This window comes from Nelumbo nucifera, chromosome 7 (assembly GCF_055504915.1).
Source record: "Nelumbo nucifera cultivar China Antique chromosome 7, China Antique-T2T, whole genome shotgun sequence".
NCBI classification, from domain to species: Eukaryota; Viridiplantae; Streptophyta; class Magnoliopsida; order Proteales; family Nelumbonaceae; genus Nelumbo; species Nelumbo nucifera.
In genome coordinates, this window is record NC_142655.1 from 36,497,852 (window position 1) to 36,569,940 (window position 72,089).

The 72,089-nt window shown below is 39.7% G+C and overlaps 1 protein-coding gene and 1 non-coding gene across 5 annotated transcripts; both read right to left on the reverse strand.

The window, feature by feature from the left end:
• Positions 1–22: 22 nt before the first annotated feature.
• On the reverse strand, positions 23–129 carry LOC148790363 (small nucleolar RNA R71). Its single transcript, XR_016079002.1, has one exon. It is a non-coding gene; the product is annotated as a small nucleolar RNA R71 (small nucleolar RNA).
• A 14,972-nt stretch (positions 130–15,101) lies between these two features.
• Positions 15,102–43,073, reverse strand: LIS (WD-40 repeat family protein / small nuclear ribonucleoprotein Prp4p-like protein). 4 transcript variants are annotated; one of them, XM_088891588.1, is made up of 7 exons: positions 42,617–43,073; positions 40,815–41,741; positions 35,732–35,764; positions 32,559–33,012; positions 32,225–32,422; positions 32,020–32,101; positions 15,102–15,406 (listed from the first exon to the last, which is right to left on the reverse strand). In XM_088891588.1, the coding sequence occupies exons 2-7, from the start codon at positions 41,732–41,734 to the stop codon at positions 15,312–15,314; spliced, it is 1,782 nt and encodes a 593-aa protein (XP_088747714.1). In that variant the 5' UTR covers positions 41,735–41,741; positions 42,617–43,073; the 3' UTR covers positions 15,102–15,311. The 4 variants fall into 4 exon arrangements, with proteins under 4 accessions (XP_088747714.1, XP_088747715.1, XP_010258680.1 ...); XM_088891589.1 differs by having other exon boundaries at positions 40,815–42,035; XM_010260378.2 differs by lacking the exon at positions 35,732–35,764 and having other exon boundaries at positions 42,617–43,072.
• Between the last annotated feature and the right edge of the window lie 29,016 nt (positions 43,074–72,089).

A 72,089-nucleotide genomic window follows, 5' to 3' on the forward strand; every position in this document is an offset into this window, starting at 1 on the left:
CTTCCCAACTTCAAGGGCGGCCAATATCAGAAAAGAAATCTGCGGTATAAGGCAATACAATGGGGAGTCCCTACATGAATACTGCGAACGCTTTAAGAAGTTATGTGCAAACTGTCCCCATCATCAAATCAGTGAACAACTACTTATTTGGTATTTTTATGAGGGACTTCAACCTACTGATAGGAGCATGATCGATGCTGCTAGTGGAGGGGCTTTAGTAGATAAAACTCCCGAGGCCGTGAGAAATCTGATTGCAAATATGGCGGCCAATTCTCAGCAGTTCGGATATAGGCTTAAACCTCCAGCAAAGCATGTTAAAGAGGTAAATATCTCTTCCCTAGAACAACAAATTGCAAGTCTGACCTCTCTTGTTCGTCAAATGGCTGCAGGTAATATGCAAACGGTGAAGGCTTGTGGGATATGTTTGATAGTAGGGCATCCAACGGATATGTGCCCAACTCTTCAAGAGGAGTCTATCGAGCAAGTAAATGCGACAGGTGGTTTTCCGGGGCAACCGTAAAGGAAGTATGATCCCTATTCGAGCACATACAATCCGGGATGGAGGGATCACCCCAATCTCAGCTATGGGAATCCACAGAACCACCCAAGTTTCCCGCAATATCATCCAACTTTCTAGCAATATCAACCACACCCCCTAGACAACAACCAGCCCAAAATTCTGATTCAGGTATGTCTTTAGAGGATATTGTGAAATCTCTTGCCACTAACACTACAATTTCAGCAGGAGACGAGGGTCAGTATCCAATGCTTGGACAATCAGATGGGCCAGATGGTGACCACAATTACTCGGTTAGAGGCACAAAGTTCGAGGAAATTACCCTCTCAAACGGTTGTGAATCCAAAAGAAAATGCAAGTGCGATCATTTTGAGAAGCAGTAAAGAGGTTGAGGCACCAACAAGGGCAGCCCCCGCATTGTTGAATCAAGGAAAGGAGAAATACATCGTTCCCGATGACGATGAAGTACCCAAGTGTAAGTTTTCTCCTCTTTCTGATTATAAACCAATACCTCCTTTTCCTAATGCTTTAGCAGGATCTCGAAAAGAAGATCAGTTCAAAGAATTCTATGAAACTTTCCGTAGATGCGAGGTAAACATTCCACTCTTAGATGCTATTAAACAAGTACCTCGTTATGCTAAATTTCTGAAAGAATTGTGTACACATAAGAGGAGACAAACTAAAAGGATGTGAAAAGGTGAGAGTAGGGGATAATGTTTCTGCAGTCATTAAAAAACTCCCTACAAAGTGCAAGGATCCAAGTATGTTCACTATCCCCTGCATGATAGGTAACACTAGAATTGAGAAGGCCATGTTAGACTTAGGAGCTTCAATTAATGTCATGCCATATTCTATATATGCTTCTTTAAAACTTGGACCTTTAAATAAAACTGGTGTAGTGATTCAATTAACTGATAGATCTAATGCCTATCCTAAGGGTGTAGTTGAAGATGTTCTTGTGAAAGTAAATGATTTGATTTTTCCTGCTGATTTTTATGTGCTTGATATGGATAATGGTGATCAAACCACTCCTATTTTGCTAGGAAGACCATTCTTAAAAACATCCAAGACTAAGATAGATGTTTATAGTGGCACACTCACCATGGAATTTGATGGTAAGATTGTTAAGTTTAATATTTATGATGCCATGAAATATCCTACTGATGATGATCCTATTTGTTTTGTTGATGCGATTGACTCTATGGCACAGGAGGTCTTTGAACTCGAAGGGAATGATGGATTGGAAGTCTTCATTAGTAAGCATCTTGAGAAAGAGGAGTCGATGCTGAATGCTGATTTGCAAGAAACTGTTGCAGCATTGGATAATTCTCCGGAGTTACCACAGTCAGGTAATGCTCCTAATAGTATGTTGCCAATTTCTGACAAGAAGTTTTTACCCTCTATTTTGCAGGCCCCCATTCCAGAATTGAAGCCTCTCCCCCTAGTCACCTTAAATGCATATTCCTTGGAGACGGAGAGACATTACTAGTGATCATCTCTAGCAGCTTTAGTGCACCACAAGAAGAGAAGCTTGTGCAGGTTCTCAAGGAGAATAAGACGACTATCGGTTGGACAATTGAGGATATCAAAGGAATCAACCCGTCTACATGCACGCATCGCATCTTAGTTGAAGAGAAAGCAAAACCTTCCTATCAACCACAAAGAAGGCTGAACCCACCCATGATGGATGGAAGGGGAAAGCACCGGAAGTTGCAACCACAAGAGTTAGAGGATCCGGTTTATGATGATTAAAAACAGGAAAGTTTGTTTTTCTTTTTTCTTCTTGTTTTTGCATTTATAGTTTAGTTATTTCTGCCATTTCTTTGCATTTTACCCTCCATTGGAGACAATGTAAGTTTTAAGTGTGGGGGAGGGGATTTAGGTTGCGTTTTAAAATTTAATTTAGGTTGTGTTTTTCTGCATTTGTTCGGACAAAAAGAAAGAACTCAACTCTTTTGGAATCAATTGAGATAGTATTCTGGGACAACTCTTGTGAACTCAGTAAAGAAATATGATTAGGGAATACAGGATTCACCTGAAGAGATCCCCTTTCTTAAGTTAGTCCTAAATCCAGGTTTAAGTAAATAGGGTAAATATTTTACCATTGCTACAATTCGTAGGACGGAGCATAAAATGCACCTACTAGCCAACAATTCAAACAGTAGGATGGAGCATAAAATGCACCTACTGACCAAGTAATCCTAAAAGTGAGATGAAGCATAGAATGCACTCACTTCCACAAAAAAAAACAAAAAAAAAGAGAAAAGAGGGAGAGAGGAGATAAAAATGTTTTCCCTAGTTTACTACCTGGTTTGTAGTAGCAAAAATTGGATTGGTTGATGGATGAGTCATGTATAACTTAGTCATGTTGATTTAACGATTTGCAATAATGAACCTAAAATATTTGTGGAAAAAGATGAAAGGAATATTGACTTTAAAGTTTGGTAGAATAGTTTGCTTACTTGGGATTAACTGGAGGGGTGGGGTTGACTTGGTTACTTGGGATTAACTGAAGACTCATCAGTAACAAAAACTGAATTGACTCGGTTACTTGGGATTAACTGGATGGGTGGGGTTGCCTCTAGGAAGAATTTCTCGGCCTCCCGAACTGGTTCAGAAAGTTGGTAATTAGCTGTCCCCCTAAGTTGGTTGGGAATCAAATCTGTCCTCTGGCTAATCTGGCAACCTGTCCTCTCTCCCCAATGTTTACCCCTTGGTGATGTATTCATGCTCTGCTTCAGGTTCTCCTAATTTGCCACCCTAAATGTGCCTTGCACAATCTAAAGCCTTGAAGATGGGTTACTCCCATAAGGTTCAGCAGCTTCACTTACTCCCATTGTTCCAGGACCCCCCACTGTGTCAATCGAACCTTCAAAGCCACCTGGACTGCATCTCCTCACTACTTCTATGTCCCCCCTGAAATAATCCCGCAATGTTCAGGCTCAAATCACCTTCATCAAGACCTGCCTTGTCCTTCACACTACCAAGACTAGAACCGCTAACTGAGTTATCGTCCAAGTCCTCACTGATCTCCCTACAATGAACCCATTCTTTGTCCGCCCTAGCATCTTCTTTGCACCTTTCTCTTTCAAATCTAGGGTTTGGTCTCTTGGCAGAACGTCTCAGAGAGCTTGGACCTTCACGATCTTGCCGATGCAACCACAACATCTCACCCTATATGCCCTATTTCCGCCGCTGCTTCTTGTCCCCAACAGATATCTCCATTGAAGACGATGATAGACCGAAGGGGCAGTCTATAGTCAGCCCAACTACCACCCCCTTTAGATTCTAGTGATTTTGTAGTCAGCCCAACTACCACCCCCTTTAGATTCTAGTGGTGGCCCCAACAACCAAAGGCCAATTCAACTAGAGGGCGACACTAACAAAGGCTAGCTCTTGCCTAGAAGAAGGTGCAAAATAGCACTAACCCATGTTCTGATCCTGGTTGCATCTACCATGAACCATTGTGGTCTTTGGGATTAAAGTCGACTGCTAAGAGTTATTGTAATTGTCTTTGTGGAGGAAGAATTCAAAGGATGAAGACAATGGGTGGGAATTACCTAGATAGTAAAGACTGTAAAAATAGGCTCCAAGCGGATCGAATAGGCGATGGATACCACAAGTAGTAACTCAACAGGTCCCCTAAGAACCAGTATCAAAGTGAAATTGATATTAAGATGATGTGACCTCATCTCATGGTTGGTTTAGAAAACCAAGGTATATGATTACACATAGAGTTCCATCGAAATTTAGCGTGAAGCATTGCTGCCAGTGTTTTAACATGTCGCAAATCACCTTCTGTAGCCAACTCGAGTGATTACAAGCAATACACCTACCTCACCTCTTCATTTGATCTGTCATAATACCGCTTCATGTCTATACCACACGGCATCTTTCTTACTGAATTAGTCACATCTATAATATCTGCTATGAGTAGACTTAATATCTTTATGAAGTTTGCTAATTCGATTTGAACTATCTTTTATAGTTTTCTTGTCTAGTTACTCGTTTTAGTTGATCCAGTAATCTATTTATATAGCCTTATATTTTTTTTACTTTCTTTTCACGCGTATCTTTCCCTCTGGTTTTCCTCTTTCTTCTTCTTCTTCCTTCTGCCTATCTATTTCCTTCCTTTGTTCCTCATCCTCTCTCATCCTATTCCATATGGAGAACTTCGAAGCTCTTAATGAAGCCTTCCAGCAAATGCTCCAAGGAAACGGAAATGCTGGAGCAGATGTGGTCAACATCCAACACCTCATCCCTCCTGGTATAGGTGAGAACCGGCAGCTCTCCCTCATTTGTAGACTCTTTCCCCGCTTAACTGACCAATTCGAGGATATAGTGCAAGGCCTCTATGAATTATGGAACATGGATTCCAGTAGCCTTCTCCTAGCACCTTTCAACAGACGCCACTTCCGTCTAAATTTTAGATATGCTGAGGACTTTGCTTCAATCAGAACAAACGACCTTTGGACCCTCAATGACCAGTGGATCCTTATGCAACCTTGGGTCCTGGGTCGTCCTCAATATGCCTGGAACATCCATGAAATTGAATTTTGGATTCAAATACATGACCTCCTTTTTGAAACCTTCTGTCGATGTAGGACGTCCTCTCTTCGAACGCATTGGTCCTACCCGTCTAGTCTCAGTCGTTCACAACTATATTAGGGCCAAAGTCACTTTCTCTAGTAATCATCCTCTTCAAACTGGTTCTTTTGTAAGTATCCATAACTGGATTACTTACAGATATGAAGACCTCCCTAGAATCTGTAATGTTTGTGGAAGAATTGGTCACCTCTACCATCAATGTTCTCAACCTCTCCCAAATACCCCAGGATGCCCCTTTGAACAGTTTTTTAATAGGCGAATTATGAACCACCTAGGACCCTGGCTGAGAGCGGAGCAAGCCTTTCGACTGTCATGGCGTCGTCCCATTTTCGCTGATTTCTTAAACCTCAACAATCCTCCCCCCCTCCCTCTAAAAACCTTCAGGATGAAGCAAACACTTCCCCAGCCCAGTCAGCCCAAAATAATGAAAACCCACCACCTGCACTGCCAGTTTCTAACAACCAAGCTTCTCCCTCGAGTTCTACCCCGCTTCCTTTACGCGTTTCAGTAGAGACTTTTCAGCTGGCATCAACTACCCAGGATAGTCAATCATCTTTTTGAGGATGAACCTGGTCCCTCTTCTTCCAGAGGTAAAAGACCCTGCATTGGCCTCTTATAAATCTAGAATTTGAACAGCTGACCCCTGATCTACCCACTGACCAGGAAGCGGTAAATCTCTCTCTATTTTATTTATCTTTTGTTTCATTTTCTATGGGCGGTGGTGGCTGGTCCTTATCAGACCCACCTGTTCCAATGATTGTCTTAAGTTGGAACTATCATAGGGATGGGTGTCCCAAGGCGGTTCAGGGTATACAGGACTTTGTCCACCATTTAAGCCCAGATTTCATCCTTTTATATGAAACAAAAATTCCAGAAGAAAAAATAAATACTTCAGCTACTAAACTCCATTATCCTAATCTGGTCAATATTAATCCTGAAGAAAGAGCAGGAGGTCTAGCAATATTTTGGAAAGCTGATTTTTTTGTTACAGTTGAGCTCTCTACCCAAAGGTATGTCTTCCTTAAAAATCATTCCTCAAACAATGATTGGTTCTTGATCTTTATTTACATCTTAGAAATAAATTTTGGCCTGAATTGCATCAAAATCTGCATAATTTAGATAGTCCTTACATGGTTATAGGAGATTTTAATGAAGCTGCCTCTGTTAAAATTCTCTGATGGTATGCCTGGACTCTTATTTAAGGAATTCTGGGATCTGATGGGATTGAACGTAATTCTGGTGGTACAAGAATTTCTTCAAAACAAAAAAATGCTGAAAAGACTAAACCACACTTTCATTTGTCTCATCCCTAAAAAAGTAGACTATTCTAAGGTCTAAGACTATAGAACTATCGGTCTTTGCAAAGTTGCCTATAAAATAATTGCTAAAGACAAATGTATCTCTCCTAACCAAGCAACCTTTATTTACAATTCGGTCATTACCCACGAGGTCTTTGGCTTTCTCAAACATAAGAAACGAGGAGCAGGCTACCAAGCTTAAGACCTTTTCTCATCCAAATTCTTTCCTTATTGGGTTTTGCCTCAGATTTCTGTCAACTAATCACAGAGTGCATCTCAACTGTTTTGTACTCAATCCTTAGCAATGGTACCTCAGAAGGACATGGGCCATAAGCACTTGATGTGTGGATCAATCCTTACCAATAGTACTCAATCGTTTCCTAATGGATTTTAATTGGGTTGTTCAATGGGTTTTATAGTAGTTAATTGATTGGATCAATTCTTCCATTGCATGTGATATGTGGATGTATGATGTGCTACGATCATGGGCCATAAGCATTTGGCCTATGATGAATCATTAGTGGCTCTTGCGCACATCATGGCTGAATGCACATCATTGTCATGGTGTCCCTTAAGGTCATTGGATGACCTCTCCTTGCATGGTGGGCCCCACAACCCTGAAAAGGGAAGCGTGCGAAAACCCTAGCCGATTTAGGCCCACCACAAATCTAACTTTATGAAAGTTAGTGGGAGCCACTCTGGTTTGACCTAAATTAACTAGGGCGTAATTTTGTTCCCTCCAGCAAATATGAGTGCATGTGATAGGGAGATCCATCAATGGACTCTCTAAAGGCCTTCCGTCATTAGCACAATGATGGGTTCTTCAGTAACGAGGAAACGCACCATAAAATTGGGCTATCCATTTGCTGTTGGATCTATCAGAGTGTTTCATAAGATGATAGGGGCGTCATAGACCGATGTGGGAGGGGCTTCACCGGAAAATGGGAACTCTCTCACGGTACCTTGGCGTAACCTGAATATGATGGGTGAGCACTCACTGGACAGAAAGGTTTACCTGAAAATGGCTCTGAACCTTGTCTGACAGAGGCCAAAGGGAAACTCATACGATGAGTGGATATGATCCGTCATAGAAAGGTGGTGGGGTTATGCAACTGAAACAGTTGACTCCATGCACCCTATGTGATTTCCCACATTTCTAGAGACATTTCGCCGTCTCCGTCACTGAGAGAGGAGGGAAATCTCAGAGATGAACAAATGGGAATGGAACATAGATTAAAAACCATATCTATATAGGTAACATGAATCAAACTAAAAGTTGTGGACTAATGTTCTATTGTTTTACCAGAAAATGGCAAACGGACAATTTGCTACGCTGCTTGACGACAACAAATTTAAGGGCCCAAACTATGTCGATTGGTACAGAAACCTTATGTTGGTCCTGGCTTCAGAAAAACTGGATAAGGTGGCTAAAAATCCTGTTATGGATCGTCCAGAGGATAGGACTTCTGAGGCCCGAGGGAGAGAATACCAAGAATGGGAGGATAAAAACTCCCTGGCCCACTGCTATATCATAGCCTCTTTGGACAATCTGATACAGAGGCAGTTCAATCAGATCGAACTCGCCAAAGACATATTGGATAGTTTGAAAACTATATACGAAGAGCATAATCGTTTTACTTGACAAAAGGTCCTGAAATAGTTCATGACCGCGCAGATGACTAAGGGGCAGCAAGTGCATGATCATTGTCTTCGGATGATGGGCTACATAAATGAGCTGGAGGCCCTTGGTTCCGGGCTAGATCTGGTCACACAGATCGATGCTATTCTCAACTCTCTACCTATGTCCTACAACCCGTTCATTAAGAATTACAATATGAACAAGCTGAATATCAGCATCCAAGAGCTCAGCAATATGTTGCAAAGAGCTGAGGAACTAATAAGGAAGGATGAGCCGATAGCCGTGCTTGTTGAATCTGGCAAATCTGGCAAGAAAATGAAGGCAAAGAGAAAGCCTCAGAAGAAAACCACCAAATATAAGAAACAAAAGAAAGACAAGGCATCTGATGCTTGTCACTTCTGCAAACAGGTCGGCCACTGGAAGAGGAATTGTCCCGCCTACCTGGAATCTAAGAAAGGTACTTTCAAAACTTGTGTCATGGAAACTAATTTATTAGTGACTTCTGTGTCCTGGTGTGTTGATTCCGGGGCTTCAACTCATGCGAGTAATTCACTACAGGGGTTCAAAGTAAACAGAAGGCTGAGTGAAGGTGAAGGGACACTTTACTTGGGGACTTCTACAAGCGTTGCAGCTACGGCGATAGGAACCATAGATTTGAATTTTAGAGAATGGATTCTTGTACTGAAAGATTGTTTTTATGTACAAATCTAAGAAGAAATTTGATTTATGTTTCTAAGCTGTGTGTGGATGGATACACTATCTCTTTTAGTAATGTGATTATTATCAAAAGGAACAACAAATTCATAGCATGTGGGGAATTGGAGAACGGTCTCTATGTTCTACATCCTTCTCTAAAAACTAATCTAACCGAAACTACGTTGGTCAAAATCCCCAAGAAAAGGACTCGTGCCATGGTAATTCCCACATAACTGTGGCATTACCGTCTTGGCGACATCGGTATTGATCGAATCACAAGATTGGTAAAGGATGGTCCTTTAGATTTTCTAACCGTAGAAAACCTTCCCACTTGTGAGCCTTGCCTTAGAGGCAAGATGACAAAACGGCCATTTAACGGTAAGCCTGAAAGATGTACAGGCACACATGACCTTATACATAGTGATGTATGTAGTCCCCTGAGTGTTAGAATACGCAATCAACACGTGTATTTCATCACCTTTACCGATGATTTCTCACGATATGGTTATGTGTACCTAATGAGACATAAATCTGAATCCTTTGAAAAGTTCAAAGATTTAGACAAGAAGTCGAGAAACAGTTAGAGAGAGAAATTAATACCCTTCGATCGGATCAAGGTGGCGAGTATCTCTTTGACGAATTCAGGGACTACTTGAAGGCCAATGGGATTATCTCACAGTTGGCTCCTCCTACAACACCTCAGCTTAACGGTGTTTCAGAGAGGACGAATAGGACATTGCTAGACATTGTCCGATCACTTCTCACACGCTCGGAATTACCCACATCCTTTTGGGGATATGCATTAGAGACTGATATCTACATGCTGGTTCGGGTTCCAACCAAATCGGTTCCGAAAACTCCATATGAACTCTAGACCGGAAAGAAACCAAGTGTCAGACACTTGAAGATTTGGGGTTGTCCTACGCACGTTAAAAGAACGGGTGCGGACAAGTTGGAATCCAAGACCAGTCGTTGCCTGTTTGTAGGCTACCCAAAGGATTCAGTGGGTTATCATTTCTATGACCCAAGTGAGCAGAAACTGTTCTGCGGTCGAAATGCCATGTTCTTAGAGACGGATTATATCTTGGACACTCATCGTCAAAAAATAGTTCTTGATGAGGAGAGCTTAGGATCAGTGGGAGATGTCCCGCAAGTTCCAGGTAGTGACCAACCTAGAAGATCCACCCGGGTATCCAGGCCACCAGTCCGTTATGGTTATGACCAAGATAGTTACCTAGTGGAAGCCTTGACTAGTGAGGAGGATCCCGTGACTTATGCGGAAGCTATGTTGGACATAGATTCCCAAAAGTGGGTGGAGGCTATGAGAGCTGAGTTGGACTCGATGGAGGCCAATGGAGTCTAGATTCTAGTAGATCCGCCCTCCAGGATAAAAGCAATTGGTTGCAAATGGATTTATAAGAGGAAAAAGGGCCCCGATGGCAGGATTGAGACCTACAAAGCTCGTTTAGTGGCAAAAGAGTATACTCAGAAAAAAGGCATCGACTATGAGGAAGCCTTTTTGCCTGTGGCCATGCTTAAATCCATTAAGATCCTGCTAGCTGTAGTAGCATACCATGACTACAAGATTTGGCAAATGGATGTCAAAACCGTGTTCCTGAATGGAGATCTTAGTGAAGATATCTATATGCAACAGCCGCAATGCTTCAATGCTGCTGGTCAGGAACACATGGTATGTAAACCTAATAGATCCATATATGGACTTAAGCAGGCTTCTAGGAGTTGGAACATCCGCTTTGACTCTGCCGTCAAATCATTTGACTTTTAGCAGAATCCAGATGAGCCCCGTGTTTATAGGAAGTTCAGTGGGGATAAGGTCACATTTTTTGTGTTATATGTGGACGATATCCTACTCATTGGGAATTATGTAGGAATGTTGACTTCGGTCAAGGTATGGCTTTCGCAACAGTTCTCCATGAAAGATCTTGGACATGCTTCTTTATATACAAGGTCTTCGACTCTATAGAGATAGATCGAAGCGGAAAATTGGATTATCCCATGCTGTTTACATTGACAAAATTGTCAAAAGGTACATGGAGAACTCCAAGAAAGGAAACGTTCCTTTCAGGCACAGAGTCACTCTCTCCAAGATGTCTCCTAAGACTTCTGAGGAGATTGAGGTCATGAAAGACGTTCCCTATGCCTCAGTTATATGGAGCATCATGTATACCATGTTGTGCACTCACCCTAACATTGCTCAGGTGGTGAGTGTTGTAAGCAGGTTCCAGGCCAACCTAGGGCAGAAGCATTGGACAGCTGTGAAGAACATACTTAAATACCTTCGAAGGACAAAAGAGTTTTGTCTGGTATTCGATGGTAGTTCACTGCAAATTCTGGGGTATACTGATGCCGATTTCCAGTCGGATCCAGATGATAGAAAGTCTACATCTGGGTATGTTTTCATGATAGGATCGTGTGTTGTTTGCTGGAAAAGCAGCAAACAGGGGTCCACGACAGACTCCATAACCGAAGCCGAGAGCATTGCCGCAAGTGAAGCTGCCAAGGAAGTTGTGTGGATGAAGAAGTTTGTTCACGAATTAGGAATGGTTCCGTCCAGCACATCACCCATCCCGTTGTTGTGTGACAACAATGGTGTCATCGCCCAGGCTAAGGAGCCTCGGGCCCACTCAAAGTCAAAGCACATCGAGAGGAAGTACCATGTACTACGGGAGATCGTTGGTAGAGGGGACGTCCTGATTCAGAAGGTAGCATTAGCGGATAATGTGGCAGACCCATTAAATAAGACACTCACACAGAAGGTGTTTGAGAAACACGTGGAGAGTATGGGACTCCGGCTAGTACCAGATTGGACCTAAGTGCAAGTGGAGCTATTGGACAGTTTTTGCATGCCCTTAGCTTTAATCAATTTTGATGTACTTTTAATATTTAATGTAAATAAATGAAGTACATGTTTGATTCATGTTCAGTGGTATGCTTCTGTATAAGACCCGAAAACTGGACACTTAATGAGGCTTGTGTTGGTTTTGAATGTTCACAGCTGTCGGATAAGTTTGGGGAGATTTATCTTGCCAAGGATGACACTGGTGTACTGCCAACTGTTGGGGTGGTTTGTCTCAGCTGCCAGGGTGAAACCCAAGGCACATGCAGTGTAGGATTAATTGAACCCTTGAACCGGACCAGATTTCCAGTGTTGCCCTAGACCTTGGAGATAGATGGGCAAAACTAGAAAGTTACACCCGACCCCTAGACTCGATTATGGTATTGCACTAGGTGTCAGATTAGGTTGTCTTTGATATTTCAATCAGTGAGATCCTTAGCTATGGTCAAAACCTAGGTATGTTGGGACAGTCTGAGAATTCATCTGAGTGGGTGATCATAGTGACGGGATCAGCCCCTTTGTCGGACAAAGGTAATGATCGGGAATGCACTCTCTTTGATGGAAACCAAACTTTCGGCAGTTGATTTCAATCGTTGGAATTTTGTTTTGCAAAATTTATATATGATATATATTTAAGTATGGTTTCAAAACGTTTGTAAATGGTTTTAATTCCTGGGATCCATGTGAGTAGAGAGTGCAGCACTGTTCCTTGCAGCTGAGGGAGAGGTCCTCTCTTGTCGTGCAGTGCTTGATCATTAAGGGCTGAGAGGTTAAGTGTAAGGCCATTTGGGATAATACCTGATGGGCTAATCTTGCACCTGTCCACAGTCCCTGGGTTTTTATAAGATGACTTGCCCCAAGGACCACTTAGTGTAAGTGTTGGGCTCATAGGGTCCATATGATGGGCCCAGGGGTTCACTGGGCTTTTCAGTGAATTCGTCTAGGCCTTGTAATAAAGGCTGGGCCGAACCCATGTGGTTGGTGTGTAGATCAATGCTTGGGTTCCACGCCATACAAATAAGCCTAACTGGGCAAAAGATTGGAAACTAATTGAGCACTGATTACTTAATGAGCCAAAAGCCCATTTCGAACTGGGCTGATATGATCACCCACTTATGGGGCGGATCTGAGAATAGGGTTAGCTGATAGAATGGGGTTTTTAACCCTATCCACTCTTAGAGACCAGATTCAAATATGGTAACCTCCTGATAAGATCAGGAGTGGGCTAACCTAATCTACAAATAGGATTAAGATTATCCTCATCCAAATACAGATTTGGATTGGGATAACTCCTAATAGGATTAGGGGATTCTTAATCAACAAGAAAGGAGGAAACCCAATCAAGAATTGTTAGAATTCGAACCTAGGGTTTTCAGGATTATTAGGGAACTCCTCCAGCCGCCGCCACCTGCTGCATAGTTCGATCTTCACTAAGAAAGGAATCAAGAAACCAGTTCTTGATATCAGTTTTTGCTGAAAAACTGATCGAGTTCGGTGCTCATTGTTTCCAGAGGATTCTTCTGAAGAATTCGATGTGTAGGACGCACTCTGCTGGTTCCGTTCCACAATTGTTGTGTCATCTTCAGCAGGAGCGGATCTTGGTGTCTTCTCTGGGCGTGAACACTAACTTTGGGAGATATTATTTCTCTGGATCAGGTATAATCCCTCCCTTGTCTTTTGGTTCAGATCTGGTTCGGTTATGATTCAAGTAGGATCCTTGAATTTTGATTCTAAAATCAGGGAATATGATTCCCAGTTGGAAGAAAGTGGGAAAATTTTGAAATTTGCCCTACCCTATTCCGCAATCTTTGGCGTCCATACGATGGATCCCACCATTCTTTCACTCATCATAACTCAGGAAAATTCACAATAAAAGAAAGCTACAAACCAAATTTACGAGATGTGGATACTCAGATTGATCCAAACCTGTTCTTCTGTCTTAAAAAACTATGGAAATTGGAAACAACACCTCGTTTTCAATTCGTTTTCTGGAGAGTGTTAAATAATTTCATCCCTGTTAAAGATAAACTTTTTCATGATGATCAACTTAAATAATTTCATCCCTCTTAATATATCTCGTTCAGTAGATCTCATTATTTTTATTGATGCAGGTAAAATCTCATATTCTCTTTACTCCTATGGTATTGTATTTATCTCCAATAACTTATCCTGTATTCGAATAATTGGAGGAAGAACAAATGATATATCATCTGTTTTGCAAGATGAATTATTTGCTGTTTTGCAGGCATTATCAGATATTTCGCAATGGGATGTAAATGAAGTATGTATATATTCGGATGCTCAACAAGTTATAGAAGCTCTGAATCAGAAGAGTACTCTTGACTGGTCCTGCCATTGGTTTTTGTCGAAGATCAGTTCTTTAGTTTCTGAAATATAACTACTCAGCCCACAAGGTATCCCATCTAGCTAACCACTATCGTACTTCATTTTTTTGTCTAAACTATCAGGAAGGGATACCTAAAGTGGAAGACCTTGTATCTTTTTGTTTTGTTTAATTATAAGGAATCCTTCAAAAAAAAATATTCTAGTGGTTTTTATTTAGTTTCATTGGCTTTATTTGTTGACATGTATTTACCTCTTTAGATTCTAGTGATTTTGATAGGTAAGAAATTTTATTGTTACTAGCTTGCATTACTTTTTGCTTCTTTGTATTCTTTTTTTGTAGAGTGAACACTTGCCTTTTGAAGAGGTTTCATCATAAAAAGTGTATGTTAATAAATATAAGTTAATTCTTGGATTCCAAATGCTTCACCACAAAATAAGAGGATGTTTTACTCTCACCACTACTCCAAATAGGCTTGAAATTCTATTTATTAAATAAAAACATTCTTTAAATGCTTCACTTAAAACCATTTATTTTCTCTCCCCATTTTTACAACCATCACAAATATTGTTTGAATTCAGGAGAGAAATAAATGGACTGAAGGAAAAGATGCAATATAGTAGAAATTTCCGTGCTGGTTTAGAGATTCATTGTAAAACACTCGGTATAATCCTTGAAGCCAGTCTTCTAAACAAGGCTATGTGCTCTTGGATATAATACATCTTGGATGCTCTACAAACTGGTCCAACTTGGTAGACATGTTATAGAACCACACAGAAAGTTGGGTATTTCCAAGCCCAAACTTGTTCTCTGATCAAAACAAAGTGAGAACATTAGGGAACATTACTTATGCAACAGTAAAATCTTAGGCAAGCGTGAGAAGATTCCAATATGAGAATCCACATCGTGCAAAAATTCCATATATTAGATCCATGTCCAGCCCACCCCTCCCTAGAGACCCCTGGGCCCTGGCAGTTAGGACCACCATGGGTAAAGGTCTTTTATTGCATTCGTTGAAGGCTTGAAGCAATAACCATTAAAAGGAATATGATACAATGTCTTTATAGTATTCCCTAATTTCAGAAAATGCACTGAGGGACATGATACACTATCCTCATCGATCCTTTCTGAAGCAATGAATATTATCTCTTAAAAGTAATTTCTAATTATCTCCATTTTTGTTAGGGGTTGGATAACAAACTTTTCCACATCACAATGCTAACAGCTTCTACATTGTTCTCAGAATCCCTCAAAAGAATTTCATACAAAAAAAAAAAAAAAGAGGATGCTCTACTAATTCCATTACGTCACTAAACATCTCTTCCATTACAAAAGACAACTGCAGGGGTTGATTAATAAATATCCATATTAATATCCTTGTCATTTCTACTGCTTGACCATAGCTTGATGGTGCGATCATGTGCAACAGTTGCAATGTATTGTCCTTCTGCCACATAAAAAAAAAAACATAAAAAAGGAAAATAGACTCGGCTAAACTTATAGCCACATTATCCATATTCAGGGTATTCATAAAAAGTAAAACACAGGTGCAGGAGCAAGATGCAACATAAGCAGTATTATCAATGCAATGAGGCAATGAGTAGTTTTGGCTTCTGTGGTCAATGTGATGACTAGTTGTAGGGGAGAGCAAAAAAACCGAAAAAACAGTTAACCGAACTGGTTGGTTTGGTTTCGGTTCAGTGTATTAAAAAAAAAAACCAAAGGTACCAGTTCAGTTTTGGTTAACCAATATAGAAAACCGCCAGTTAACCGAACCAACCGTCACACATATACTTCTATATATTTATGTATATTATATATATTTTATATATTATAAATTAATAAATATACATTATATATAAATATATATTTATAATATATGATATATTATTTATTATTTAAATATAATTTTGTATATTTATTTATAAAATTTTATTATATATTTATATATTTTTATAATATATATTATAAAAAATAAAAAACCGAAAAACCAACGAACCAAACCGACGGTTAACTGAACCGATTAACCAAACTGGTCAACCGGTTAACCGATTGGCATCGGTTCGGTTTCAGTTACCAGTTTTCCAAAAACCGGTAGTACCGGTTTGGTTCGGTTAACCAAACCGTGAGCACCCCTAACTAGTTGGTGCCTAACCACTTGTCAACGAAAAAGATACATATTGAATTTTAAGATATCATAAATAAATCAACATAGATTACAACCATGCAATAAAAAGAACGATATTTTTTGATAATTGAACAAAAATAAACAATAAAAAGAATGATATTGACATTTAGTTTAAGTCTTGGTTGCGTCAAAAAAAAAGTTGGCAATATAGGCTAGGATGGGGAACAGCCTTTGTTTCACAAAGAAAGATTGCAATCTTGATCATTCAATGTGCCCATCGTTTATCGCGACTTCATACCAGAACCTCACTAATTGGAAAAAAAAAAAAAAGCTTAGAATTCCTCCAGTGTCTTCTTTTGTTTTATGCCTTTTTTATTTTATATAACATCAGCTAATCATGTTCTATCACTAATATTTAAAACAAAAACATCAAGATAGTAAAATACAAACATATTCTATATTATTTCAAGATACAAACTAACAAGTTTAAAAGTTTGTGGTTTGATCCTCAAATGAATGGTTGGCCAACTGGTTTATAACTAGTTAATGAAGGGTTTTTGAGCATGAGAAGATGAGAGAACAGAAAAGAGAGATTAGAGAATGAGAGGCAGTATGAACTTCTGTCCAGACCTAATTGCAATTCAAAAGTGTTTAAAAAACAGGAAAGTACAAGATTGCCTCTCATTAGGCAGGCTGTATATAATAGATTGAAATAAAATGGCAGATGCCCATTTAGCCCAATAAGAAACAAAGAAATCTGTCATACGGACAGATTTTGGGGTTTTACCAACAGAAATCCGTCAGTAAAAGTCCATTCTTTTGTAGGACCAGCAGGGTGTTCATGGGAAGTAACAAGAGTAGTAGGAACAGACTCACACTCCTTGGAAATGGCATTGACTAAATTAATACTCGTATTCTGATTTCTTCTGAAACATGCATGGTCTGCCAACTAAATCCCAGAACGCCTCCTTGATATGTCTCACCCTCTGGCAATGTCTACACCACAATTTATCTTTGTCTACCCCTTCTGGTTTCTTACTCCCATCCACCTTACCTCCTCAGCTATTCCCCTTGGCAACTAGGGCAGTTTGATCCCCCAGCATAGGATTTATGGCTGACTTCCTACTTTCTACTGATTGAATTAGAGAATACACCTCCTTTATGATCAGCAGCTCCTTGTACCCCAAAATCCGAACAAAATAGGCACATAAGAAGGATGGAGTCCAAGGAAGAAAGTAAAAACTCTCTGCTTATAAAGATGAGCCCTGTAAGTTTTAGCATCTTTGTCACTCTCACAATCAGTTTGCTGAGAATTATCTAATTCCTTCCACAGAGGTCAAATCAGAGTAATAAGCAGAAAGACTCCTTTCACCCTGTTAGCAAGCAGTGGATTCAATCACCAACTAATAAACTGAAGCATAGCTCCCAGGTATCCTTAGTGTCATGCCCACCTAAAGATTTTTTTCTCAAGGAGGGCCAAATTTGGACAGGAATCAAGATATTATCATATATTTCTCTTGAACCCATTTTGCATGCACTGGACCCTTCTCCTTGCTCAACAATATACCCATCTAAATAACTTAGCTTTCCTCTCCCTCCAATGAATAGTTTTACTTCTTTGGACCACTCCAAATAGTTCAAACCATCAAGGGGAGTAATAGAAATGGGAAATTAACACTCTTGACACTTGAGCAAAACATAGGAGAGATAGAATTAATACTAGAGGCTGTTGAATCTTCTGTATGGTTACAGACATCTATATATTGCAGATTGCTCCATTACCACTAAAGTAACCACAAAGCAACCACATACACATGCATGCAGTAACACTCCCACTAGCTCGCAGAACAGAAAAATAGATACCAACGACAGTGATCTAGTGGGAAGAACTGTTTTCAGTCCAAAAATTCAACCCAGAAAAAGATACCATACCCCTTTTTTGAAGATAGATCAAAAGAATATACTAAAGATACGAGACCAATACAACACAATAGGTGATAAGAAATCACCAAATAAAAAAAGGAAAGATACAAAGAGCAAGAAAAAGAAATACATCAAGATGGTTCACCCAATTCCAAACAAGACCAAAAACCAGCCTCAAAATGACTAGAAATTACTGAAAACTCCAACAGAATTAAGATCCAATCCAATATTCTTCTTTCAATGAGAGAGCAAAGTTCCTCAGATTTTCCCTTGCCTTCAAAGAATCCTCTGTTTCCTGTACAAACTTTCCAGCAAACAGCACAAGGTACCTGAGAGAACTGGCCATCAAGCAAAGATATCCTTCGGGATTTTGAGAATTCCCCTAACAAGACCGAAAATGTTGGAGAAGAAGCCTCAAACAAAAGAAGCAAAGCTGCATAGGACTAGAAGATGAAGCACATCTTCCTCAGCTTCACCACATAAATAGCATCTATTAGACATAAGGAATCCTCTTTTTTTAATTGATCATGAATCAAAATGATTTCCAAAGCTGTCAAGCAATCAAAAGCTTCAACATTTGGAGGAACCAGATTCCCCCAAACTCCTTTTAAATTAGAATTTTCAACTTTGATTTCTGACTAAAGCTTTGCAATTAGACTTAATTATGAACAAACCATTTCTGCATTCTTTCCACCATCTTGAATCAGCTCTATCAGTCTCTAGTTCCACCATTTGAAGCCTGGACAAAAGTCTTAAACATTCATCCACTTCCCAATCCAACAAAGGTCTTTTAAAAGTTGGGCACCAAAGCACTCTTCCTTGATTCAATTGAAAGTATTGAGCTACCGAAACGTTCTTCTTATTTGAATATACAGTCTTGGACAAGCATCACGAAGTCTTCCAATCCCCAACCAATGGTCATCCAAAAATTTTATTCTAGGACCATCCCCCACTTTAAAAGAAACGTGATCAAGAGAGGAAAAGTTCATAATTCCTTTCCAAACACTAACTCCATATGCTGACCAAACCTTCATTGAATCCCACCTGAAACCCACAACCCCATACCTTACACCAATTCACCCCTAAAGGAACAATGCCCATCTCTTTTTCCTCTGTCAAACTGTAGTGGTGAACCTATTTCTTATTTCTTGGCTCATTCCAACTCAAGGTATAGATTTAAGTGGAACCTGTGATTTACATGAGGTTTTCGTGAGTCAGAAATAAGTAATGTTTTGCCTCTGCTCAAATTCTTAAGAGGGTGGTCTTAAATCCATTAAAAAGGGTTAGTTGGATCTGGACTCTTTCTTCCTCAGGTTCTTTCACTTGTGCATCTTTCTTTAAATTCTTAACACAGCTGGGTAATAGCCTTGGATTATCTTTTATTATTAAAGAGGTGTGGAGTAAACCTATTCCACCTAGGATAGGATGTTTCTGCTGGGAAGTGTTTCTCAAAAAAAATTAACACTTGTGACTTACACCAGAAAAAGAGACCCAATTGGTCACTATCCCCCCACTGGTGTTCTCTTTGTAAATCTGAGGGTGAGTCCTACCATCACTTATTAATCTCCTGCCCTTCTCTTCCTCAATCCTCAATTTGGAAATGGTTTCTCTCTTTGTTTGGGCATTGATGGAATCCCCCACTGAATATACAAAATCTGTTTGCTTAAATTTGTTAGATGGCCAAAGAAGAGGGGGAGATTTCTCTGGAGGTGTACAAGGGCAGCTGCGTGTTGAACGTTTTGAGAAGCAGGGGAGCCTTAATTGAAATTACTCATAACTATTTGAGGACTTTCATGTTGGTGACTTAAAGTGATTTGAAATTGCTTGTTCTTCTCCAATTAAGGTTTGAAATTGCTGTAAATGAGAACCTATCAAATCTTCTCTACCAAAAAATTTATTAAGTACTTCAGTCACCGATACAAATAGCAACGGAAAAATGACATCCCCTTGTCTTAATCCTCTAGATGGTTTTCACCAGAACTAAAAATGAGTCTGTCAAGAAACAAGCAAACATCGCTTCTCCACTTCTCACCAAAACCCGTTCTTCCCAATACCTCCTCTAGAAAGCCCCACTCTACATGATCATAAGCCTTCTCCATATCATTCCTACACACCAACCCAGTAGACCGCTTTTAATTATTGAATCCATACATTCACTTGCTATCAACACCCCATCAAGAATTTGTCTACCTTCCATGAATGCCATTTAAGATGAACCAACAATATTCTGCGTAGGTCCCTTCAATCTTCTAGACAAAACCTCTACAATAATTTTATATGGGCTCAAAATCAGACTAGTCGAGCAAAAGTCTTTCATTCTCATAGTGTCATCTTTCTTGGGAATTAAGGAGATGAATGTAGCATTTGCACTCTCCAGAAGTAGTTATCATTCCACAACTCTTTAAACATCCCCATCAGATCATCTTTGAGTATGTTCCAGCACGCTTTATAGAAGGCAATATTAAATCCATCCGGACCCAGAGCCTTCCCACACTTCATTCCTTTAACAACCACTCACACCTCTTCCTCAAATTACCTCTCCAACCAATCCTCCATAAAATCTTCAATTTTCAACCAGTAAGTCTGGTGTGTCCCTATTCCACCTAAGGTTAGTGCCTTTTGTGGGAACTCTCCATGGAAGCATCAATACTTGTGATTTATTGCAAGAGAGAGAGAGAGAGAGAGACCTGGCTGGAGTCTTTCCCCTATCTGATGTATCATTTGTAAGTTGTCAAGGCGACGCCTAGACAGGTGCCTAGGCGACTAAGCGGTTTCCCATGGTCACCTCGCCCAAATGCCATTGGTTTTGTATACTAGGTGCTCGCCCAGAGACTTAGGCGGGCACCTACTACATTTAAGAAACTATTTTTTTTAATTTATTATTTTGATATTTTATTGGCTGTTCTATTCTTTTAAAAAAAACTGGTTACATGCTATCATTTAATTATTAAGACAATAGAATAAAAACTAATAAGATTTTTGTTTTGTCTTCAACAAGGGTTTTCTTCTTCTTCTTCTTCTTCTTCTTCTTCTTCTTCAGTCCGAGTTCTCACTTCTCAGTCTTTTTTTTTCAAAAAAACAGGGGCTCCGCCCCCATACTCCTCCCTTGCTCCACTCATGTTCTCACTTCTTCCGCCCCATGACTGTTTTCAGTTTGTCAAGTCCTATTTTTTGCTTTTTTTTTCTAAAAAACAGGGGCGGACCTCCCTTCCTCTACTCATTGTTCTCAGTTTTCACTTTTCAAATAAAAACAGGGGCTACACCCCACATTTTTTTAACAGCCAAACCCCACTCTTCTCTTCTTCTCATTGAATAAAATTAGGGTGTTTTGTACTCTTGTATTTTTTATCAGTTTTTTTTTCAAATAATTTTTTTACATCATTAATATATGGCTGAACTAAAAGTCTGAAACTTGATTGTATGGCTGAATTGAAAATCTAAGATTTGATTATATGGCTGAAATTTTTTCATTCAATTTCTATTTGTATATTGCATTTGCTGATTTGCATTACTGCCTGCCTACTTGGGAAATATATAAATAACTGAACTACCGAATGAAATTTGATTATATCATATAGCTGAAATGTGCTTGCTTGAAATTTTTATTTATCTATTTCTAACTGAATTATTGATTAGATTAACTGATTTCTGATTTAACATTTATTTACTTGTTTTTGTGTGCTTATCAAAAAAATTATTATTTGTTTTTATTAATTTATTAATTATTGTCATTGCTGATTTTCCCTTGGTCTTGGTTTTTTTCTCTTGTTCATATTTCTCATTATTTAATTTAGGAATAAAATAGATTAATTATTTTCTAGTTTAACATTTTTGTTTGTTTTCTAATTTGTTTTATTTGCTGATTGGGTTTTTTTACAAAAAAAATAGAGAATGACAACTGAAGAGGGAAGTGGCAGTGTTAGGCATAAGGCTCAATCAAAGGACCCTGCAGCTAACATACATTTTGGCATGACTTGGAAGACAAAAATGCAATTTCATGCTCATTATGTGGTAAAGTTGTTAAAGGAGGAATAAAAAGGATACAACAACATTTGATTGGGGGTATGGGGATGTTACTAAATGTCCCAAAACTACTGCAAGTATTGCCAAGGAGATGCAAGAATACATGCAGAAGAATAAGAGGAAGAAATCATTGGATGATTTTACCATTGAAGATAATCGTGGGGCATGGGAGTAGATTGTATCTAAAAGGGGTTCCAACAATCAAAGTAATCAACCCATAGAAGTAGGTGTCTCCATTTCAAGTGGTAGGAACACTCCAACTTCAAATTCCCCCTTTCCACCAAAAAAGAAGGAAAATGTTAGAGGACCTAATGGACAGTTTTGTGAGACCAAGTTCAGAAGAAGTTGTTGAAGCGAGGCATAAAGGACAATTGGTTCAAACAAGCATTGAAAGTCGTCTGAAGAAGGAAGAAAGGAAAGAAGTAAATGAATATGTAGCAAAGTGGTTCTATCAAGCCGGGGTTCCTTTCAATACGGTGAAATTGAAGAGTTCTGAAGTTATGGTTGAAGCAAATGCACAGTTCGGGTCCAAATACAAGCCTCCAAGTTACCATGAGTTACGAGAACCACTCTTGAAAGGGGAGGTTGAGAAAACAAAGCAAATGTACAAAGAGTATGAGGCTTCTTGGAAGACTTATGGTTGTACCATCATGTCTGATGGATGGACTGATAAAAGGCAAAGATCATTAATCAATTTTTTGGTGAATTCTCCTAAAGGGACTATTTTTTATAAAATTCGTTGATACATCAAATGAAGTCCATAATACAACTTTTCTGTTTGAGTTGATTGATAAAGTTGTTGAGGAAATGGGGGAGGAACATGTGGTGCAAGTGGTTACTAATAACCACTCTGCTTATGTTGCTGTCGGTGATCTTTTAAGATTGAAGAGGAAGAATTTATTTTGGACTCCTTGTGCTGCTCATTGTTTAGACCTTATGTTGGAAGACATTGGAGAATTGAGGTCTACAAAAAGTTGTATTGCCAGGGCAAGACAAGTAACTGCTTTTATTTATAGACATCCTCTTTCTTCTTGCACGCATGAGGGAAAAAACAAATGAAAGAGATCTTGTGCGATGAGCAATTACAAGGTTTGCCACATCTTTTCTAACTTTACAAAGTTTGTATACTTTCAAAGAGCCCTTGCGTGCTTTATTTGTTGGTGATGTGTGGAACAAGAATAAATGGGCTAAAAAATCAGATAGACTAAGAGCATCAAGCACTATGCTTTCTATTGGGTTTTGGAAAAAATTAAGAGTTGCTCTTTTGGCTACCCAACCCATTGTGGAGGATTTACGATTAGTTGATGGTGATGAGAAACCCCGCAATGGGTTCTTTTTACTATGCAATGGAGCGAGCAAGAGAGAAAATAAATGAAATTTTTAGTGGGAAGGAGAGGGAGTATAAGCCCATTTTAAACATTTTTGATAGGCATTCGACTAATATGGTGCAACATCCATTACACCTTATTGGTTTTTTTCTCAATCCATCCCTTTATTATAAGGCTAAAGCACAAGATGAAGCATCGGTTAGAAAGTTTGAAATGGGCTTTCTAGATTGCATTGAGAGAATGGTCAGTGATATTAAAATTCAAGACAAGATCTCTTATCAATTGGAAGAGTATAAGCATTCCCGTGATGCTTTCTCTAAAGAATTGGCAATTAGGCAACGTGAAATGAAACAACCAAGTAATATAAGCTTTCTTTTCTTGAAACTTATATTTATACTTTACTCTTGCTATTTTAAATTTATATTGTCTTAATTCATTTTATTCTATTTTGTAATTGATCGGTGGCATAATTATGGACATTGCACCCTAGACCTTAGGCGTATTGCATTACGCATATTAGGTCTTACATGCACTTCTTCTGCTTGTGAGCGCAACTAGAGTACTTTTGAGCATGTAAGTTCTAATTAATGGTTGGTTTTGTGATAAAATTATTTATGAAAGTTAAAAATACTTATTTTTATATTTTTTCTTATTTTGTTGTGAATGTACATTCATACAAAAAAGAGGAATAGGGTTGATCAAAAGAGGCTCAATGATTTTGTATGTGTTCAATACAATCAACGCCTCCAAGAAAGATTTACAACAAGGCATGCAAATCCAAAGCAGTTTGACCCTATTTGTTTTGATGGTGTAGATGAAAACTAATGAATGATTGATTGGGAAAGACCCCTCAAATGACTCCGTCTATGAAGGGTGTGATCTTACATGGACTCAAGTTGATAAAGCATTAGGGGCATATGAAATCCTTGAAGGGTCAAATAGGTCAAGGAGAAGAGGACATAGACGTGGAAATGCAAGTGGGGGTGCAAGTACAGGTACAGGTGGTGGTCGTGGGAAAGATGATTCTGGAAGACAAGATAAAGGCAAAAATGTAGTTCAAGAAGAAGAAGAAGACTCGACGTGGGACAAAGATATGGAAGATAATGAAGATGATGAAGAAGATATTGATGTTGAAGATGATCATGATGATGACAATGACAGTGATGATGACGAGGATGAAGATGCAGCGGTAATGATGTTGGTACATTCAATGGAGGTGTTGGTGGTTCTTACTTCTTAGACACTCCAATTAATTAGGGAATAAAGAGTTTTCTTTAAAGATTGTCTATGGTACATTTAAAGCTTTAAACTTCAGATTTATGTTTTTGTGGACTTGTGGAGATGAATGCTGATATATACTTCTTCATTATATATGCTTTTTTATTTTTTAATGGTTTCATTACTTTCAAATTTCATCTTATTATTTCTTAATTGGCTACTTCCTAGTTCGTACATAAACTACCAAGCATCAACCAAGGTATGTATTTTAATCCTTAAAGGATTGATATTGAATTCTTATGAAATTTTTTATTTTTGTTGTAGTGCTTCTTCCATTTGTTAATGGAAAAGTTGATTTCTTATTGATTGATTAATTCTTTTAATTTGTTTTCTTGTTGAAGGCAAAGTTGCAGAAAAAAAGATATTCAAGGTCAACATTCAATCACTCAAAAGGAATAGTTTTATGAAACTAAATTAATAAATTATTAGTTTTTTTAGTGTTGCCATGTTAGACTTGTTACTCTCACTTCACTTGCTTGGTTGCTTTGTTTTTTTTATCAGCCACTTGTCTGATTGCTTATTTCTTTTAATTCAAATGTTCATTTTTTATGTTTTCACATGAAAATTACACTTATATGAAAGATTTTATTGATTATGCTTAGTGCAATGTGTAGCTGGTAAGCAAATATAACTTATAAAATAGTTTAGGTCCTTTAGTAAGTGTAGAAATCTATAAATTTTATATTTATAGATCCCACCGCCTAGTCACCTGGCACCCTATGGTCGCCTAGTCACCTTGACAACTATGTGCTTACCACCTACTTATATCTTGTCCTTTGGCTTGTATTTCGAATTGGTTTGCTACCCTTTTTAGGTGTAAATTGTTTGATACTTACTAGGTCAGGTGTCTAGCAGATGGTTTGCCAAAGCAAGGAATTGATAGACAACAATTTTTTTAGGCTATGTTGTGCAATGCAAGGGTTGGGTGGGATAGCAAAAGCTATTTGATTGTTGATTGTAATAACAACTCCTTGTTGTATCTTCTTTTCTTCTGATTAATGAATGAATATCTCTTCTTGTTGCTGATCAAAAAAAAAAAAAGGAAATCACCCAACTAGCACAATCTATTTTTCAGAAGTTCTTATAAAGTGACGTTCTTGCTTCCTCAATAATCTCTTTGATTATTTAAGAGAAGTCAATGAGAATGAGAAAAGAATAGAAAGAAGAGAATAGAAGAGATGCCAATGAGAATGAGAAAGAATTATTATCATGAGGCTTATGGTGCCCCATTCTATTTTATTATATTAGGGAGATAACATATAAAATGACAAATATGCCCCTGAACACGTTTACATTTTACAACAAGTATCATATCACATACAAGAATATTTCAGAGAAAGGCCAGTTATCTTCTTTTTAATTGGCAATAGGTTTCCTAAATCAAATTCACATTCAAGCCAAGCTTGAGGCCAATAAAACTCATCCATGAAGCTCGCAAGCTTAATCAAACTTGTATTATATATAATATTTTTTAATTTTTATATGTATAATAAGAAATAATTTTTATATTACAATTTATAATATATAACCTTTTATATGTATAATTATTAATTCTTTACATGTATAATTTTTATTTTTATTTGAAGCTTGGCTCACTATTGAGTTTGAGCAGAGCCAAGCTTAAACATGAGCTTTGGAGTCGAGCCGAACTCGAGTTCATCTTTCTAGCTCAAATTGAGCTCAAGTCCAAACTCGGGCTTCATGTTTTTTCTATCGAGTCAAGCCAAATATCTAGATCCAACCCTATCCACAAGCTTTAATTAACAAAAATAATTTTGAACCTTTTTAAATTAAATAATTTTTAAGGATATAAACTTTTTACCTTGTATTGGGCTTCTCTGTAATTTTTTGTATCCTTTGTTATGTTCATTAACTAAAGGGTTAAAGGGTTGATGGTTTCCTCCATCTCCCCTCCTTAGAGGGGAGGTAGCATCTCGTGCCTCTCCCTAAATTGTACTATCTTTGGCTATGATTTAATAAATCCTACAATTCACTGATCAAAAAAAACAAGGATATAAACTTTTTATCAATATTCAAACATATAAACTTTATAAATTCATCTATACATTTTATTGTTAGAGAACCAGACTGTGCATCAACCCAAAAAGGGAGAGAGGTTCACCTGAGGTCAACCCAAATAAAACAAAGGCCCCAAACCACAAGCCTTCTCATCCAAACAAGTGGCAACGTACTCTTTCAAGAAAGTACTAGCGGGGACTAAAAATTATGCCAAGGTTCAAATAGGTTTCAACGAGGAAGAGGGATTTCTTCCAGTCTACAGATCTATGGGCAAAAACCTACAATTGAATGATTGAGAAGACAGAATTTTAGGATCTGCTTATAACACTGAAAATAGTGGTGGAGGAAGGTGGAGGTAAGTAGATGGAGGACGAGAGAAGGTTCAGAGTAGTAGGAAGGTAGAGGTCTGAGGTGTCGATCGAAGCCAAGACTTTCAAGTTCGAAGAGGAAAGGATCAAAGGTGAGGATGCAATGAAAATCAGGGAGAATAACAGGGCGACTGTGTTGGTGTCAAAGGAGGTCATTGTCTGGACGAAAGGTTTCATAGATGGGGCTATCAACTCTGGTAAGGTGAATGGCTGGAAAAACTCAATGTCAGTTCTAGGTAAGAAATATGTAACAGAATTGAAAAGAAACAGAAAGGGATGGTTTATCTCTGTGGTGGAGTTTTTTGGAACAAATGGAAAGCAAATGCTATGTGTGTCGGAAGGGAGATTACGGAAAGGGTGGATGGATTTTGTGAAGGTGCTACAGTCTTTCCTTGTAGCCTTGGAAGTTAAGAGAGTGGATGGGGTGAAGAGAACTGGTCAAAAATCCAAAGACCGGGGTCAAAAGGTTCTGGAGGGGGCAGTTTCGATTAGTTCCTCTGGCAGTGTAGAAGTGCAAGGCCTTCCGACTGAAATGGTGTTTGCTTGCGCTTCTATTCATCGTAGATTATTGGTAGGAGCAGGGAAGGACGAGTGGAAGAAAAGAAGGGTGCTAGTGGCTGATAAAGGAGTGACAGATTGGAGGAGGGTTCTGAGTACAGTTGCAGGGGAGATAGGTATTGGGAGTGAAGCTATGCTGTTCCCTTTTGCAGAGACGAAAGCCATGCTTGATGTAGGCGACCAGGAACTAAGTTTTAAAGCAGTTGTGGTGGATGGAGGTCTGATACAGGTTCAGAACTGGAGCCCAATCTACAATGAAGTCAAAGTCCAAGATGGGTGTGTCCGGCTGAAGCTTGTAGGCCTTCCATTTCACCTCTGGCAAGACTCTGTTCTTGAGCACATTGTGCAAAGTCTGGGAGGCATCTTGGTGAAAGCTGATAAACGAAATCTGGGTGTCGTGGAGTTACAAGTAGCTGGTGTAAGGCATGAGAACCTGCCGAGGTTCTTTGAAATCTGCTCGGATGAAACCTGGTACAAGGTGTGGGTGGCTTCTGAAGTTGAACGGTCGTTGTGAAAAGGTGCTCCTAAGGTAGAAGATGATGAGCTGGCTGGGTGGTGGACACGTGAAGGGTAGAGGTTGGGAGATGAAAAGGTGGAGCAGATGAAAGATATTTTTGGGGTTACAGAGTCGGTTGGGGAAAACCAAACGACAAACAACCTAATTAAGGAAACTAATTCAAATGGGTTTGAATTAAACAAATTAATGGCAGGCTCTTCTTCTTATGCTGATGTGGCGAAGAGGCAGGATGGGTTGGGGAGCCGAAAGGTTTGGTCCGAGCCGTTGAAGGTGGCGGGTGGGTCAGGCGGGGTGAATGTTGAGTCGGGACAGCATTGGAAGGACCCACGTGACAACTAAAAAGGTCACGCGGGCGGGGGCGGGTGAGTGTAACACCGAAAGGAGGCTCCACTTGAAGGACCCACATGATAACTTAAAATGTCACGTGGGTAGGGGTATGGGGACTCTTCTTGGGTCGCTGATAGACGATGTTAATGGTCTATCATCGTCCCAAGTGGCGAGAAAGGAGGGGGAATGCGCACAGCGGCGGAAAATGGAGAACAAGCGGGATTTGCAGTGGGTTTCCCGACGAAGTCTGGAGGAGCTTAGCCCCCTGCGACGCTCCTCAAAGAGGGCGAATCCAAGATACGCTAGGGAAAGAACTGAAGAGAGGGAAGAGAAGGATGAAGGTTGGCTGCAGTGCAGTGAAGGAGATGAAGAATCGGAGGACTTTTCTGTTGATGGTACTAGCGTGGGCAATGTAATCGACGAAGGTAGTTGTGTTGGAGGTGACATGGATGGGTGGAATATTGCAAGCTTATTTCAAGGTGAAGATTGCAATCGGTTTAACTCTTTCCCAAGACTATAGAGTGTGCAAGGATTATCAGAAGGGGCAAACCGGGAGAACCGGAAGCAGAGCAGGAACACACCATCTAGGGGTGAACCAGGGGTAGAGTGGAAAGATCACCAGGATGACACCAAAGGATAGAAGTACTTCCCAACCAACTCAGGGAGATAGATGGTTACCAACCTCTGGAACAAGAGAGGGAGGCCGGGAGCAGTCCTTTTCTAGCTTGTCCATCAATCCCAGGTAACCAAGTGATTTCAGTTTGTGCTACTAATGTGTCTCCTGTCTTTGGTTCCAAATTCCGTTTCTGTTCCATGTCTTGTAGCCCATGAATATGCAGCCGAGCTAGTAGGCGGGCTCTCCGAGGAGGGGGAGAGGGGAAGGAAGGAAAGTGGAAAGGTGTGGGAAGGAAGGTATAGGAGTGAAAAAGTGTGGGAAATCATTGAAAGAGTGTTTAAAGAAGTGGAAGGAAAGTTAATCTAGAGGAGGGAAGGGGAGGAAGGAAGAGGAGAGGGGTTATTGGAGAGGAGGGAAAGGAATGAGGGTAGAGATGGAGAGGATTACGGGGAGAGAATAGGGAAGGAGGGAGGTAACAGGAGAGGGAGGATGGATGGAGAGGAAAGAACAGAGGTAGGACCAGAGGAGAGGAAGAAAGGGTAGGTGGACAGAGATGGAGGGGATTCTGTAGGAAGGGTAGGGGTGGAGGACTCGGTGTGAGAAAACATGATAGCAGAATTTGTAGGGAAGTTGGGTTGTAGGTTGGAAGATTTGAACGTGTTGAAAGAAAGCTTACAGAACAGGAAGAAGGAGATCAGAACAAAGAAGAGGAGATTGAGTGAAGTAGAGAGATTGAAGAGAGATGTAGAAGGAGACAAGAAGCTCAGGGTAAAAGGAGATAGAAGGAAAGGGGGAAAGTAGTGGGTAGGTGGCAAGGGGTTTAAAAAAGAAGCGGAATGAAGATTCTTAGTTGGAATGTGAGGGGAATTGGGAGTGCAAGGAAGAGAGCGACAATAAAAGAGGTAATAAGACGGTATGACCCAGACATTGTGTTGTTGCAAGAGTCTAAGAGAATGGAGTTTAATAACAAATGGGCAAGGAGTGTATGGAAAGCTAGGGGGATTAGCTGGGTGGCTACTCCCTCGTGGGGTGCTTCCGGGGGAATTGTAACAATGTGGAAGAGGGATGTGATTGAAGGTTTGTAACAAGGGAGGTTTCAGCAACAGTCAGAAACTTCAGGGGAGGTTTCAGCAATTTACCCAAAAAGAAATGATCACCCAGTTTTGGCCTCCAGAAGTGAAAGAATGGAAGAAAACTGGTTGGTTTTCTGAAACCGGGGCCAGTTCACTGATTTTTCAGTTGGACTGTCTGAGTCAACAGTTTTGGCTAGTTTTTAACACATTCCAGTTTTGGGGGTATGACTAAACAGGCCAGGGGCCCAGACCATGGTACAAACAGTTTGACTAGCCAATCTGGTCCAGTTTCAACAGCTTCAATACCAATAGTACAATTCAAGTGCAATAAAGAGAAAAGTAACAATATATGGAAGTATTGTATATAGCTTGCTAACATTACCAATGAACCCCTAAGGATGTGGCTAGCCTATTTAACTCCAGTTTCTCAAGGCAACAGAAGAAAAGGGGAAGACCTCTATGGAAAATCACAAGAGCAGCCTTGGTATGGACCATTTGGGAGGAGAGAAACCAAAGAATCTTCCAAGAAAAGAGTAGGTCAATGGAGAAAGTGATTGAATCCATAAGGATCAGATCTGCACATTGGGCTAAAACTTTGGAGCTGTTTAGAGATGTTTCCACAAATGACTTATTATGGAAATGGTCTGAAGTGGTACAAACAGATACACAAAGAAGTAGTGATAATGGAATGGAAACCTCCAAGGCCAAACAAATTGAAATTAAACTTTGATGGGAGCTCCCTTGGTAATCCGGGAGGGCGGGTATAGGGGGAGTTTTCAGGAACCATCTAGGTGCAGTTGGGGCTTTATTCTCTGGGCCAATTGGATTTGGTGACTCGGTTAAGGCTGAGACAATGGCTCTCTTACAAGGACTAAAACTGGCAACACATATGGGTGTTAGAGAGCTTGAAGTAGAAGGAGATTCCTTATTGGTTATTTCTTGGGCAAAACAAACTAGTTCAGCTCCTTGGAAATATAAATTTGCTTTCAGGAAAATTGACCACCTTGCAAAAAGGCACGCACCTTGCCTTGAGCCTTGTGACTCAGGCGCAAATTGGCCATTGTGCTTTTAAAACACTGACTGAGAGAGAGAGAGAGAGAGAGAGAGAGGCAGATACAGTGATTTTCATTAGTGTGTTGGGAGGTGCAAAATCTAGAGGAGAATATCCTGTTTGATCAACTTTTGGATGCAAGAGATGGTGAAGAAGATCAATGCCACATTAGAAACCAAAGAACCAACACTACCACTACCATTCCAGTGATGTCAGATTGGTTGGCACCTTTTTTATTATCTCTTCACTGCACAGGATGCTTTTACATCGTCTTTGCACTGGGTTGTGGCACTTTTGGACTTGCACCCAAAAGTGGTAGCGTTCGGAAAGAGGTTTTAGAATTTTGTCATTTAAGCTTGATAAATTAGTAAAAGAAATAAGGTCAAAATTGTCATTTTACAAATCTATTTGATGAAATGAGTAATAAGTAATGCAGTTGGGAAGTATAGGGGGTATCTTAGTAAATGACCCTAAAATAAAAATTCAAGTCAAGAAAATACAGTAAGTTTCCTGAAAACTACAAATTCTAGAAGTGGCATTTTGGATTCTCTATGACTCTATGCAAAAAGTAGAAGACTGAGACTAACATGGAATTAATTTGGGTGTATAATCAGAAGCTTACATGGAAGTTTGGCAAACAGATACTATAAGAATTTGATAGAAAAAAGTTAACCATATTTGACTGGCACATAATAGAAAACATTAGGTTGAAAGATTATTCATCATGGCAACAGCATAAAAACAAAACACATACAGCCAAGAAACCACAGACATTTAGTGTGCAAGAGAGAGAGAGAAGAAATCAGGTTCCTCAGAATTATCTTGGACTATTTCAAGTAAGAAAAACTTACCCCCTACTATGTCTAAAGATGCAACTTTTGCTTCATGCCCAGATAATGTCTTGATAGGCTTGAAATCTCGGCCTGACCACACCTGATCAGACAGAACTGGCCATGGTGAGATGAAATTATATAGAAATGACTAATGAAATGAAAAAAGTTTTGAATTCTTCAATAGGAGAAAAATATGGTAACCAGAAATAAAATAAAAAAGTACCTTAGCTGTCATATCATATGAAGCAGTAGCAAGAAAATAACCCTCCTGTGGCTCAAATTTTACTTGTGAAATAAGGTTTGCGTGAGCTGGTATTATATACAAGGATTTCTTCTTTCTCAAATCCCAGATTCGACAAGTATTATCTTCACCACCAGTAGCCAAGTGATAGCCATTCGGAGAAAAGCTGATACCATAAACCTAGAAAAAAGGTCATAAAGCTCTGTTGAAAAAAAAAAAAAAGCAAAGAGATGATGCAGCAAAGATGAGCACAAAAGAAAATAATGCAGCCACACCCTAAACCTAGAAAAAAAGACCATATCAGTTAAAATCTTACTGGCTTAACATGACCTTCCAAGGCAAGAATGCTTCTTCCAGTACGAAGATCCCACACACGAGCAAGTGCATCTAAGCCACATGATGCAGCCAAAGAACCATCATGGTGGAAACATACTGCATAAACACTCCTACTATGACCTTCTTGAAGAAGCAATTCCACACCGGTATCAATATCCCACAATCTCCAAGTCTTGTCAAAGCTAGTTGTTCCCAAGTACTTCCCAGATGGATGAAATGCAACACGAGCAAGACGAGCCAGATGGCCCTCAAACGTCTTCAGAAGAGACCCATCTGTGCTCCATAACTTTGCAGTTCCATCTGCAGAGGCAGTTGCGATGTTGTTGTGCACAGGAGAAAATGCAACATCAGTTGCACGCTCTGTGTGACCCTTCAAGGTGCTGACCTTGTTTACTTGGGGCATGCTCCATAATTTAGCAGCTCCACTCCAAGCACTTCACAAACCAACATTGGAAAGTAAAATCATGGTGTGATCTAACAGGTTACTTGAAAAGCCAACTAAAAAGCATCCTTACATAGGTAAATCATGATAACATGAGAAAATATTGATGCAATACTTGTGTGATCCTTTCAGGTGTTACATAGCATACAAGAAAGCAATGCATTAGTAGTCAATAGATTTACTCAAGCTGCATTTAATTGACTAGGTAATGATAATAGTAAACAAGGGAACAACCATGTATGTCACATACATTATGACTGCGAGCAAAGGGCATAAAGCAAAAACAAATACTACATAAACTCACACAAAACATAGCAAAAAATGTAAAACATATTAAATGCAGTCAAGCAAGGCAGAGGAAAGCAAGCTCAAAATCCCCCAAGCAACCAGAGAAGAAAAATATAGGCAGAGAAAGAAAGAAAGAAAGAAAGAAAGAAAGAGAGAAAGAAAAGTAAGATGATTGAAAGGACTTAACTTGGAAGCTAAGAGTTCTGCAGAAATAAATTTTAGAAAACAAATGACATTATTAAATCAATGCCTTCCCCCACGAACCATTAATTATTTAATGAAAAAAGGGTAAAGGACTTAAACATACCCTGAATTTTCATAAATTGACTAAAATGTACCTTGAGTTATTCAAATAGACTTAAATATACCTTATGAGTTGACCCCACTGGACTTAAATATACCCTTCATCAATAAAACATCACATGAATTCCTATTTTACCCTTCTGGGTAAGAAGAAGAAGAAGAAATACATCGGTGGTAGCTTCTCTCTCATGTAATTACAGTGTTAGCCCCAAAACCACCATTAACCTCTCTCTCTCTCTCTCTCTCTCTCTCTCTCTCTCTCTTAATGCTCATTCCTTATTGCTTCAATACATTTCAAAAAAACCCAGAATTCTAATACAGCTTTACCTTCCCAACATGCCAAGCTTCATCATTCCAACTTGCTCTGCAAAGCCTTCCTCTATCACCTATGGAGACACTGAAGTACAACATCATTGAATCTCATACCTTGTATCGCAATCCTAAAGTCGTATCTCCAACTTTGATGATCATCATGAAACTTTCCCATAAAAACGTAATGAAAAAAAAAAAAAAACTAAAGCAGAGACCTATAATTGGAGGGATTTATGCATGAACTTGGTGGAAATGAGCCACAGGGATAAATAGTTTCTTTCAATAATTCAGAAAGCAAAGGCAGATCAGCATACTCTTTTTAATATCTCAAATGATTAGACGGCGTGTTCCTACAAGGTGATACAACAACCCAATTTGCCATTGTTACTTTGAATCTGTTTAAACTAGATAATCCAGTTGATTATTTGGTTACTGGGTCTAGGATAAAAAGCTGAAAAGTTCTGCAAAGCTAACGCCATTTGGTTTGGAGAATTCAAGAAATATTTGAAGATCCCATCTTTATGAAGAGTTGAAACAAAACTTAGATGCCAAGTGCTCATATGTTTGTGCCAAGAGTAGCATTTTCCATGCTTTGGAACTTAGATGCCAAGTGCTCATATGTTTGAAGATCCCATCTTTATGAAGAGTTGAAACAAAACTTAGATGCCAAGTGCTCATATGTTTGTGCCAAGAGTAGCATTTTCCATGCTTTGGACGTGTTAGGTGGAAGAATGCCACCACTGTTAGTTGGTCAATTGTAGCAGACATTAGAGAGCCCATCCTTAATTTTCTAAGTGTCTATTGAATAGACACCAGAGACCTTATGTAATGGCATTAAATGGGTCCATGTTATCCGGCAAAGAAATATAAGTTTCCCAAATAAATTTATTAAAACAACCAATTTTCAAGGAAGTGAAATCATTTGGAGCATTCACCATGAGTTTGAAAACCATCACCAGTGTTGTACTTCATGAACAGGCCACACACACACACAGAGCAGTCCTATGTAACCACATGAGTTTGAAAAAGTCAGAGTACATTTTGAAAACTTGAAGCAAAATAAAGGGTAAAAGCGTCACAAAGTATATTTAAGTCATTTTGCAAAACTCAAGGTACACTTAAGTCAATTTATGAAAACTCAGGGTATCTTTAAGTCTTTTGCCCTAAAAAAACTAGCAACACATGAAAACCAGGTAAATCAGTGGCAAGAGGTGCATCCCCACCCCATACCACTCATCAAATGATATATTATTCAGGCATTAATGGAGTGTCTGAGTATTCATTCATTAAACATTCAATGCGAACAATTGGCAAATACCAATTTTGAGCTATGAAAAAAAAAAGTTTACGAGGAACTTTGTACAAGTCAACCAAGATAGAAAGGATTCTAAATCTCATATTGCAAAGATGAACCATAAAATGGACATCAACTATCCACTTAAAAGTTAAAATAGCATTAAGTCCAACTCCTATAACGACATAATGACTATAGGTGCATTAACATGTAATTCACAGTTTATGCTATGTTTTAATATAACCTACCTGTACTTTTTGGACACTGCATTTGGCAGAGAGACCACTTGTACTCATAATGTATGCTTCTCAGAAGTCACATGAACAGCACCAGTGAAAATTTAGAAAGTGGGACTTCTTTAACATACATTGTCATTTTCATTCGCTATTTTTAAATCCTTGACCTCTCAAAATAGGTAGTGAGAGTGCCCAACCTACCCCTAACTGAGATGTTAATACTATAGAAGATTGTAAATAGGATGAAATCCATAGAATGGGAGTTCAAATGGTTATACTTTGAAGTTGTAGTCCACCATGCCATAAGCCACCTACAATAAAGCAACATGTGTGCAAGTTCAGGGAAGAGTTTATTGGAGGAGATAAAACATGGATCTTGATAGAACATAATGGATGGGATAGGATTTTATTTTTTGATAAATTATTAAATTATTATTATCAAAAGATTTGAACCACTAGAAGCAACCCTTCAAGAGGTGCGAGTTGTGACCTCTCCAAATATGGTATTTAAATTACAAAAAAACTAAAGAAACAAATTACAACCAAGCACAATACAACAGGTTCCTATTTTCCCCTTTTTCACAGGGCAAGTCATCAGGCCCGTGCGGCACTCAAGTGGCACAAATAAGCCTAAGAAACAAAGAAACAATACATGAAAGGCAACAAAAAGGTACACAAACTACTAAAAGGCACTTTATATTGCATTGATAAGCTAAGTACAGGCACACAATTGATGTGTCAAGGGGGCCTATGCTTAACCTTTACACCTTAGTTCCCTTCTAACTACTCACCTCCCTATAAAGAGGATGTTAAGCTTTCTGAGGATCTAACATGAGGATACATCAAAATGTTGAAAAATCATACTAATAATTAAATTAATGCCTGGCACTCCCCCATATACAAAATGTATACAATGCTCCACCCAAGACACACAAGCTGACACTCGGATGGCATGCTAATTGCACAGTCGATGATGTCAATTGTAACAATCTCTCCCACTCAATTCAATCTATGTCCTTGGAGATCTACTTCAGTATGGTCCTTTGGTTTTGTTGGTAGTTGACAAGGAAGAAAGATTCTTCAACTGTTCCACAAACATTTGCTTTCCCAAGGCTTGCTCACATGCTTGGGTGGTACTTTCGAAGGTTCTCCACAAGATGGGTCCTTTTAGGGTTAAAGTTTGCATGACCTTGGTTGATTCATGGTGCCAACTAGGGTGGTTTTAGAAACAAAAGGTAAACTTGGATTGTGAAGGCTTTGGTTCTTGTTAATGGTCCCCAAGAGTGACTCTTCACAAGGATACTACAAGTGTTGGGTCAAGACCATGTAGGGATGTGATCCCTAACTAGTGTGGGTGGCTCTCCTTCTTCTCAATTGGCATGGTAATAGGTTCAATCAATGTTGTTGATGGCAGTCTTCTCTTGAACTCATTAGTTGATGGTGAGCAAGGCTTCCACTGCTAGTATGATGGTAATGGCAATGACTTCATAATTACATCTTGGTGCATGGCTTCCATGTGCTGAAATTGTCATGTCGGTATCCACTTTTTGTCAGCATCTTGAGTCGGCTTTGGACTTGTGGTTGTGACCATAGTGGAGGTCATAATTGGTACCATGCAAGGGGAGCACTCATCCAAAATGCATAGAGTCTATCTGAGGCATGTGGGATACTTTCACTTGTATCAAAAAATCCATCCCCAAGACAACTTCAAAATCATCTAGGGGTACAACAAATAGGTTAATCTTTCCTTCCCAAGGATCAACCCCACGGGCTATGCCTTCAATAGCCTTGGCACCAAAGTTAAGAGGCTTGAGCCACCTTTTCTCCTTAGTGATGGTTAAGTCGCCTTGCCTTGTAAACCAAAAGGAAGTTGTGTGAGGCCCCCCTACATCAACTAGGGTCCGAGTTGGCTTCTCGTTGAGGGTGATGTCTACATACTTGATACTTCAACCCCTTATGGGCTTTGTTGGGTCGTTTAGGAGTGGCCTCTTTCTTCATCATAGCATTGAAAGTTATACGGCATCCATCCTTGGCGCCTACATAGTACACTAGCTTCTCCTCAACACATCGTTCATCATCACTAAGTTTGGCAACAAGGGCATTTATTTTCTACTTCATAGGGCAATCACGAACACAATGTCTATCCCCACAAATGAAGCAAAAACGTGGAGGACTAGTGGGTTTCTACTTGTACTTGTGCTGAGGGCCCTGATATCCTTGTAGCTTTCCTCTTGCATAGTGTTCTGTTAGCTTGTTCAAGTGGAGTTCTCCTTAGGGGAGCGTCATTGTTTCTCTCCCCCACTCAAGTTCGAGGCACGTGAGCTAAGTGACTTGTGGTTTTCATCATCAGTTAGTTTGCCACTGCCACTGCCATGGCCATGGCAACGTCTTGTACACCTTGGTGTTAAAGTTCAAGTTTGACCCATACTTTGTTGTCCATCCATGATGTTGACAAGTTTGGCCAATCATTAGCTAATAAAATGTGGCCAAGGGGCTAGGTGATGGAGATCACTTTGAGACCGAAGCGCCACATAGAATTCATACTTATTTTAGGCATAGATGGCATTAGATTAGAGTTTGCCTTGATTAATGCAAAATTTGGGTTTAATTGTAAAATTTCTTCATAGTAGGGGTTATTTGTAATTTTCATATTTACTAGGGATTTAAGTGTAGTTTCATATTTGGTAGGGATTTAATTGTAATTTTTAGTTTCTAGGTTTCATATAAATTCACATTATGTTAGGGTTGTATACTTGTATTATGTTATATTTTGAGAAATAGAAAACTTCCAAGTTCTCTTCTTCGACTCGTCTTCTCTCTTCCTTCTCTTCTTCCTCTTGTCTTCCTCCTTTCTTGTAACAAGTGGCGGTGCTACATGCCCCAGCTCCACCAATGAACCAAAGCAGCTGCAGCGCAGTTTTCAATCGTTGTCTTCTCTTCTTCTTCTTAATAGGGGGTTATTTGTAATTTTCATATTTACTAGGGATTTAAGTGTAATTTTCGTATTCGGTAGGGATCTAATTGTAATTTTTAATCTCTAGGCTTCTTATAAATTCATATTATGTTAGGGCTGTATTATGTTATGTTTTGAGAAATAGAAAATTTTCAAGTTCTCTTCTCCAACTTGTCTTCTCTCTTCCTTCTCTTCTTCCCCTTGTCCTCCTCCTTTCTTGTAACAGGTGGTGGTGCTGCATCAGTTTGGTATTTTCCCAGCTCCACCAATGAACCAAAGAAGCTGCAGCTCAATTTTCAATCATTGTCTCTTTCCACCGACTGAGCAAAGGTCAGTTGTATCTCTCCTTTTCTGTCTTCTTTCTCTCCTCTTTCTTCTTCTTTCTCTCTTCTCTCCAATCTGTCTGAACCTTACAACAGTCACCACCTCACTCTCAGTTTCTTTTCTTCTTTTCTCCTTTTTTCTATCTTTTTTTCCCTTCTTCTCCAATTCTATTTTCAGAGACAGAAACTTAACAATAGCCGTGTCACTCCAATCACTTTTCCTCTCTTGCTGTTTTCCATCCGTCTCCCATCTCTTCCTTATTTCTTCTCTTTCTTTTTTCCTCCCTTTTCTTTTTTTCTTCTTTTTCTTCTTCCTTTCCTCTGTGGCTCTTTCTCTCTTTTCCCTTTCCTGCTGTTACAGATATTCAGCACCGATCCTGTCCCCTTGGTTGTTTTCTTTCTTTCTTTTCCCCTCTCTCCTTCCTTCTTCTTCCATTTGTTTTCTTTATTTTCTCTGCTGCTGCAACCAAGCTAAAAATGCCTCTGCCAGCAGTGTCTCTCTCCCGTCTTTCTATTCAACGAACCAGAAGCTAATTCAAAGTAAAGAACCTAGTGTAGCGGCAGATGAAACAACCAATTCTTGGCTAGAAACAAAGCTGCAAACAACGTTGGAAAGTTGCTGTCTTCATTCTCTACAACTGAGTCAAGTTAAACCAGAATACAAATATCGAAGGCTCTCATCTTCAGCACACTATTAGCTAACAGAGTGTGTTCCTTCACGAGAACCACAAAAGAGTTTGCTATAGCTGAATCCAGAAGTTAGAGGTCACCAGCCCAAAGGATAGAGAATTCAGTTCTGGTCAGAATTCCAGAAAACACATCACAATTGAATAGAAAGGTAATTAGGGACTTCAAAAAGGTATATCTCCTTTATATGGATTTTGGATTAATTCCTTTGTTTGTTGGGTAAGTTGATCATCGCTATCAGGTCCTTAGCAATTTTGTGAAAACCGAAAAATACATACTTAACCACCTTACCATCAATAACCTGCATTATTGTGTGTCCTGTCAGTTAGGAATGCACAAGCATACAAATCATCAAATTATTGGTCTATATTGACAATTTTTTAGTTCCACTAAAATTCTCATCCCCCTAAAGGCATTCCCAAGAAAGGGAAATTTTATGTTCTTTCCAAAATTTCCCATCAAGTCTTCCATTTATGGAGGATTATAAATTTAGATCATCTCAAAACATTACAAAAATAATGGTGCCATCAGCAAATTATAAATGCCACATATTGAAGTCATATCCTCCCACTTTAACCAGATCGAGTGATTCGGTTTTCAATAAAAGTTTAGCAGAAAAACATCCTTACAATGGCGAAAAGAATCAAACATAGAGATCACATTGGCATACCATTGAGAAAGATGGAGAAATGCAACAATAAGAAAGAACCATATATCCGCTTCATGTTTCCATGAAGCTCTATCTTTCCAAGGTATACACCAAAACACATTTAGTCCAGATGTTGTAGGCACTATAGAAGTAAAACTTGCACAAACACCTCCATTCTCAAATTTCATCATTTCATTCACATGTTCATTCACAATTAATATCAGGGGTACCATAAAAAAAATAATATCACAGGGATCTTTATCAATATAACATTGTACACATTCCCACCACGATCTAATACTCATCAATCCACCAGAACTTTGATAATTGTAGTTATACAACCATGATATTCCTTTTTTTCCTTCTCTTTTTTCTTTTTTCTCTTTTCTTCATTTTTGTATTGATACACAAGCAAAATACATTCAAGGCATGCTCAATGTGTAGGAAAAAATGAAAATGCTATAGGTTGCATTATTTCTTCAATTTTCTCAAGCATTAGAGGCATCTATAACAATACTCAGCTCAGACCACCAAAGAATTTCCATAAGGATGTATACCCTACTAATATTTTTAACATAATAGTTCCTAGAGGCAAGCAAGAAATTTTCATGTGGCAAAGATTCAAACACTTAATTCATAAAATGCAAAGCAAACCCTTTCTTTATTTGCGAATTTATTATGAGAATTTTATCCCATAATACGTTTAAAAAGCAAGGTCAAACAGAAAGAAGAAAAAGAACCAAAAATACCTGGTGGCAAGAAGCTTCCCATCTTGTGAAAATGAACAACCTGAGAGTGGCCGATCATCCCCAACCTCACTACAGTCGAGCACAAAACCACTAGCCTGCTTTAAAGCTGAATCCATCTCTGCATCTAGATCTTCATCAGGATCATCCCTTCTCCTCCTTGCACGTTCAAGCCGCATAGCTGCCTTCACAATAGAATACTTAGCAATATCAACCCGAGCCTCCAAAAGTTCTTTTGACCCTTCAGTGTAAAATGGATACGTCTGTGGTCCTTCCCCATCCCCCTCAACTACAGTTGCAGCAGCTGCAGCCTCCTCATCCTCATGAGCTTTCAAGAGTTTCTCCAACTGCCCTTCAGCATCCAGTTTCACCATAATCATCCGTAACCTGTCCCTCCTTTCCATCTCCCTTTCTCCAAAAAGTGTGATAGGCTCACCAAGCCGGCGTAGACGGGCACGAACAGCTGAGTCATTGGTGGGCACAGCAAGAGCATAAGCACGTCGCTTCATCATGAGCTCCTGCATTGCTTTCTCCTGCCTTTCCCGTACTTGTTTGCTCTCTTCTGATATCTCATAATCCACGGAAGAAGCAGCAGCCTCATGATCAGAATCAGAATCAGTGTCATTTGCTTCACCATTTTGCAGTCCTGGCGAGCGGATAACAGGAGGACGAGGAGGAAGTGGTGCCAATGGACGGAGGAGTGGAGTAGGAATTGCTGGTATTGGAGCAATGGGTGGCACAACCGGAGGTGGGATAGGTGGTTGTATGCGAGGTGGGGGAATGGTAGTTGGCGTTGGATCGACAACAACAGGAGGGGCAACAGGCCCAGTAGATTCAAGAGGAGGAACAGTCATGGCCGGAGCCGATGTCTGACTATCAACCACCATTGCAGAAGATTCTGGAGTAGTTTCTTCTTCTTCCATAATACCCCTAATCAAGGAAAGTCAGACAAGAAATTGAGTTCAGAAAAAAGAATGCTAGTGATGTCACATTTTCTCTTCTTTCTCTGTTTATCTAAGGTGGCCTTTGATAACTCTGAAATCTAATGTTCAAAAGGTCAAAAAGCTATTATTTAGGTCTGAAGTCTAAAAAGAGGCAAAAATGTTTTTATGTTTTTAGAGGCTCCAAAAGTAAGATTGTTTGAGTTGGGGCAATTCTTTTTTTTTTTTTTGATCAATAGAGTTGGGGCAATTCTCAATCGTCCAATCTCCAATGTTGAGAGAACTGAAAGAAGGGAGAGGTTCACAGGTCAGAGGTTCAACTGGGGTCGAACCATGATGACATAATAAATAAAATAGATATGATAAGAAAAATTCAAAAAATTACTGAAATAAAAGAAAACTGATCCAAAATACAAACAACACTTCAAATCTTCAATTTTTGGTTAAACAAAATTAACTAATTATATTTTCTTTCAATATCTGACTAAAATTACGAAAAAATTTTAGCAATCACATAGGCATTCAAATAATTACAAATCTATAATGGCATTCTACAAACGATTTTAAACTTTATTCAATAATTTTAGAATTAGAACATGTATACAATCAATTTTTAAAGTTGCATTTGCATGCAAACAATTTTAAATTTTAAAAGCTGCATACGAATAATTTTTAAATGGCATTCTACAAACAATTTTACATTTATCTTATCCAATTCTAAATCTGAAAATGAATACAAAGAATTTTAAACTTTTAATTCCACAATTTGCTGTTAAACAATTTCACATTTCTCAGAATCAGAGATTAAAAAGAAAACAAAAAACGGAGAATAATGGGTGAAAAGATGGTGTTGCCGCTACTAACCTTTAGTGAGATGCCCAATGTAGCCTTCGCGAAGGGAAGAGTGGCCTCTTTACACTGCAACGAGTGAGACACAGAAGCCCCAAGGTAGCCGCTGACCTTCACTTGAAGTGGACATTGCAAGCTTGGGTGGTTAAACAGGAGATTTGGCGGTGGAGACACAATGACGGAATGGAAAAAGAAGAAGAGGAGGAGGAGGAGGAGGAGGAGGAGGAGGAGGAGGAGGAGGAGAAAGAGGAGGGAGAGAAGGAGAGATGAGCCGCAGCTCGCAGGTGAGACACAGGAGACCAAAAGGAGACCGTGGAAGAAAGAGAAAGAGAACAGCGGCGATGCGGTGGCTGTTTCAAGCTTAAGAACGATGGGAGAAAGAAAAAAAGTGAAAAACGAGGGTTTTGCACTTTTGGTGCTTCAAGTTTTAGGGATACAAAATCTATGATAATGCAACCGGAAGAGCTTTGACAGTGGCAAGTCGGAAGATTTTCCAATAGAAACTAGCGGGCTCGTGTGATGCACGGGAAAATCCGACCGGATTAAAAAAGGAAATAGAAAATTATAAATTAATATAAATCAATAGTAATATTTTAAATTTCTAATTAATGTGAGTGAGCATATATTTCTTTTGGAAAAAAAATAATGTATTTCAAATTCACTTCACTTTTATTATTTACATATTATATTTTAAAATTTATTTTTGAAAACTTGTTTTCAGTAATTACTATTTTTATTATTTATAATTGATGGTGTGCGATCTGGTGCTCCCTGCTAGTGAATAGCTCAGACACAAAGAGAGAAGTCAAAGTGTTCAGGTTGGACACTCTGATGCTTAAGTTAGCGAGGTGTATTTAGAGAGCTAGTATGATTGAGAGTTAAATCATGTATACCTTTCTTGAAGAATGAGACGCCTTTATAGGCATAGCTTGTTGTGGGCTTCACGTAGCATGTCCAAGATAACTGCCTCATTTGGTTCGAAGGTGGTTTCATGCCTAGAAACAGATTCCACATAAAGTAATAATGTTTATCTAGTTGCTTCCAAAACAGGTAGGATGGGAGTTAGCTCTGTTGACGTGGCATCATGATCCCAGGGGAGTCGGGTATGATAACCTACTCGAGAAGGAGGTCACCCATCGCATCGTACAAGTCGCCAACTAAGCCTTGGTCAAACCGCCTCTTATGTCGACCTGATACCTTTCAAGTTATCCATAGGTCGGCCTACCGAGGTGGGGCCAAGGAGGTCGAGACGAGTGCGAGGTGTCCATAGTGCTTGATCCAAAGTTTGCTTATGTGGAGCTGAGATGTCATTTGACAATTTCGTGGTGCCACATGTCGTGATGTCACTAGAGGGCCAAATCACCCCCATCAATTGCCCCCCACTCTCGAGTCGAGGTCGGTTCGGCGAAGGGAGTACCTTGTCACATATCCTTGGCCCAGAATAACTGTTATGGTCGGTCCTCCGTGAGCACAGTCTAACTTGCCCAACTGGTCTTGGGAGCATATTAGCGCGTAAGGTAGATTTAAATTTCAAATTGAGTGCACAAGTTCAAATTTTGAAATTGTCGTTGGGTACTGAAGTGGCATGCTCCTTTTCTGGATTGTTAGATGAAGTGCATTGCTATCGTTGGTTGCCACATCCCTTCACTATAAATAGGGGGCCCCTTGATGGGTCCCATTCGCATTGCCTTGTAATTTTCTGGATGGTTGCAGAACAAGAGGTCAAAGAGCTTGCGGATGAAACCGGTTTTCTATAGGCGAGGTTGGTCTTCATTTTTCCAATCTTCGGTGAGTCTTCCTCAACTTCAAGCTATGTCCAGTGGGTTAGAGAGGGAGTGTCCCCAAGATGCTTGACACGAGGTGGAGCTTCAGCTCAAGAGCGACGAGGATCTCAAAGAGGGGCCTCAACCTCTCAACATCCTAGGACTATGTCAAAATTCGGACCCAGCGAATTGAGTGGGGAGGAGATAGTTGCCTTAGTGATGACCTTCCAAATACCTAACTCTTGTGATTATATCTAGCCCAGTGAGGGTCAATACCCTTGGAGCCATGGCCGAACTAAATCTACGTCTTCGAAGAAGCACTTATCGCCAAACTCCGCTTTCCACTTCATCCCTTTATTTGCAAGGTGCTTTCTCACTGTGGCATCTCCTTAGGACAGCTTCACCCGAACTCAATTAGGATGCTAGTGGGGATGATCTCCATCTGCTTCCACCTCGATTTTGAGCTTACAATAGATATCTTTATGGGGCTCTATCAAATAAAGAAGATGCACCGAGAGCCCTATTGCTTTTACTTGAGTTATCGACCTGGTTTTAAGCTCTTGGGTGGCTTCCCTTTGAAGGTGGCGAACTGGAAGTCAAGGTATTTCTTCCTATCCTAGGAAGGTGGTTGACTAGTGGGTCCCAGATGTTAAGTTTAATGAGGAGTTGGCTGACGAGATTAGGTTCCTTGTAGAACGACAATCCTTGGCTGACGAGTTTCTAGCCAAACCAATGCTCATTTAGGCCTGTCTAAGTCCCACGGGGTAGGTCGCCTGCATAGTACTTTGTTATGTCGATCTATTATGGTTTTCTGATCTGACCAAATCTCTTTTTTGCTGCTTGACAGACATGAGTACCACATCCATTCTAACTACAACAAGGAGAGCTCTGAAGAAGAAGAAGAAGAAGAAGAGAGCTATTGAATCTACTTATGCATCAGAGACGGAGCAAGAAATGCTAGAGAGGAGGCCGTTGGCTAGGGAGCCTGACATGGTGGACATCAATGGTGAGGGCACCAATCCAACGTTTGTTGACCCCACTACCATGCCGGACCAGTTCGCTCTGCCGGGGGCATCTTACATACCCTCCCGATTCCATCCCTAAAGGGTCTAATTTGCATGGGCCCGTCTACATTTCGAGCTGGAATATTACCATTGTCGATCGGATTTTGGATCCTTGCGTCACTTTTGAAGTTAGTGGCAACATCCTTCTCCCTGATGACACGAGGTACTACAACCAATAGAGTACCACCAACCTTGGTGCGTCTATGATCTGGGATGTGCTATCGGTATGTGTTTCCACTCTTCAAGAGCTCGCTTGTGTATACACTTCTTTCTAACTATTGTTCCTTGTAGGCGAACTTTATGGGTTGGACTTTGTATAATCATGCCATCTCCTTGGAGCAGAACGCTACAAGGATGATAACTCAAATTGAGTCTCTTCAATCTCAGTTGGAGTGCACAACTCAAAGCTCAGGAAGATCGTCGGTGATTCCTCAATGCATCAACCAACTTGACATGCTAGCTGGAGGAGGCAAACAACAACGTCGCCAACCTGATGGCCGAGGTGGAAGAGCAAGCTCGACAACTTGAGGAAAGGCAAAGCAAGCACACCGAGGAAATCCAACAAGCAAAGTAGGTCAGCGTCGAGGAGTTTTGTTATTCGTCGGAATTTAAGCAAGAAAAGTCTAAATTTGCTATGCCAGCCCTTTGGAAGGGATTTCAGATTGTGTTGTCATTACCTCTGGTCTCTATATCCCAATTTCAACTTTGGTCACATATCCATTAGGTTGGTCTTGGACGAGGTGAGTGACTGGATAGATGTTGAGCCTGACACATTGGACGAGATGGGCGAGGACGAGGTCAAGGAGGGTGTTGGGGAACGTTACACCGGAGACAAAGTGTAGGCTACCTCTTTTCTTGGATCCACTCCCTTTCGTACATGCTATGTATGCTGATCCTCCGAGCTCAGCTTTTTCCTATCATTTTTTTTAAATAGCGATGTACTTTCCTTTGCAATCAATGAAGTTGTTCCTTTTGTTTACATTGTGCCCCTTCGTACCTTTTATTTTCCATTTTAGAAAATAGGATAAGTGTAAAAATGCAAGTCGAGGTGACGAGGTTCACACATGCTAAGGTGCTTGAAAGTGAACTAACTTGTTGGAATTTCAGCTAAGTCAAAATGTTGCCAAGCTGATAAGCGTTTGGTGCCGATGCACTTCGAGGTCGGCTTAAGGGGGCCTTAGAGCTGAAAGCGATTTGGATTCTCCTTTTTGATTTTCTAGACGAAGTGCTTATAGCGTAAATCAGCTTGACCAAGTCATCGTAGCAGGCATGGAGGGGGGACAGATTTGGGTATGGAGTTTGGAGTCACCACCTAAATTTTTGGAAAATGGGAATTTAGGAAAACCCGAGATTTTTTCAAGAAAAATGTTAATTTTGTTTTCTTGGCGACTCGTTGCCCAATGAGGAAGAGATTCTTTTGGTCCGGGGACCAAGGTACAGTGTGGGAAGGTGTTAGGCACCCCACACTTGCCAGGTTAAACCGGCCTCTACTTTACCAAAGTTCCAAGGAAATTTTCATAATCTTGGGCTGAAATGATTATTAACCAAACATTCAATGAAAGAAAATATCAGAGTAACCTAAAGCCAAAAACTAAATATTAAATAACTACTCAAGAGGTAATTAGAAAAAATTAGTTAAGCATCGAACCAAAAATAAACTAACGTATTGAAAATTAAAGGCTAAAGATAACAAAATTAATACAAACCTAGAATGATGAGTGTAGGTAAAATGAGATATGAGAATGGTTGCATGCTATTTATCGTAAATACATGAAAATAGAAAAAAAAGAAGAAAAAAAACTAAAGAGATTTCATGATAAATATCCTATAGATCAAGACTCTAAGCAGAATTCCATAAAAGAAGATTAATCTAACAATGGAGAATTATTAGAGGCTTTGTGGGGACAACTACCGAGGGAGAACTAACACTAACCATGTGTGATATGTGTGGGGTCTAGCTATTTGGTCCTAAAGAATGCACACAATAAATTGATGAACTAGGCCAGCCATGAGAGAGTCAAAAATCATTTTTTGGGCTGGCCTGGTTCAAATTTTTGTAGTCTATGCACATTCTAACTTTTCCATCTTTCTTGGGCATTGGCACTATATTTGCTAACCACTCAGGGTAACGCAAAACTAGGAGAAAGCCAGCATCACATTGCTTGTCAATTTCTTCTTTGATTTTTAAAGCCCATTTTGGCTTGAGTCTTCTAAGCTTTTGCTTCACTGGTTTTGATCCCTCTATGATGGACAACTTATGTACACTATATCTAAACTATGGCCAAGCATGTCTTTGTAAGACCAAGCGAATATTTCATCAAATTCCTTTAACAACATGATCATAGCTTTTCTTTCTTTGAGACTCAGGGTAGTGCCTATCTTGACCATCTATGGATCATCCTCAGTGCCTAAGTTAATAGTCTCAGTCTCATCTTCTCTTGGATGGGTCCTATCATCGTGCCTTTCAAATGATTTTGCTAGCCCTTCCGAAGTATCCCTATGCTCATCACTTGGACCATTCTCGGGGTTAGAAAGCAAAGTTGGTTTAAAACTTTTAGAATTTTCAAAACAATTTTGGATGCTTTTTTTTATTTTTTTGTGATTTTTGATTTTTTTTTTGCTTTTTTGAGTTTTGGAAAATATATAATTTTTTTTGGATTTTGAAAAATATTTGTTTTTTTTTGGATTTTGAAAAATATTTGATTTTTTGGATTTTAAAGAATATTTGATTTTTTTTGGATTTTTGAAATGGTGATGCAATGCTAGATGGTGTGATGCTACTTGATGCAATGTCAAAAGCCTCCGATATGGGGAGGTTAACGAACTTTTTTTTTCAAGACACTAATGGGCCTCATGGTGGGCCAAATGACCCTAGGACTGGTCTCCCAATTATAGTTTGGACCTATCGCCAATCGGATGCAGAGGGTTGGGTCTATGTCTCGCTCACTATGAATTAGAGCCATGATAGTGCAAACACGGGATTTAACCCAATTTCCATTCAGACCTGATATGGTCCCATCCCCAGGATGATAAGATGGAGGGTGCATACTTGAGGATGCGAAGTTTCTGCCCATACTACTGCAAGGTGAAAGCGACATGTTAGATTGCAGGCTTGCTAGAATTGGGATGACCATTGTGGGTCTTGCCTCCTCGGTGGGCTCTATTTCAATGTGTTTCGATGTAGGAGTGCCTAGCTCAACCTGGGGTCCTTCTTGGACTTGCTTTAGGGGTCCATGAATGCTCTCTTCTAACCTTTTCCCTTCAGTTTCATCCATATATTTTGTATCCCAATCATTCCACGACTCATCCTCCTCAATGTCTATGAGAAATCTCTAGAGGCATCGATAGGAGTCTACATCCAAGGTGTGAGGGTTTGAAGTCACAAAAATAGGTAGTGCCTCTCCAAGGTTCAAGCCAACATAATGAGTCATGCAAAAAACCTATTTTTTTTTCTTGATTAATGTATAAGCAGCCTTGTCCGAAGAGGTTCGTTGTTTGCATTGGGTCAATTCCAATCCATTCTTCATCATCATGTGTTGGGCCATACATTAGCGATGGTCTGAGGTTCAAGCTAACCCAACCACCTAGAGGGATAGGAGTAATACATGCCTCTTCATTTTCCCCAATCTTTCGGACATGATACCACTGCGGAGATGACTCAATTTCAAAGGCAGCTACTATATTCATGCGATGCCTGATTTCAGCTGGTTGGAAAAGTCCAAGGTCCCTAGTTGTCAATAATTGGGTTGCATCAGGCTGTGCTTCACCATTTGGTTCATGGAATAGATAAGCCACACCGAAAGGTTAGAATCATCAAGTTGGAAGGGGTCATGGACTGTTTCGATTGACCCAGGGGTTAGGCTTTGAAGGTCTTCCTCTACAAACTCAATCAATTGGATTTCCTGCTTGTAATGGTCAAACTCTTCTTCTTGAAATCTCTCATTTTTCCACCTAGTGGTTATAGTCCTTGGGTTGGAAGATTAGCTGGTTTTCCCCCCTACCTTAACGAAGCAGCCATTTAGGTCCAAGGTATAGGGTGTCATTGGTAGGGGTTCCCTTAATCAGGCCGCCTTCAGTTCAACCTATGTAGGTTTATGCCCTAGCCCAAACCTTCCTTTGGGTTGTGGTATTGAGACCAGCTCAATAATTCCTTATTGTTCTTTGCCTAGTCCTAGCCCTGTCACATACCCCATAGATCTCAATATTCATACTACCATGATGTTAGCGGACCTTAGTAAAAGGGTAATGTTTTCACCCTCAAGGTTTTTCAATTGTACTCTCCTAACAGTGGCAACCCGCTCTATGGTGGCATGGATTCCAGAGTGTAATTCTGAATCTCCAAGGATGCTAACAATGTCATCACCATGGTAGAACTTAACCCTTTGATGGAAAGATAATGGTACTGCCCTAGTTGAATGTAGCCATGGCTTTCTGAGTAGGAGGTTAAAATTTGCAAGTGCATCGATAACCACAAATGTCACCCAAAACTAGACTGGACCTATGGTAAGGTTGATAGTGACCTCCCCTTCTACTTTTGTTTCATGACTGTCAAAGTCTTTGACTATAACTCTAGAAGGATGGAGATCGTCTTCTAGACCCAAATATTGAGCGGTCCGAAGTGGACAGGCATTCAACCCTGCCCCATTGTCTATCAAGCACATGGGGACAGGCATTCAACCCTGCCCCATTGTGTGGTTAAACCCCTTCCTTTGGCAAGTCTTGGTCTGTGAAGGTGATGGCACGGGTTTGACCTAAGCTTGCAATGGTATGGGCCAAGTCTTGAGGGCTTATGCCATTTGGGGCATGCGCTTGGCTGAGGAGGTCCGTCACTACCTTTCTATGGTTAGAAGAGGTCATTAATAATCTCCAAATTGAGATGCTAGCTAGGGTTCTCTTTAGCTACTTTACCACATCTCCGTCTAGCCTGCTTGAGTTGACCTTGACTTCTGTTTGGCCCATGCTCCTGTTAGCTGTTTCTTGTGTTGGTGCAGATGGTTTTGCTGGTTGTACTATTGGTGGCATCGTTGGCCAGGTGTTGTGATTCTAACTGAGGGGGTTTAAAATGCTTGCCACTTCTTGTCATATGCGTTACCTCAGCTAGCCCTTCTTGTTGGTCTTGATTTGATTGGCTCTTTTGTCCCTTTTGGAGGATATCTTCCAACGGCACCGGATAGCTAATTCCTGGGGTCCTGTTCTGTTGTCATGCCTTAATTATGTCTTCTAATGACACAGGATGGCTGACTTTTTCTTGACTTTGTTGGCTCATTTGTACTACTTCAAGAGTCACAAGCTGGGATGGGTGTTTTGTTGATTCGTCAAGAACATTTTGGTAGTCATAAGGGACTGCATGATACTCTGGCGTTCGGAATAAATCTTGAACACATTCATCAATCCCATCTCATTTGTCAGGCTTAGACTCTAAAGGAAATATGGGTCCCTCTTCATCTTTCGTGTCTCTAACTAGCTCATCAAATGTGACTGAAGCCATAACATAGAAGAAGGCTTCGTTGACAATTGGGAGGACCACATTCACATTTTCCTCAGGTTAGATCTTGGAGATGAATTTTGTTGGGTCAAAGGTTGGTCCCATTTGCTGATAAACTATAGCTATATCTCTTGATTCCATCGGCTTCTTTTCTTCCTTGATTAGTTTGATTAGTGATGTGGGGTCTAACACCTCTGATGATGCCAAGACAATTGGTATGAAATTTACTAGTTGAATTGGTCTGATGAGCTTTGTTGGATCAATGGTTGGGCCATCTGCCTTGGCTTGTAAAGTGCCAACATGATGCTTAGGCAATGGGTTCATAACGATATTCAACTGTTGTTGATTGCTTGAACCCGGGATAGTAATATGCTACTTTTCGATCAAGTCTTGTATGGCATTCTTTAGTGCACAACAATTGTTGGTCCAATGACCCAGTCCCTGGTGAAATTCACAAACAACATTTTTGTTAAACCAAGATGGTAGAGGATCTGGAGGGGGCCTAGGTGCTAAGGGAGTGAAAAGGCTCATCTCAAGTAGGCCCAGGAGTAGTTGGCTAATGGGTCTACCCAAGTCAATATATTCTCTATCTGGTCTTCAGGGGTATTGACTCCTGTACTATTCGGGTTGATTGTTCTGGCTATATTGAACCTGTTCTAGTTTACTCTCATAATTTGATGCTTTTTTTTGAATTATTCATTGTTGTTTGAGTCCTGTAATTGGTTGAAAGTTGGTTGACCTTTGGCTTGGAAGATCCGACCCCTATGGGCCTCTTGCCGCTAGCGGGTGCAATACCGATCTTGTTTGCAGAGGGAACAAGTGGGATTGTTGTACCAGCTGCCAATGAGTCTTCGATTTGACAGTCAACACAAACTAATGAGTGGAAGGTAGGATGATGGGTCAGTGTCAGTCTACTTGAGTGTATAGTATTGAGACTCTTCAAAACCATAGTAATTTGATCTTCTTCACTTGGCCTTTTTAGCACTTGGACTGCTTAGGCGCTCCACCTAAAAATAAATTATGTAAATGATTCATCAGAACGCTGCTTGATCAAATCTAGTTTTCACCTGGACAATTGAATGCTTGCATTATTTGAGTAGTGTGTGATGAAGGCATTAACTAGATTTGGCCAAGTACTAACTGCGCTTGGATCTGTATTCATTAGCTAGGTAAAACTTGGTCCAGTTAGGCTTCTTGAAAACATTTGGACTAGTAGTTCATCAATCAGGCCCATTGGTCTTAGAGTTTGCTCATACATCCTCACATGGGCTTGGGGACAACCTGTCCCATCATAACGGTCAATTTCAGGCCACTTAAATCCTGGGGGAAGTCTATGGCCTATGATTAAGTCCAAGTCATCCAACTCCAAAGGATTGTGTTGCAACTTACTAAGGCCCTGTTCTATCCGGGCCAATCTTTGGTCCATCATACTTTGGGCCGGAGGCACTGGTGTTGCCTCTTGCATTTGGGTTTGGACTAGAGTAGAGGTCGAGGGTTGTGCTTGGGTCTGAACCTGATGAGAAGGTCCCTGAGAGCGAGCCGAATATGAGTTGGGGTCTTGGGCTTGAGGAACACATGATGCTTGAATATGATGAGAGTGCCCCTGAGATCCAGTCAGATGTAAGTAGGTACTTTTTGGTGGTGATGGTGTAGGGATAGGTGTAGATGAGGTCCAAAGGGTTTGGGCTTGCAAACTTTTCCCTAGGCTAGAGATGGAGGGATTGGGTTGGGCTGGTTCTGGTGTTTGCATGATTGCGGGGAGGGAACCGAGGGTGAAGTGGTTTCTCTCAGAGTGGTGGTTATTGGGTTAACTTGAGCGTGTTGGTTTTGATCTTGTGTTCCCTGCAAATGGTGGGGAACTTGCCCTTGGCTTAATGGGTTTGAAATAGACGAGTGGGTCATCAAGATTGGGCTCTGGGTTGATGGGTTTGCTGGCTCAAGTATTTGCCTATTGGATGATAGGGTTTGGCCAGATGAGGGTTGGGCTTGGTCTTTTGCCTGAAGCTGACTCATTTTAGAATGGAATATTCTATTTGGTTTATTTGTTTCTGGTGGAGTTGCTCCATGGCCCTTAAGAATTGGGTAAAATCCATCCCTTGACTTTGGTTGGTGGGAGTGGTTTCTTCGGTACTCGAGTTGTGGGTCATAGGTACTGGTTCAACCATCGGTCTGCTCTCAAGGTCCTAGGGGATGTTGGGGCCACCTCTGGATCAGTTACAAGATTCAGGTTCTCTGTTTCTTCTACCCTAGTTAACCTCCTACCAATTCTTTTCCAATGAGTCATGGTGTGACTCTTAGGGTGTAGACTTAACTAGAAAGAAAGGAGAAGAGTACCTGTATGGACCTACTATAGTCCAGTTCAATTACTTTAGCTCGGACAAAACAAAGCAAGAAGAGACGAATGACATGTAAATGAAGAAAAAAATTCTATGACTTGGGTGTGTAGAAGAATGCAATGTGAAGTGTGTGTAGCCCAAGTGAAGCCCAAAAGTTAAAAAATAATCCTTGGAACTCGGTGTTTCAAGTTAGGCCCTCTTAGAGATTCCCTAGTGGAGTCACCATTTGTGGCTACCCGACCCAGAGGGGGGACGAATTTGGGTATGGACTTTGGAGTCGCCACCTAAATTTTTGGAAAAAGGGAATTTTGGAAAACCTAGGATTTTTCAAGAAAAACATTATTTTTGTTTTGTTGGTGACTCGTTGCCCAATGGGGATGAGATTCTTTGGGTTCGGGGACCAAGGTACGGTGTGGAAAGGTGTTAGGCACTCCACACTCGCCCGGTTAAACCGGCCTCTACTTTACCAAAGTTCCAAGGAAATTTTCATAATTTTGGGCTTGAAATAATTATTAATCAAACACTCAATGAAAGAAAATATCTAAATAACCTAAAGCCGAAAACTAAAGATTAAATAACTACTTAAGAGGTAATTACAAATAGATTAGTTAAACATTGAACCGGAAATAAATTGACCTATTGAAAATTAAAGGCTAAAGATAACAAAATTAATACAGACCTAGAATGATGAGTGTAGGTAAAATGAGATATGAGAATGGTTGCATGCTATTTATCGTAAATACATCAAAATAGAAAAAAAAAGAAGAAAAAAAACTGAAGAGATTGCATGATGAATATCCTATAGATCAAGACTCTAAACAGAATTCCATAAAAGAAGATTAATCTAACAATGGAGAATTATTAGAAGCTTTGTGGGGACAACTAACGAGGGAGAACTAACACTAACCATGTGTGATATGCAAGGGTGTCAGTTGACCGGTTTTAGTTTGGATCCAATCCGATCCAAACCTTATCAAATCGGATTCAGACTGTCTATTATAATTATTGGATTGGGCCAATCCAAAACAAATTGGTCCATATTCTTATTGGTTTGAATTAGACCTAAACCAAATTTCCAATAATCTGATCATGAGGCCAAACCCTTGTCCAATTTGAAATCAATCAAAACTGAAAACAACATAAAATCACTTTTACAAAAGCACTTTTATGAAAATATTTTTATAAAAGCACTTTTATAAAAGTACTTTTATGAAAAATATTTTTACAAAAGCACTTTTATAAAAATACTTTTACAAAAGTAGTTTTATGAAAGCACTTTTACAGAAGTTTTATAAAAGCACTTTTACAAAATTACTTTAATAAAAGAACTTTTACAAAAGTACTTTTACGGAAGTGCTTTTATGAAAGCACTTTTATTAAAAGTACTTTTCCAAAAAAAACCTTTGTGGAAGTACTTTTATGAAAGCACTTTTATAGAAGTACTTTTATAAAAGCACTTTTACGAAAGCATTTTTGTGGATGCACTTTTAGAAAATCACTTTTATTAAAGAACTTTTATGAAAGCACTTTTACAAGAATACTTTTATGAAATTACTTTTACAAAAGTAAAAGTACTTTTACGAAAGCACTATTATGAAAGTACTTTTACAAAATCACTTCTACAAAAGTACTTTTATAAAAGTCTATGGAAGTACTTTTTGAAAAGTGCTTTTACAAAAGTGCTTTTATAAAAGTACTTTTTTAATAGTACTTTTACAAATACACTTTTCTAAAGTACGTTCAATAAAGTATTTTTTACGAAAATATTTTTATCAAAGTACTTTTACAAAAGTGCTTTTATATAATTTTTGATATTTCATTCGGTTTAGATTGGATCCAATCCAATCCATTTACATTTTAATGGATTAGAATGGATTTGGTTTGTATTGGATTTGGATTGGATTGGGACCAGTCCATTTATAAGTAGACTCACATTGGATTGGATCGGGTTGGACCAAATCTGTCCAATTGACACCTCTAGTGATATGTGTGGGGTCTAGCTGTTTGGTCCTAAAGATTGCGCACATAAATTGATGAACTAGGCCATCCATGAAAATATTGACCTACCATGATGACACAACTTCCTATTAATAGTTTCTAATAAAATGCTTTCTACTGAATGGAGATGTAAAACTAAATCAAATAGTCAAATAAGTGAATGACTTGGACTAAAAAAACTGCTACGGAAACTAAGTTAAATAATGACTCGTATTATATATTAATGGGAAAAGATGGTGTGAGAGAATGCTAGGGTAAAGCAAACTAGAAAAAAAAACTTACTACATGAGATTTTCAGAAGTGTATGAAAGTAAAAGTTGTGACAAATTTAATTGAGTAGAGAATGCCAAATGCAATTAAGAAAAAACTTACTACATGAGATGATCGAATCCAACGATTCTAGCTATTCTAATCCACCCATCGTTGAGGCTGAACTTAGAAATTCTTAAAACAAGAAGTGATTCCAATTAAGAAAGTTAGATGATTATCACAAAAAGAGAAATGGGATCATCGCTCCGGAATGTTAATCCTTCTTTTAACTACTTTGAGAAAAACAAAGAATAACTAAGACAGAATGGAAATTGCAAGCCTACAATAGAAGAAGAGAAAAAGAACATCAAACCTTGTGAGTCATGAAGTAGGAATCACCTTTCACCAGTTTTTCTATCAGGAACATAACCTTCATAATTGCCCTTGCTATGCTTTTTCATGAGGCCTTTGAAAACCTTGTGAAACTCTTTGAGTTGAAGATGAATTCCCAGTCATTTGGGAGGTCAAAGATGTTGGTTATATAGCCCAAGATGTATAGAAACACTACTGGATTGAGTATCATTTCTGTTGCATAGTTTTTACTTCTAGAATGCTTTCACCTTCTTCTCTTGGATGTATGCATGACTTGGGGAGTTCTTAGACTGTAATACTGATATGGGGAGACTCTAGGGACGTGAAAGATAGTGGAGAAATAGTATATGACATGGGTTAGGGAAGCTTGGGGCTGCTTGGGATGTGAAGGGGGTATTCTCTATACTAGTGAGTGTAAGATTATCTCTCTAGGCATCGTTGTGTGTATAGAATGTGAGAAAGGGGTGATATTTACAGACTTTTTGAGAGGGGAATAGAGAGCTGAGATGGGAGACAAGGGAGGTCAATGGCTGAGGTTTAAAGGGGTTTTGGAGGGAGAGAGAATGGGCTGTCAAATCAGCTTTGGGAGAAATTCTCTCAATCAATCAAGACAAAGAGTGGAACATTTCTCTAATTTACCTAAATTAGACATTCCAAGTTTAGGTGATTGGCTTTATTGATCGAGGCTCTAGCTGGTTAAATCTTAGATTTTTAAAATGTTTCTAGAGGCTGAGAGGAACTTTTGGTCGTGGTATTCCCTAGGCTCGAAGTTGTAGTGAAGGGGATTACAAATGGAGGGCTTAGATCAAATCTAGCTTTGGGTCTCAAGATGGAGGGGCTAATGGTGTCAGAATTGGACGATCTTGGTACCGTTGGACTCGAAATTTTGAGTTCCATCCATATGAAAGGTTGGATTTCAGATTTCATGTGGCATAGGGTTCAGGATCAAAGATGATCCCACTTGAACGATCAAAATCAGTTCTGGCTTCGGGTATTGAGATGAAGGGGTAAACAATGTCGGATTTGGGTGATCTTGCTGTTGTCGGACTTGTATTTTTGGGCTCTATATACCTATAGTTTTGGATTTCTGATTTGGCATGAAATGGGGTTTAGGATCGAAATGACTCCGATCAAACGACTAGAATCGGTTCCAGCTTTGGGTCTTAGGATGATGGGGTAAATGGTGTCGGACTCGGCTGATCTTGGTGTCGTTGGATTTGGATTTTTGGTCTCTATGTGCCTATTGTCTCGGATTTTGGATTTAATGTGAAATGAGGTTCAGGATCAAAATGACTCCAATCTGACGATCGAAAACGGTTTTGGCTTCGGGTCTTAGGATGAAGGGGTAAACAGTATTAGATTTGGGTGACCTTGGTGTAATTGGGTTTGGGTTTCTAGGCTCTATGTGCATATGGTATTGGATCCTTGAGGCTCCAACTTTTGTAAAATTTAAAAAATACCTCTGAGTCAGCTGAGAAGTTAGCTGAAGCATGTTTGAAGCTCAAAGTGCTACAAAAAGACTGAATAGCTAAAAAATGGGGTGTCTACAACTACAAATTCTTTATAAGCAATACTTCTTCAAGTTGTCAACGTTCCAAGCTCGGGGTACTTGCCTCCCTTCCTAAGTTTTGAGCTCGTACGTTCCTTTACCTATCACCCTGTATACTCTATAGGGGCCTTCCTAGTTTGGGCCCAGCTTTCCTTAACCGGGCTTACGTACCATAACCTTCTTGAGTACCAAGTCACGAACTCAGAATTGGTGCCTCTTAATTCGGGTGTTGTAATACCAAGCTACTCATTGAAGGTACGCTGTGGTCCATATGTACATGTGGTCCGTATGTACACTAGGTCGCAAACCTTTTCTACCAAGTTCAGGTTGGTCCACAGCTCATCCTCATTTGCCTCCTCTTTGTACACCTTGGAACACAAGGTCAACACTTCGATCTCTGTAGGGATGATGATCTCGGCTTAGCTGTTCGCCTGGGGGTGAGATACTGTGGTGAAGTTCTACTGAATGCCCATCTCAATGCACTAGTTTTGGAACTTGATATCTTCGAATTGCTCCCCATTGTATGATATTAACACCATAGGGAGTCCGAAGCAGCACACGATGTTCCTCTAAAAGAAGTTCTAAACGTTACGAGTTGTGATGGACACCAACGGCTCGACTTCCACCCACTTGGTGAAATAATCCACCGCGACCACGAAGAACCTTCCCTGCCCGGTTGTCGGTGGGAAGGGACTGAGTATGTCTACCCCCCACTATGCGAATGGCCACAGGCTGGTCAAGTAGCTCAGGTTGGTTGTGGGCCGATGTGGTATGTTAGCATGCCGCTGACACTTATCACACTTCTAGACCAATTCTATTGTGCTCGCCTTAATTGTGGATCAATAATACCCTTGTTGTAGGGATTTTTGAGCTAGCACCTTGCCCCCCAAGTGTCCTTCGTAGATCTCCCATAACACTTGGTCGGCCTCCATTAGACGTAAGCAACACAGGTAGGGGAGCGTGAATGACTTGCGATATAGCTACTCACCAACGATTACATAATGAGCGGATTGCTGCTCTACCCTTTGCGTCTTATTATGGTCTGTAGGAAGGGTCCCATGGCACAAATAGTCAATGAAGGAATCTATCTAGCTCAGTTCTACGTCCATAATAGGAGCAGCTTCTTCTTCTACTCTTTCTATGCTCGGTCGTGGCATGTCTTTGATGTATATGGTTCTCTTAGTTGTGTCTGTCTCATCAGCCAGCTCAAAAAGCACATTGGCCTTGATGTTCTCGAACCTCGAAATTTGCTGGATATACCAAGAGCGGAAACACTGGAGGAGCTTTCTAACCTTGGCTATGTAAGCCAACATGGCAGGCTCATGGGCCTCGTATTGCCCATTCACTTGGTTGATGACTAACTGCAAATAATGAGATGCTTTGTGCCAACCTTCTTAGATAGTGACATTCCGATTACAAGTGCTCATATTCTGCTCCATTGTTTGATGCTCGGAATACGAATTAGAGGGCATACTCTAGTCTGAACTTGCTCGATCCATAGAGGATCAGTCCGGCTCCAGTTCCTCTCTAATTAGATGAATCATCCACGTGGAGGATCCAAGGCTCTTCATCGTAGGTCGAGATAGGTGTTGTGGTGGTTGAAGCCTTTGAAGCATTGATAGGTCCTCCATCTTCAGGGATCGACTTGCTGAATGTGCACTCGGCAATGAAGTCAGGTAGGACCCATGCCTTTATTGCCGGACGTGACTCAAATTCAATATTGTACTTGTTGAGCTCAATAACCCACTTTGTTAATCTCCCTGACACCTCTGGCTTCTACAACACTTGCCTCAGAGGTTTGTTGGTGCGAGCATCCCAACTAAGTTTGGGGTTCACTCCATGGCTGAAATGGTATGGAGTTGCCACCCATCAATACAAGGAACATGGGAGTGATGGGCCTTCTAAGTTCAAGAAACAAACAAGATTCTCACGTGATCCCCAAAAGAGGCTATTCTAGGTACTTTTTTCGGGGAGAAAGGGAAGGTGTTAGGCATCCCTCTCTCATACTCAACATGTAGTACCATTCCCTTAATTTAGTAAAGAAAGATTAAGAACAAAAGAAAACAAAATCTACAAGATATCTAGCAACCTTGCCCATCAAAGAGAATAGTCATAGTGAACTTGTTCCCCAAGTGATTCAACCCTCTCATTCTCTTTTTGGGTGAGGGAAACCCTTAAAGGAGCAAAGGATTAGGCAACTATATGCATCCTCCTTCCTTATCCAAGGTTCCCCTAATTCCTATTAGGCTAATGAGAGAAATCAAAGCACAAGAGAATCAATCCCATATGAACCCCTCACTTAGGGCCCACTAAACACAATCTACAATTAAGATTTAAAACAAAAAACAAAGAGACAAAACAAACCAATAAACAAGGCAGAAAAACTAATTTGAACTAGAGTTTAACATAGAGCCAAAATACCATTAAACATGTATTCTAACATTCAAATAAAAAAGGTCCAATATGTTTATTCATTTAACTAGACAAATCCGAATTTGAACACTATGAGAGAGAAGAGATTTCAGCAATGATACCAATTCTACTTAAAGAAATACTAAAAGAACATAGGATATTATCCTAAACAATCAACAAATTGTTCTAATGATTTCCACACCAAGTCACCAAGAAATTAACTAAAAAATAATGCCAAACATCATCCAATCAACAAAATAAACCATGCTGAAATGAGAAACTACCTAGAACATTAATAAAATTTAAGAGAATAAACAAATAAACAAACAAATAACTCCATTAAGCATATTTATTTACCCTAGACTATAATGAATTGAAAATCTATTAAAATGAATATATTTCAGCACTGAAATATATTCAAATTAAGCTAAAATAAACACAATAAGAGGGATATTCATTCAAATTGATCAACAAAATGTTCTAAGATTCCTACATCTAATCACCATGAAAACTACTCAAAATAATTGCAAAATATCCTCTACAAGGAAAAAATGATGCTGAAATTGTAGTCTACCTAGGATACCTAAAAAGCCTATAAAATGATATTATCAAAAATAATATAAATAAAATAAAAAGATGAGGCGAGGAGCTCACCTCTTTTGTCCTTTTGACAAACATCTGGTGTCGGATGATATGAGCTGAAATGCTTGATGGTCTTTCTTGCTTGGGCCAAAATCTGGTTTTTTTCTTCTTTTTACTCCCTCACATAGCTAACCCTCTTCACCTTTGTCCTTGTTTCTCTCTCAGTCGAATGGCTTGTCTTGGCTTCTCTTGGCCGAATGAGATGGTGTCCCCAAGATTTCAATTGTGAGATGGTGGTGGATAGGGGACTTTGGTGGGAGAGTGAGAAGGAAGATAGAGGGATTTTGGTTTTGCTTTGGGTGTGAAATAGGTTAAGGGAGAAGGTGATGGAGCAAGGGGAGAAAGGAAATGGGGATTTTAGTTCAGGTTAGAATGAGAGAGAGAGAGAGAGAGAGAGAGAGAGAGAGAGAGAGAGAGAGAGAGAAAGAGAAAGAAAGAGAGAGAGAGAGAGATTTCAGCTGTGGTGTTGTTGGTTGAAGGTGGATAAGGATTTTCTTAGTGGAGTTTGGTCATGGAGATTGGGAATGATGGAGAGGAGAGTTAGTAGAGATGGTGAGGTTCGGTTAGGCTTTCTATACCCGGCCAAAACTGAGGAGATCTTCTTCTCCTTCTCTTCTTCCTTCTTCTTCCTCTTTTCTTCTTCTTTCTTCTTCCTCTTTCATTTGCATGAAAATGGGTTGTTCTCTTCCCCCTTTTTTAAGGGTTTGAGATCAAATGGGGGTTGGAGAGGGAGATAGGAGATGGAGGAGAATGGTGGAGTGGGTGAGAGAGAAGGAGGAAGGTGGAGTTCGGTTGTGGAGCTTGAGGGAGAGAAGAGTTTGGTTTTGTTAGGGTTTCATAGAAGATGGTGGGTGAGTGGAGGAAGATGATGGTTCAATGGTTGGATGGATACGTTGAGGATGGGGGAATAGACTTCAGTGGCTGCTAGGGTTGTGGAAGAGAAGAGTGCTTGGATGGTTTGTTAATGGAGGTTGAAGGGTGAGAGGAGGAAGAAGATGGAGGCCAGGGTTCGGTGGTCTTCTGTGAGGGAGAGGAAATAGTGTCTGAGAATCCAAAAAGTCCTCTAGGGTTCCTTTGGCTTTGGCTTTTTCTATCTTTTTTTTTCTTTTCCTTTTTGTTGGTTCTTCCATGAATTGAATTGGGGTGGGCCTCCTAGTTTGGTTTGATTAGGACTAGATTTGATTCGGTCAGAGGTCTTGGTTAGGTTAGAATGAAATGGGATTAGGGTTTGCTAGAGTCTCTTTTAGGGTTTGGTTTAAGAGTACAAAAGGATGAAGGTTAGGATGTTCTTTGTTCCAATCCAAGGGATGAGGGTTCTCTAAGGTTTTTCTCATTTTTCTTTTTCCTTTTTTTTTCTTTTCTCTCATTGGCTTTACTTGTTTGACCAAATTTAATGTTTGGGGACAACCTTCCTTAAAAAGGCTCCCCCTTTGTCTCCCCCATTTATGGATAGAGTTGGGAATGATTTAAATTTAAATTTTAAATTTGAATTTCAAGAAGCCTTGACTAAAATTTTGAGAGGGAATACTAGGGTTTTAGAAATTAGGGTTTTGGGGAGTGTTTTCTAAAGGCTGAGCTGATCCTAGGGTGGAAAGAGAGTGATGAACTTAGATTTACGACCACGGTTACATCTAGGGTTGTTAGGGGGCTCTGAGTGATTTCCAAGAATGTGTAGCGACTTAAATGAAATTGTGCAGGGGGTCTTTGCAATGAAAGGGCAAATTTAAGGGGTGTGATGTGTAGGATTTAAAGGTTAGGATTAAACCTCAAGATTCTAGAGTTCATCTCAACCATCGAGATCGCATGAATTGGAATCCTTGTAGATGAAGGGGTAAACTGGGGAATTCTTTAATGAAATTTTCCAAGGGGGTTCTAAGGTGTTCTAAAATGGTGATAATGGGGTTTGATGGCCACAGAGGGTGTGTTAGAGTGAGAAATCATGATTTGGAGTTTGTAGAGCAACGGGGGCCGTTTAGTTGGGATTTTTCTTGATGGAAGGGTAAAATGGTAATTTGGATCTAAAAAAGTGGAGGAGGGTTTATCTGGGTGTTTAGGAAGGTGATGGTGTAGTTTAGGTGTATCAGAGGGTGTTCCACAATGCAAATCTTGAAATAAGAGAGTAGTAATCAATGAGAGCCCTCGATTTGGATTCTTTATAGATGAGGGATAAAATTGTCATTTTAATGTTTGAAGTTTAACAGATCGATGACCGGGAGGATTTAATGGGGTTTTGAGGTGTTAGAGGATGTATGGAGATGGATATCTTGAATTTAGAGAGTATTAAGTGACATAGATGGCTTAATTAGAATCTTTTTAAATGAAGGGTAAAATGGTCATTTTAGGGTCTGATACAAGGTAGATCATCGATTGGGAGGTTTTGATGGATTGTGGAGGTATTGGGTGATTTATAACGATGGATATCTTGAATTTGGAAAGTATGGGTGACGAGGATGGTTTATTTGGAGTCTTTTTAAGCACTAGGTAAAATGGTCATTTTGATGTCTTAATTTGGATGGGTGGTCAATGGAGAGGTTGATGAAGGCCTTGTAGGTTTTGAAGGTCCTAGATAATGCATCTCAATGAAGATATTGGATTTGGAGAGTAGCGGTCAATGAGGATCGTCAGTTTGGAATCTTTTTGGATGAAGGGCAAAATGCGTATTTTGTGGTATGAAGTTTGCTAGGTGGTCAATCAGTTGGTTGATGAATGTTTTTGTAAGGTTTGTGTGTCTTAGGAGAAGTGTTGTGATGGAGACTTAAAGTTGTGAGAGTAGCGAGCAGCGAGAATAGTCAATTTGGAATCTTTCTAAATGGGGATGAAATGGGTATTCCCAAATCTGAAATTTGGTGGATAGTCAATCAAGTGGTTGATGAAGATTTAGGGAAGGTTTGAGTGTCTCGAGGAATGTACTATGTTGGAGATTTAAGATTTTGAGAGTGACGAGCATCGAAAGTGGTTAATTTGGAATCTTTACGTTTGAAGGGTAAAATGGAGATTTTTGGATATGAAATATGGGTGGTTGATATCATTGGATATTTGGGGTATAATGGGAGTGTCTGATGGTATTAGAGGTGTTGGAATTTTGGGAGTCTACATTGTGGGTGTTTTGACCAATGAAGGGGCTCAAAATGGAATCCAGGCTTGATAGATGGGTAAGTGAGGGGATTTTAGGTTTAATCCTGGTAGAGTGGTGGTGTGTCCGGAAGCACATCGTTAGACACTTCAGAACACCAGTTTAAACATTTATAATTTTATTTCGATTCTCAAACAACTACTAACACAGTAAAGTGATGAGAACGGGCCGTATTCACAGGGAAGCGAGGGAAAAATTAATATTTTCTTAGATCTGGGAGAGAGAACACAAAGGGGAGTTCCAGAAATATAAAATTAATTAATTAAAAAGAAAAAAATGGAATTCATTAAAACCAAATTCGAACAGTACTGAGAATAACAAGTGCACAAAAATAAATAACAGAGACAAATAAATAAAATGGACGAAATAAAAATGTTTGAGAATTTGATCAGAGGTAGCAGTCTCCAGATCTCTCCTTCGACCCTCAAACTTCTCGAGCTAGGCCTTCCATCTTACCTGGTCGAATTTCAGATCTACAGAAAAGAAATAAAACATAAATCAAATCTAAAAAAAAATAAATTTGCAGGAAGGAAAACTTAAATTTGAAATTAAAGAACATAAAGTAAATTCTAAAACTGAAGAAAATATGGTTGGGATTCAAATCCAGAGGTGGTAGTAGTGGTGTTGGCGAAGTGCAAGTAGGAACCCCTCCTCTTGCTTGGGCGTCCTCCTCTTCCTCTACCCTTGAACTTCTCAAGATGAACCTTCCTTCTTACTTGGGTGAATTGACCAACCCCTTCTCCAGGGCCTCTGGGGTCCTTTTAATAGAGAAGAGTGAATATAAATGGAATTAGAGAGAAAGAGGGGGGTGGCAGTTCGGTTTTAGCAAAATATGGGTGCCCTAGGGTTCAAAATGAAGGGTTAGGGTGGTTCTAGGGTGATCCTAAGGCTGAAAAGAAAAGGAGAAGGCACCAAATATTATATATGGCTGATATTTAATGGCTAAAGGCTGAATGGTGAAGAATAGAAGTTAGGTGGCTCCTAGGGTTAGAATGCTAAGAAGAGAGTGCCCAGAATGGATGGTGGAGATTAGAAGGGATGGAAGGTGAGGATTTAGTAGTTAGGGGTGGCTAGGGTTTGTTAAGAGTGAAAATAATGGGTTAAAAGGTGCCCTGGGGTTTGCTAAGGCGTGGGGAGCATGCTAATATAGTAGGAGGGGCGCCAAACTTGGTTTAGCAGCTAGGAGGTGCCCGCCTGCTTTCAGTTTTTCATAAACACACCCCCTCTCTTAGCTGAACTTCACACCAGCTTCCCAAAATCTGCATTTCAGCCATGAAAACTTTCCAGTTTTCCCCAGAATTTGCATAGAGACCCTTAGAAGCCACAACATTGCATTTAACTATGAAAAAGGCACATCTTAACTATTCTAAGGCCGAAAATACTTGAATTGATGTTCTTAAGGCCAGGCTTTGCACAAATGGAATATGATGGATATGATGACAAGGTTGGGTATGGGCCACTTTGTTGACAACGTGCAAGGACTTCGTCAAGTCTTTGGGCCATACCATTAATCTTGTCCAGTTGTCGAGACATGTGGTTCCAATCAATTTGTGGCTTAGGTTGGAAGTAGTTTCTCATTCCACAAACTCCAGCCATTGAATTCATTTTCTCATATTTTGTTTTAACCCCCTTCCTCTTCTTCTTTTTTTTTTCTTTTGAAAATTGAAATTGAAATTTTGAATTTTAATTTCAAATTAGATTTTGAAATTTAAACTCAAATTTAAATTTTAAAATTTTTGATTTTCTTTTTTTATTTCTTATGTTTTTTTATTTGAAATTTGAAATTTAAATTCAAATTTAGTTTTTGAAACTTAAATTTTTTAAATTTAAATTCAAGTTCAGATTTTGAAATTCAAATTTTTAAATTTAAAAAAAATGCAAGAAAATCAACCACACGACCTAGGGGCTGACCTAGGGTTTCCTAAACTAATGGTTCAACCAATGTGAATCCTCTTAGGTTCACTTGGAATTACACCCCTTGGAATGAAAATGCAAGAAAAATATTAACCATTTTTTTTATTTTTTATTTTTTAATCATTTGGGAGTTTAAATTGAAATTCAGATTTTGAAATTTAATTTCCTAAAATTTAAATTTAAATTTGAATTATTTATTTATTTTTTATTTTTTCTTTTCAAAATTTAAAATTGAAATTTCGAAATTTGAAATTCAAATTCAGATTCGAATTAAAATTAAAATTTAAATTCAGATTTGAAATTTAAACTCAAATTCAAAAATTTCAACAATTTTCTATTTAGCAATTAATTATTCAATTAAACAACTAAAAGAAAATAAATTAAATAAAGCAACAATTAATTGTGCTAAACAGAATTAACAACTACCAAAAATAAATTCTAACAAACTAATTGCTAATCTAAAAATTAAATTGAAAATAAAATTATCAAAAAGAAAATTATGGAAGAAATAGATAAAATAAAAGAAAAAAAATACAAATAAAAAAGGTACGGAGAACCTAGCTGCTGATCATCTCTCCCAGTTGGATAAGATTGACTCTGAAGAGGAGACGATCAGCACCATCCGAGAGGAATTTCTAGATGAATAGCTCTACTTCATTCAGGTCGATTCGTGACCTTGGTATGCTGATTTTGCAAACTATCTTCCTGCACATGTTATCCCTCCTAACATTTCATATCAGCAGAAGAAGGAATTCTTCTTTGACTATTTGTGGGAAGAACCCTTTTTGTACATGCTATGTGCAGATCAGATCATAAGGAGGTGTGTCCCCGAGGAGGAGATGGAGTCGGTGCTCAAGTACTGTTATGATAGAGAAGCGGGAGACCATTTCGGAGCCAACCGCACTGCAACCAAGGTCTTGCAATCAGGTTTTTATTGGCCAACATTGTTCAAAGATGCTCATAGGTATGTGTCCACCTGTGATCAATGTCAGAGAGTAGGTAACATTTCCTGACGGAATGAAATGCCCCTCACTAATATCTTAATCTGTGAAATTTTTTATGTTTGGGGTATAGATTTCATGGAACCCTTCCCGAATTATTTTGGGAATAAGTACATCCTCATTGCTGTTGATTATGTGTCTAAATGGGTGGAAGCCACAACTTTACCCACAAATTACTCTAGGAGGGTAGTACAGTTCCTAGAAAAGTTATTCACCCAATTTGGCACACCCCTAACTATAATTAGTGATAGGGGAACTCATTTCTGAAACCCCCAGTTTGAATGGCTGATGCGGAAATATGGGGTTACACACAAGTTGGCTACCCCTTATCACCCTCAAACTAGTGGCCAAGTCGAGCTAGCTAACAGGGAGCTCAAAAGAATTTTAGAGAAGATAGTAGCCTCTGCTAGGACAGATTGGGCAATCAAGTTAGATGATGCATTATGGGCCTATAGAACTGCGTATAAAACACCCCTTGGCATGTCCCCATACAGGCTAGTTTTTGGCAAAGCATGTCAATTACCAGTTGAGTTGGAGCATAAGGCATATTGGGCACTGAAATTTTAAATTTTGATTTACAGGCCACAAGAGGTAAGAAGCGGTTGCAGTTGAATGAGCTGGATGAATGCCAAGGTTTATAAGGAGAGAACTAAAAGATGGCATGATAGGAACTTGTTGAGACGTGCCTTTCATGTGGGTTAGCAAGTGTTGCTGTATAATTCTTGTCTCCGATTGTTCCTGGGCAAGCTGAAATCTAGATGGTCGGGGCCTTTCACCATTACACGGGTTTTTCCCCATGGAGCTGTAGAGGTCACCCACCCAACACAAGGCACATTTAAGGTGAATGGTCAGTGCCTGAAGCCATATATGGTGGGTGGAACAATGCCTTGCTGAGAATGGAAATTATCATATTTTTATCCCTTAATATTCAGTTTTTTATACTTATTTAGTGCCTAATTGGACTCATTATTCTTGTATTTCGATTTAGGGCACGATAGAAAGCGTTAGGTGAAAAACAAGGCTAATCGGGTAATTTTGCATAGTTTCTGTGCCATGTGGTAATTTGGGCATAACTCTTCCATCTGGACTCCGATTGAGATGATTTAAGATGCATTGGAAATATAAGGAAAAACTATACAACTTTTATGTTTTGAGTTTTGATAGATTTAGACTGAATCGAGGTCAAAATTGGGCCCGAAGTATAAGCAACTCGTAAAGAAGCCCAGTTCACAGCAGAAGCCCAATTCACAGAGAAGCCTTGTAGCGGCCCAAATCGTTGAGGAAGCCCAATACGAATTTAGCATTAAAGAATAAGAATCATCAAAGAATCCTATCAGGTTCAATTTTCTTTTGTATTTCTAGAAAGATAAGAGAGATTAAATTACCACTTAAGAGATAGGAGTAGATTAGATCTAATGTAGGCATTATCTATTAGAGAACTGAACTCCCAATGGAGAAAGAACTCCTAAAAGGAACAGGAGACAGCTCCCTCCTAAGTCTATATAAAGGGGGCGGACTATCACCCAAGGGAGCATAAAAAATCATCCAAGAGAGCTTCAACCTTCGAAGGGAGCAATCAACAACCAAGGAGGAAGAAGCAGAATATGCCCCTCTCATCTAGAAGCCGCGATTTCTCCATGGAGTGTGTGTAAGCTTTTATTTTCTGGTTGAAAGGTTAGGGAAGCTTTGATTCTATAAACATTGTGAGATCTAATTGATTTTTATTTCAGTTCATTGTTTATGGGTATTCATATGTTCTCTGCGATTTCTTGTGAATATTATTTTTATTGATTAAGCAAGAAGGATCCCTTGCTCATTCAATGAGGATAATCTATGGCCGATTGAACCTCCAATTTCGTATATGATTGGTAGGTTTAATCATGGTGGCAACTAACATAATTGATTATGGACAAGTTTTCGATTTATGTTAGGAAGATATATGATCTGGTTTAAATAGTCTGAGCTGGTGAGATCGCTGACAAGAATTGGGTCTCTCCCCTCTTAATGCTATTAATAGATTAAATCCTAAGAGCTTGTTTAGGACTGTCTATTAATAAGAGAAGCAATAAGAGCTTGTTTTGGTTGCCGAATAATATGAGTAGAGGCTGGCTGTTAGAGCTTGTTAATGGCTATAACCAATTTATCATAAACATATGAATTTATCCTTGCATCGATGATCAATGATAAGAATCAAGGCTGAACTTGTCTCTTCAACCAGAAGCTATCTCCCATCGATTTAATCCTTACTTTATTTTATTTTATTTATTTTCCTTGCTTTTATAACAACCCCTCTATTTTCTTTTCTCTTGGAAATAAATCCACCCAATCCCTATGGGGACGACCTTGCTCATCACTATCTACAAAAATATTTAAATTGAGCGGGACATTTATCTTTGGTTGGATTCGACACCCACCAAATTTTGGCGCCATTGCCGGGGATTGGTGTCATAAGTAAGATTTATTTCCTTTTGCTCAGTTTATGCCTCAATCTTCTCGTGTAGGTGAACTCTAGTACGATCCCGAGATCAAAAACACTGTTTGCCGTTTAAGAAAGGAAGCCAAACAATGACGCAACCAATCAGCATCATTCCCATCTCCCGGGGTGAAGTTGGTTGCAGAACCCATTGAGCCATCTAACCACCCTGAAGAAGAAATCATGGCCAACGAGAGAACTCTTAGAGAGCTACCCATACCAGATCTGCACCAACAGCCACTCTGCATCAATATGCAGTTCTAACGGTACCCTTTGAACTAAAATCCGGTCTTATCCACTTACTTCCTACTTTTCGTGGACTTTCAGGTGAAGATCCCTACAAACATCTAAAAGAATTCCATGTGGTCTGCTTGAGCATGAAACCTCAAGGTGTTACCGAGGAGCAGATCAAGCTACGTGCCTTTCCTTTTTCATTAGCTGATAAAGCTAAGGATTGGTTTTACTACTTACTCTCCGGTTCTATCGCCACATGGAACGAGATGAAAAAGAAATTTCTTGAAAAGTTCTTCCCTGCCTCCCGAGCTGCTAACATCAGAAAGGAAATCTGCGGGATAAGACAATTCAATAGAGAAACTCTCTATGGCGGCCAATGCACAACAGTTCAGCAATAGATAGGAGCCCATTCCGAGGAGAGTCAATGAGATAAGCACTTCTTCCATCGATTAACGATTAGATACCCTCACCTCTCTTGTGGAAAAATTGGTAGTAGGCCATGTACAACAGGTAAAGACCTGTGACATTTGTTCAACTATGGGTCATCCAACCGACATGTGCCCTACCCTGCAAGATGAACCCTATGAACAAGCCAATGCTGTTGGAGGATTCCCGCAAAGGAGATACAATCTCTACACAAATACTTACAATGCAGGATGGAGGGATCATCCTAACCTTAGCTATGGAGCCAAGCCCTTTGGCTTTCAACAACAATATCAGTCTAGACCACCGGCTCCACAATATTCATCATCTAAACCAGGTATGTCTCTAGATGAAATTGTTAAAGCACTTGCAACTAACACCCAACAATTTCAACAGGAGACAAGGACAAGCATTCAAAGCCTAGAGAATCAGCTTAGCCAATTAGCAACTGCTGTGAGTCGATTGGAATCTCAAGGATCAGAAAAGCTACCCTCCCAAACTATGGCCGACCCTAAGCAAAATGCATGTGCGGTCACCTTGAGAAGCGGAAAGGAGCTGAATAGACCTAGCAAGGAAGTTCCTAAGAATACAACCGAAGAAGAAATAGAGAAGGAAGCGCTACCCCAAACTCAAGATCCAAGTGGTAAACAACCCTAAGCCATAGTGACCGCTCCACCTTTTCCAAGCCGATTTGCAAAATTCAAGGAGCAAGACAAGGATATTCTTGAGACATTTTGCAAAGTTGAGGTAATTATCCCCCTCCTTGATGCAATCAAGCAAGTACCCCGCTATGCTAAATTCCTCAAAGAATTGTGCACTACTAAGAGAAGGCTGAAAGGCGATGAGAAAGTCCATATAGGGGAAATTGTTTTAGCAATTCTCCAAAAAAAGATTACCTCCTAAATGCAAGGATCCAGATATGTTTACTATCCCTTGTAAGATAGGGAATGTCAAGATTGAAAAATCCATGCTAGATCTAGGAGCTTCGATAAATGTCATGCCCCATTCTATTTACACAACTTTGAACCTTGGGCCATTGAAAGAAACAGGTGTGATTCTACAACTTGCTGATCGATCTACTACATTTCCAAAGGGGGTTTTGGAGGACGTGTTAGTCCAAGTCAATGACCTGGTCTTTCTTGCTGATTTTTATGTGATTGATATGGAACAAGATAATTCTTCCAATTCAATAATAGAAAGCTGATATATTATTAATAGTTGATGCATAAGTCATCGTGGGAAACGATACTCTATTATTACTTGTGCAACTAGTGCACTTGCTAGTGTAGCAAATACGCATCAACGTGCATCATCCTCGGTGAAGTAGATGACCTTTTTGACATGGGGGCGCTTCGATGGGTACATGCTCGTCTTCGTGTATGAGCTCTCGAACTAAGATTTTATTGGCCGAGGTACTACAACCGAAAACTATCTACCTGCTTGTGATCATGTTGATGACCCCATTCAGCGGTCGGTCTTTTGGTGGTGGGTCGCGTGGAGGCTGGTATCTCCTTGGTGGTGGATCATTTCTTGGTTGCTCGGTAGCGCGGTCACGGTCCTATTGCTTAATGAATTTCTTCAAGTAAGCTCTTCTGATCAACTCCTCAATCTTGTCATTTAGGTTACACCAGTTCTCGATGTCGTGCCCTATATCCCTATAGAAGTGGTAGTACTTGTTCTGGTTACGGTTGGCCGGGTCTCCCCTCATCCGTGGTAGCCATCTCACGTACTTTACCAACTTAATTTGCATTAGGATCTCCGCTCTCCTTGCATTTAGTTTAGTGTAGTTTTTCGTTTTGGACGGGTAGAATCTAAGAGCGGCGACCTAACAATTTGTTACTCCTGTAGGGAGACTTGCTTATTTCCACAAGGCAACTTGTTGCGCGTGGGGGCCCAGCTCTTTGATGTGTGCACAATTTACATATAAATTCTAGTATTTATGCATGGTTTTGATGCTGATTTGTGTGAATTCTTACCCCAATTGAGATTGATTTCAGGAAATTATCAAAGGGGACAAGTCTAGGGAAAAAGAGCATAAAACCATGCTAAAGGAGGCCAAATTGAAGGTGATACAGCCCAGCTGGGAGCAAGGCCCAGCCGAAAGGTCAAAGGAGGGCTATTTGGTCCTTAAAGCCCATGCAACACTCTTTGGGAGAGCCCAAAGAGAGAGCTCAACTGCAACCTTCCAAGGGATCCTATTCGGCCCAGCAAGGAGGCCCATTTGCAGCTCAAGAGCAGCCCGAATTGCAGCCCAAGAGAAGTTAGGGGCAGCAACTTCTAGAAGGTACAAGAGAGGCTAAAGGCATTGAACTTTCTAGATGAGAGAAAGAAGTTGAAGAGAAAGCTATAAAAGGAGAAGAGGAAGAGGGGAAAAGGGGGTCAGAAAACCTTTTGGGGAGGAGAAAGATAGGCGCAAGAGAGGAGAAGAAAGGAGAAGATT

Coding starts and splice junctions, on each gene's coding strand:
- LIS (XM_088891588.1), bottom strand. CDS start 41,734: ATGGAAGAAGAAGAAACTACTCCAGAATCTTCTGCAATGGTGGTTGAT. Junction 33,013..35,731: donor TGGTGGACTACAACTTCAAA/GTATAACCATTT, acceptor TGGTTTGTGAAG/TGCTTGGAGTGGAGCTGCTA. Junction 15,407..32,019: donor ATCTTTAGACATAGTAGGGG/GTAAGTTTTTCT, acceptor TTTATGTGGCAG/AAGGACAATACATTGCAACT.